This window comes from Serinus canaria, chromosome 1, assembly GCF_022539315.1.
Source record: "Serinus canaria isolate serCan28SL12 chromosome 1, serCan2020, whole genome shotgun sequence".
Classification (NCBI taxonomy): domain Eukaryota; kingdom Metazoa; phylum Chordata; class Aves; order Passeriformes; family Fringillidae; genus Serinus; species Serinus canaria.
In genome coordinates this window covers 5,430,534-5,502,622 of record NC_066313.1, presented here as the reverse complement: position 1 = coordinate 5,502,622, position 72,089 = coordinate 5,430,534, and the positions used below count along the sequence as shown (strand labels likewise).

The window sequence follows — 72,089 nt, the reverse complement described above, 5'->3', positions numbered from 1 at the left end:
TCTGCTCCTCATCTTCTATGGAAAAATAAAATAATGCCTTTAGAACATGTTTATGCTGCTAGTTATAGCTCAGCAACATAAAATCCACTTCTCCAAGACTCTAATGTGTTATCTATTCACACACTCCAAACAATAGAAGACAACTATCATGTACAAAGCCAGAAAAAACTGTTCTTAGTTCCATTGAGCAAACCTATGGGCTACATACAGACCTACACAATTTCTTCACAATTTCCTCCTTGTTGGCCATGCAATGGCCCTGCAAGGTCCTGTTATGCTGATAAAGTGTACGCAGTGCCACAGAAAGTTCCTAGAGTTCTCTCCTTCCTGTTTTACTGTCAATCCTTTTCTCTCACTGTTCATTTATTCCATGACTCATGCTATCTTCAGATTTAAACAGTCATAGAGAGCAGAAGGCCTTTATCTTACACTATGTCACAGAGCACACTAAACACACACAACAGCACCCAACACCAAAAAAAAGACAGATGCTCTCTAATCTTCCAACTTAATCACTCAAACAGCAAAACTACATCTTCTCATGAAATCTAACAGCACAATCTCCATTTAACTCACAAAATGTCACTGAATTCCAAGGCAGTACTCTGCACTTCAGATTGTGAAGCTCAAGACCCAGAATAACTTTGCCCCAAAATCTCTGTGAAAAAAGTCTCTGTTCTGCCAATGAAAACAGATTATCAGAAGATGCAGCAAACCTCATGATGTTAAACCTTTTAGAGAAGGAGATTTAAATGTTACCTTCTTGTCCCAGTAACTTCAGTTATGTGGTTGTTGTCTAGAGACTACACATGGTGCAGCTCTGCTTGCCACAAACTTGTGTTGTGCCTTTATCCTACAGACTGCTCACTCAGACATAAAATAGAATAGGCTGTGGAATATATAGAATAGAATCTACTCCATCTGTACTGATAAAATGTTATCCTAAGTTTAAAAACAGGAACTAAGTGTAGGCAAGTGAAAAGGGGAATTTAATGACAAGAAGAGAAGCAATCACCTGAACAAAACCTGCTCAGGACCTGCTTGTTTGATTGTTCACACCATTGCTGCAGTCCCCCAGAACCAGTCTCTGCTGTGGGTCAAGGACAACTTGGGAAGGTGTAGCTCTCTTCTGGCACTCACTCACACTAAAACAGGGAAGGGATCACTTCAAAGGACTGCAAAAAGTGAGAAGTTTGAGTAGCTGGGCATTAACCATTCCCCATGAATCATTAGGAAACAGAGTCCTGACAGATATTTCCCACAGCACTTTTGGAGGCTCTCTCATTTTGAACCCACCCCTGAATGAACAGGCTTCAGCCCAATTCCCAGCTCAAGTGATAAAATCTTTCCAATGCCTCAACTTAGAACTCCAAAACCCCTTTGCTGTACTTCAGGTCACATTTCAAATATTATAATGCCAGTTTCCAATGGTTTAGCAATTTGATCAATAAGGAGGTGATATCGTGTTCAAGACAACTGATTCTCTGTTGGAGCTTTTTTCACCCTTTTTGAGAGCATTGCAAAAATATGACAAAAATTTACTGCTGTGACTTGAAAGCAGGTGGCTGATTATTATGTGAAGCAGGTCTTCAAAGTAATTCAGTTGAAGTCCCACACTATCCAAAAATATCCAATATCCCATTTGTTCCACAAAAGGAAAGCATTTTTAATTTTAACAGTACCAATCAAATTACATCCTTCATGGATTTACTTTATGTTCACACTTCTAATTAGCCAGAAATACTTTTTTCTTTTTAATAAAGTCAGCATTATGCAAATAAAAGATGCCACTCTGTCATATCCTTGCATTGACTTCAACAGATCCTCAAAGGTACATCATTATTATTTCAAGCATGTTTTGAAGATTTCCCACTTTCTGAACTTGTTCCTTACCAATTAATCAGTAAAACACAGTCTCAAGAACATGATGAAATGAAGTTTATGGAAAAAATCTCATAATAACATTATTCATTCATAGCTCCAGGTTAAAAACATTCTAAGACCTAATGTTTATTATTTTTTCCACTTGAAACTGATGAGACAATTAAATCCTAAGTTAGTTCTTGTCTCTTCAGCAAACAAGGAGCCCTGATTTCTGCTGATCCCACCAGACACCTCATACATGTGGACAATTAGGAGTGTCATTAATTACACTGCTGCTGGCAGAGACTAGTTAGTTGTCTGGGAGTGGAGTTATTTTTCTGAGCTGCAAATATCCCTTCACATTTCGGAACAGCCCCTTGGGCCTTTAATGACATATTTAGCATTACAGGAAATTCAATTGTCATAATCAGGCTACTCTGTTCAAAATTGTTCACAGACAACAGCCACTATTGATCTTGTGAAGGAAATTCAAAAAGGACCAACCAAGAGGACAGTCCTTTGACATATTACCTGCTACAGGGAGTGCCACAAAAGGAAATTAAACCTCTCAAAAAGTGAAGAAAAAGATCATCTGATGAAAAGTGCAGCTCATGTGCCTAAAAAATGAGAAATCCAATAGATTAAATTTAGCCTATGCTGTCACTGATTTTTCTACAAAAATGTATATGGATGTATGGTGTCAAATTCCCCCAATATGGCTCAAGATGAAAGAGGAAAGACTCACTCTGACAGAAAAAAATTCCTGTGTGTAATTTAGGGGTCTGGTTCACAGGGCAAAGCTACTCAAGGCAAACTAACACCACTAATAACTGCTCTCAGGGTTCTTTACATGCTCAGATTGACTTATTTTGTTCCAAAAAGCTCTTATGAAAAGCTAAATTTCATCATAAAAACATGAGAAAATGACCAACTCATGGCTGGTGGCACAGAGGTGCCCAAGTCTCAAGTTCACTCACACTGATGTTCTGTATGAGCTGCAGGGAGAGCAGCTTCAGAAAGCAATTCCTCCTGAGCCCACGTAAATGCAAACAGCACAAGAAACTGCACTCTGAGAACACATTCAGAGCACAGCTAATCAAAACCTCAACACACATTACTCTCTGCTGCTGCCATTAAAATGAGACAGGCCAAACAGCAAACCATCTTGCACAACCAGTTGCTTAAAGAAGATATAAATTACAGAGCATATGCTGCTTTTCAAACAGCTACCCAGCATTTCAATGCAGCTGCTCTTCCATCCTACAGCAAAACAGAAAGGCAATTATTTCCAGTGACGCAGGCCCACCATCTGAAGTTATTGGATATACTTAGGCTTCGATTTCTCTGAAAAGAGATTAGATTGTATAAACATCATTTTCATTATTTTAGCACCCCAAACTAAGTGCTTCCCAAACCACAAAGAAAAGACAAATTCCTTCTTTCTCCTTTATCATCAAACCAAAAACTTACACTACCATAAGCCTGGCCTGAAGCCCTCCCACATTGGAATTAGAGCTGGAGGATGTACACCAGCTAGCAGGGAATAGTAACCACGATGGTCAGGGAAGCCCCATTTTTACACAGAGCCCTTGTCAGCAGCAGCTGGGAGAGAAGGAAATCTATTCCTCAGCCTTTTCATGGTCATGATAAAGCCAAGTGGATAAGCCATCCCACACAGCGGCACAGTCTGTTGGCAAGTTGAAGATTTATCTCAGGATGTTCAATGGCATCTGTGCAAGAGCCAAAAGCCTGTGGCATTCACATTCTCTGCAAAATCCCTTCTCCCAGGATTTTTCTCCTGGGAAGCTGAGAGGCCTCAAAGAGAAAGGAAAACAATCTTATCTCATTTGCTTCTCTTGTGTTGTGCTCATGTGTGGAATGTGTTTGGAGATTGTTCACCCACAGGTGATTGTTCCATTGGATTCTGTGTGAGTTGTTTTGACTCAATGGCCACTCAGTGCCAAGCTGTGTGGAGACTCTGGAGAGAGTAGTTTTTCGTTATTATCTTTTTAGCATTCTGTAAGTATCCTTTCTGTATTCTTTAGTATAGTTTAGTGTTCTTTTAATATAATATAGTATCATAAAATAATAAATTAGCCTTCTAAAAACATGGAGTCAGATTCATCATTCCTTCCTGCCACAGGGCACCCTGCAAACACAATAAAAGCCTTCATGACAAAGATAAAATGGGCATTGGCATTTGTGTATGGACTCATTTTTATGTATTGATTTCTATTTAAATCAATCTTCTTTGATGAAATTTATTGTTCATTTAAAGTGTGACACAGACTTAAAATGAGCCAGAATTTCATATATCCCAAATTATTTTTAAGCCTGCATACAAATCGATGAAAATTGAATACACAGTCTTAAAATAATTTCTATAATTACACTATCTCACACCTAAAGGTAAATAAGTTGGATCCCTCCCTGCCTTAATCCTCCACCCTTCTCTAAACAGGATAGGTGATAGCACCCAAATTTCATAGAAGCATAAACCATAGTTGTTTCACTCCTACCAGAGATCACTTAATTTAGACTTTAACTACATGTAAATCCAGATCAGTTTGCTAGATCTGAACTTTTGTATTACATTTCAGAAACAAATATTTCAGCATTTATCTCAAACTGCATGTCAATCATACTCAGAGCTAAGCTATGCCATCAAGTTATGCCAGTCATTTGAGCACCCAAGCTCACAATTCCTGATAGTCATCCCTGAGAATTTAATGTCTCTTTCTCTCCATAGCACTTCTCCACTTTCACTGAAAAAGCAGTCCTCTCTAAAATAATGGTACAAGTGGAAAATATATTTCTTATTCTTCCTTTTCATGACACTGTTCCCTTCCCAGACAGGGGGAATTAGAGGCTTGGTAGCTGTCTCTGTTCTTTTTGGAACTAGCCCCTTCTGCAGGACAAAAGTCAGAACAGGGGTTTCAATTGGCTGATATATGCCACTGTCCTGCATCACTGCGCTGATAAATAGACTTTTATGACTATTTGAGACCTGCACAGCAGCTGGGGAAAAAAACCAAGCCTCTCTTGTTTACTATATGATTTATATTCCAAACGAAGACCAAAAATATGGGAAGCTTCAGGGAAAGCAAGCTGCTGAATAAAAGAAGAGTCTGGTATAAAATAAACACTTATTTGCTCTGCTGAATGCATTTTAAAAGAAACACTATTCCTTCACATATAAAAGGTTTCAGAAATTCCTAAAAATTGGCCTGACTTGGTAAGATTAATTTAATTTTCTTTGATGTTTCACTAATGCTTAGTGTGTTTAGGAGGAGGATTAACCTGTAGCCTAACCCAGATCAGCATCAGATTTCAGAAAGCCTCCCCATAAGCATATTAAAGGTTTTTGGTTTGATCTAAATGAGAAATAAGTAAAAATCAATGTAATTTAAGGTAATATAAAAAGCAAATGGAGCAAATATGATCAATCAGCCAACAATCCCCAGGAAAAAAAATCACTGGCTATTTACAGGAAAACACAGTTACAGCAAAGTTGAACAGCAATTTTCTTCCTCTGAGTATACAACAGCCTCCAAGTCTGCCCAAGCCAGGCTTCCTTAAAACTTTCTGCACAAGGAGGGCTTAAGGCTGAACCCCTGAAATGTACTAACTTATAGATAGAAATGTACTAACTTTATTATTTTGATGTGGTATAATACATCAACATTTTCAAATCACAGCAAAGGCACAACAAAAATTGCACCGTACAGTTCAGTCAATATAAATCAATTGTCATTAGCAGCCTTTGTATGCTGATCATCATGATGCTGGACTTCTTTTCTTTGTCAGTCACTTAGTTTTCATTCCTTGTTATTGAGCTGAGCCAAGTATAGACTGCCTCCATGCTGAGCTGGGTGGCTCTGTCAATTAACTTGGGCAAACACGTTTGCACAATCAGTTGAGCCACTGAAAGGATACAGCTGGTTAATCCGAAACTAAGGCCACCTTCTGGTCTCCTGTCTTTTGAGGTAAGTTCAGTATGGGTTGGGGTTCTTACTGATTGGTTACTTGGTTTGAAGTCTTTGTCTGGGGGTTTTGGTTTGGGGTGGGTTTTTGACACTTTTATGAGGGTGGCTTGGGTTTTTTTCTGGAACAGCTGTGGTCAGTCACACTCCATTTTCCTCCCTGAGCATGTTGCACTAGCACATCTCTGAGCCTTCTTGCACTGCAGGGGATTATTGAGTGCTTCCTCTGCATCCCTCAACCTTGATTCTTCTCACTTCCTCCCTCCTCTGCCCCATCACCCCCTTCCCTTTTTTCCCATCCTCCTTTCTCACTGACCTTTCCCCCTGGAATTTCCACCTAAACACCTGGCAGGGCAGAAGAGAGCCCAGCCCCACATGGCCTGCACTGTCCTCAGCCAGGCACTGCTCAGCTGTTGGCAGATACACCAGAAACACTTTAAAACCTTCTCAAATATCCAGGAAACCAAAGCCAGCCTCACAAGCAGCCAGCCCAGGGTAGACACAGGACCAGACCAGACCTGGGTGAAAAGAGTGTGAACTGTTGCCCTCAAACTCCAGCATCACCACAGCCCACCTACATCTCAACCAGCCTTTAACACATTGTGATGCGCTCCCAAACTTCAATTTTCTCCCTGTCAGCATGTCATCACACATTTAGGCTTGGGCTGCTCTAATCTTGGCCTACAGACAATGCAATTCTTTAAAAATTATGCCAGCAGATAGGCTACCTGTCTGCCCAGAGCTTGATTTTAAAGCCTCTGCAAAATAGTAACATAGCAACATATGAGAGAAATTAAATCCTTTACTAAATAATTGCAATAGCATCATGCCTCCGATCAGTCACCTCACAATGAACTGTGTTTTCACAGCAAAGATTAAACAACATCCTTGCTAACTCATTTTAAAATGAAAAGAAGGAACAAGAGCACTCCAAGGCACTTCAAGAATCATACTTCAGATAATCCGTGGCTAGGCTGCTACATACAGCAAAATCTGTCAGGTGAATTTTCCCCAGATTCAGGCCAATGACATTTGTCTGGTATTTCCAGACTGTGGAAAATCTGTGTGTCAGCTTGCCTGTGAGACACTAGGAAATGTTTAATCTCACATTTTAAGAATTAAATACCAGGTTAAATTCATAGCAAGTCCTTTAAAATACAGAGCTATAGAATCATTTTGAGGCTAAGAAGATGGGAGCTTCCTTGCAAAGAAGTTGAATTTGTTACTCACTACCCATTAGGGGAGGAATGAAAACATTACTGATATTTCTACCCGAGTTCCACATTTTTCAAAATGTTTGTCCCCCTGAAAACACAGTGGATTATTTCAAGTGCTGGCTCCCTGTGATCCAAGTGCCAAAGCTGCACAGTGGCAGTCACAGAACACTCAGCATTGTTGCTTTACAGGAGTTATTTACCTTGTTGTTTAGCAAACAGAAACTATTCCTCAAAACTAACCTTTACTATCTCTTTCTGACAATGTTCGCCAGCACAGCCAGCAGCTCTCACAACATCTCTCACCTCTGCTGTATTTATCCCACGCAGCACCTCCCAGCCTCTGGTCTCAGAGCTGCACAAGCTCCTTGAGAATGTCTCACTTCTCTTACAGATTTTTTGTGCTTTCGTATTTTTGTACATGGCTTTGATGCCTTTTCCTCATTACTGCTACACTGCTGTTTCTCTAGATTTTTATTAAAAAATTAACTCCTTACTAAAGAGTGACCTGGACACCATGGGAGTATATTAAAAGTGCAGAGCTTCCAGCCCATTTAGTGGGACTAAAAATATCTAAACTTGCAAATCTAAATTCCTTGAGCTTGAACTAAAATCTCTCTTCCAAAATACCTGTCAACTGAATTTCATGGAAATCACAACAGTATCCTTAAAAGAAAATAACTTCTCTACAAGAAATTTTTTACAGAAGCAACTTTTTTAGTGAGCCCAAATAATCAGAATGCTTTAAGAAATTCCAACAATATGTTATAAATCATTAAGACCACCACAACAATGTAAAAAATTCTTTTTTACAAGATGTAAAACAGCAACTATTCAGAAAACTTCTGAATCCTACCAAATCAAAAAAGAATCAGTAATAAATTCAATGAATGCTAATGGATGTTAGGAGTAGCCAGTATGATTGAAGGATCAAAACACAAAATAAAAATTGGAAGTGGTCTTACCACAGAAATGCTTTTTCCAGTACACTGTTTCTTAATTTCAAAGTTCATTCCTTCAGCCTAAAGTATGCCATATTCTTTTTTCTATTTTACTGCATATATTATCACATCATACCATGATCTAGTTCTGCTCACTTTTGAGAATGCCACTTATTTAAAGACAGCTTTGCAAGAGTTACTGTGTTTATATTACTCAATGTATAATCAATATAAATATTGCCATAGTCTACAGCAGATGGAAAGTGCAGTTCTTAAATTATACATTGGTAAGAAGCTGCTCCTTTGGGTTTATCTGAAAGAGCCACTGAGAAAGATATGGATTAAAATTCAGCTGAAATTACAAAAAAAGAACTTCCTCAGTGACAAACAGGACATTTGTGACATCAGCATTCCATGATTTGATATAGATTATGCTGAATCTGTAACTTAGAAAGACTTGGGCTATAAGAAATAATTGGGGAGCTTTGAATCTTTTCCCATTTTCTGCTGTGTCTTCAAAGGGCAGATGGGAACTCCACAAAAATAGTAATTTTCCAAAAAATGGTAACTCTTAAAGAGTACCCCTTTAAATTGCTTACAGTTTAAAGGGGTACTCTTTGGGTAAATACACACCAAAGTGCACCACTGGAAATTAAACCTAGCTAATGATACAGAATAAGGCAGAATAAAACATCAGATAATGGGAACGCTCTATCTACATGAAATATTAGGAAGTTGCATACAAAAATCAAATGAAACCTAAAGCATTTTAATTTGAATTCAGCAAACTGGAGTTTGCTGGCTTTTCATCAAGAAGAAAATAATTCTTATTTCCACCTGGTAAAGGTCAGAATTTTAATTCAAATTTGAGAATAATTAGTTTTGAATTACCAAAGCTTCCAGTCAAAACAAAGTTCATGGCTTTTAACTCACCATTTTTTTAATAACTAGCCACAATGCACATAAAATTTGAATAAATAAGATGCCACAGAACTGATCCAGTGCTTATGAAGCATTGTGAATGCCAGGGTGGGAGTTTTTTTGCTTCCTGGATTGAGACACATAAAAGCTCCAAAATATCTGCCCTGTGGAAACAAAACAGCATGTAAGAGGGTCAGAAAGCAGAAGAAAGATCTGAAAAGGGCTTGTGGCTTTGATTATGGAAATCTCAATGTGCACATGGAGCAGTTCTCTAAAGACTGTTGCTACACCCTTCAGGCAAGATCTGTCACAACTCCGGGCCAGGAGTAGGTGGGAGCAAACTGGGAAGAGAGACACACACAGATTCAGCAACAGTCCAACACTGCCATAAGCCACAATATTTTCCTATTTGTTAATTTAACAGCTCCACTAATTCTCTGGTGCACCTGCAGGAGCTGTATTATTCATTAATTTACTGGAGGTATCACCACAGTTGGCATGGCAATGAGAAGCCCTTGGGCGTTGAGCTGAAAACCTGAGCACCTGGGAAAGCTTCAGCAAGGAAATAACCCTGTTATTTCTGCTTCAAACAGCAAATAAAGCTGTTTTTTATCTCATTTCAAGACCATAATTTCCAAGCCAAAATCCAAGAAACCACCACCAATTTTGTGAACTAGTTCTGTTATAAATAATGACATCACCAACAAATGTGAACATAATACACCTCCTAATGCAACATATCCCCTCATTTTGGAAGTGAGCAGCACAGCAAGAGGGGGACAGCATCATTCTGCAGACATTTTTTCTAATTTTGCTTTTCTTTTGGGAAATTTTCTGTTAGAGTACAGACTAGTGCTTTTTCCCACACACTGATGTCACTGAGATGCAAATGGACCACTGGAAATATAGTTACATACACAGATGATTTCTCAGGCTTTTGTATTCTTCATGGGAAACAAGTCCTTCACAATCATTTTCTTGGCACATATTGTCATGTAATAATAGACATGAGCAAATCTCTTTTCAGCTCAACAAATCTCCATGCAAACCATTTTTCCCATTTCAGAAAACTCCTCCATGTTTTAATATTATGTGCCAGAGCAACATGACAACTACCTACTCTTATCTAACACATAATTTGACTCTTTGGCTTTTCTTTGGAAAGGTTCAGAAAGTTTTCCCTTGTCAAGCTGGTTGGAAGGGGAGAGGAGTGGGAAGAAGGCAGTGGAAGTCTGAGAAAACAGCTCAGCTATAGGAATGTCTCAGAATATTGCCAGTGGATTAAAACCTATCTGTATGCGTTAGGGGGATGAGAAAAATGTTGCAGTCTGTTCACCTAATTTAAACTTAGACTGACAGCGATTAAAATAGAATTTTTCACATGGTTATCTAGACAGTTCTATTTCTTAAGATTTTTTAATGATAGAATAATTCAGTTGGATAAATTACAACTGAAAGGGGAAAAAAATTTGCACTATAGCTGCCAGAAGTTGTCTTTCAACTTATTTTGCTGGGGTTACAATATTTTCAGTAGGTGACAGCTGGAGACGAAAGGTAGAAACAAGTCACACAATAAGTCTTGGCTTCTTGAGAGATAAAAATAAACCCTAGATTACCTTTTCCTAAATAAAGGCACCAGCAAGAAAAACAATCCAAATGTCTCCGAAAGTCCTGTGATCTTTGAGTCAGTGTCATGTGGTATTACACTCAAGGCTTTACAACAAACTGCTGTGAATTAGTAGTTTAAAGAAATATGTGTAATTAAGCAGTAAATTATTCATACAGCCATGAACAGCTGCTCTGTAGGATTCAAGACATGATCCATGATATTTATAGAACTATTATGCCTAGTCCTGTTTAAACAACTGGTAAACATTTCATGTGAAATGATTATTAGAAAGCAAAAAAAAAAAAAAAAAAAAAAAAAAAAAAAAAAAAAGAAAAGAGCAATGTAGGAATCCCAGCTTAATCCTCTCTCAAAACAGTACAGGCTCATTCACCTACATTCTTGCAAATATCACCAAGAGTTTGATGGTTAAGTTTTGGATTGATGGTTAAGTTTTGGACAACAGCTATAAAGATATTGCTAAATAAGAATGGGGATTTTTTTTTAACTTCTAGTTCACAACAGAGACAGAAAATAAAGCAAGAGTAATTCACCTCAAAAGCAGCATGAAAATCAGGATGCAAAAAAGCTTTTGATGAATGAAGTTTGCAATACCTTTGGTAGCTGTATTTTGCCTTAACTCTAAAGTGATGACTTTCTCAGAGACAAATTAATAACATAACACACGATATCTCTATCTTCCATCTGAAGGCAGGAAAGCTTCCAAGTGAGCACTGTCTTACTTTTTTTCATTTTGAGTAAGTGTTCACAGCTGAAACAATTTAGTATGTTTAGAAATATTGGCCAAAATGATTTCTAGATTTTACCTCATACATATTAGCCTTTATGTTATAAAAATGTCATCTGGTTTTGAACAGCATTCAGTTTCTAATGTGGTAATAGATAATGAGTTGACTGCTTTTCATAGGGCAGAAGTAATTTTTTAAATTAAATAGTCCAAAGATATTTCTAGAAAAAGTTATTGTTTCCTTTATGCAATTTATGATTTTTTAAATGAGAACGTGAACTGTGAGACATTAATCAAAACAAGGCTTCAGTCAGAGGATATTCTGAGAATGTAACACTGCACAGAGAGGAAAAAGTCAAAGGAGTCATAGCAATTCTCTTATAAAACTGTTCTCAAAATGGTTATTGAGTATGTGATACTTTGAAATAGTATAAAATATGACAAATTGGTAAAATAATGAAATTTTCATAAAAATCTTAGTAACTTTACCATAATAGCTTTTCAATAACTGCCTGAGATGTGCCTGGATAAAGCTGATGTTTATTCTTGCAGAACTGTCCCAAATGTCACTGTGAAAATGTTAATGTTAAGTAACCCAGAATAATTTAAATGTATCAGAGCTCACTGCTGTACCACTTGGAGTTCACAGACCAAATGTCATAAATAGAAGCAGAGCCCTGGGTAATCCTTTACATAACACACCTATTTATTTGTCCTAAGCTTGTTTGTTGTTCTGCTACACCTTACACCAAAATAATTTTTTTCCCCTGCTAGGAGGATAGTAACATTGGCATTGATAAAGAGAATAAAATCCACATGAAATAATCGTGCCTACTCTTGTTTCCAAATTTCTTTCTACTACACTAAATTCCTGTTTTCAGTTTCTGGAATGCTGTCATTTATTTTCATTTGATAAACCAGTCCAAAGCTTATTCACATGCAAAGTCAGACACTGTTTAATAAATTCTGTTTTATGCCCAGATTGTACCATCTCTGATCCCAATGAGCACTATATCTAAAATTACTTCAATAATAGCAGCAACATAAGTCAAGAGGCAGAATAGGGTCTTCAGAGATTATCAGTATACTTAATTTGTCAGAGATAAAGTGTGCTGGGTTTTTTTGTTTTTGTTTTTTTAATAGCCATATTTGGAACACTTGGAGCCAGGTGTTTGCTAAATGTGTACGAGCACAAACTCAGGCTGGAGCAGATTTGATATAACATCATTTCCAGAACAAACATTTCCAGGCAAACAGCATAGTCTCCATTGTGATAGAGAATCAAAAGAAGGTGCAATATTTGCCAGCTGAAAGTCATCTCAAAACAGCAGAAAAGTGTTTGAAAACACAAACAGCCAGCACATCAGGCAAAGAGTACAACCCAAAAGGTATCTCCCAAATCCAAACAGAAAATGCACGAAGAACTCCTGAGAGGAAACCTGTATCCACAACCATCTTTAGAGAAGCAGAAAAAGGAACAATTGCTGATATTCCTCAATCACCTCTTGGACATGCTTCCTTTTTCTTCTTTCTTTATTAGAAGGAAGCTACAACTAGGTTAAGAAACAATGAGATGAGCCAGTGTGCTCTGTACACACCCAACTATCTCTGCCTGCTCTGGGTGTCATTTGCCACTGGACACAAAAGGGGAGATTTCCCTACTCAACAGGATTTCAGGCAGTATTGGGGTTATCCATCAATGCAAAATCCAGCTGGAGACAAAGGAGCAAGAGCAACGTTATCACGCTGATCTAAAATAAACCTGCCAGGTCACCAGTTTTCTTATTCCATTTGTACTCCCTTCTCCTCACTCCCCTAGGGTGTGTAATCAGAAAACATGGGGTTTGGCCCCAACTTTCTCTCATCAGACAGAGACCAGCCACTGAAAAGTTAGAAAAAGCAAAGCAACATATAATGCACTTCCCAATGAAGCTTTTCCTGAACCTATTAAACATTCTCAGCCTAAATCCCCCATGATCTGTGGCTCTGCCCTTCAAAGGCAGGTCCCCTTTTAGAAATATGGGCACATTAGCAGCCCAGCTGGAATCAAGATCTATACAGCAACCCAAAATTGAAACAGATAATTTGAATACAATAAAGGAGCACAAGGCTTGATTTTACCTTTAATTCCATCTTTCTTCTTGCTTGCTTCTACCTAAACAGTTTATCCTTAAAGATTTGGGATTATCTAAAATAAATCTCCTGACAGACTATCAGAAAAGTCTGAAAGCTGACCCAAACTGCAATATTTTTAAAAAATCAGAATGCAAGAAGTGCTAATAGAAAAGCAAATATTTTAATCTCATGATCTGGATTACTGATAGGACTCCCAAAAGCTTGGCAACCAAATGTTCAGCATGATCCATCTGTGAAGGTTTTTTGCTTCCTCAAATTTAGGAAGCTGAATTGAAATGGAGCAGTTCTAAGCTTGAATCTTCCCATACAATTTCTTTTACCAAGTTTAGGTAGGAGCCACTGCACAAGCACTCACACTCTGTCTCCTGATTTAGGCAGGGGAAAGTCAGTGCTTGGCTTTCTGCAGGAGACTCTCCAGAGAGCAGAGTTCAAGCTAGCATCTCACTCCACACATCTGCAAGGTGGTTTATGAGCCTGAAAACCAAAATAAAAAGCAGCTTACTAATGTGAGGTAAATCTGGAAGGACTTCCCTAACCTGAAATTATCTGGGTATTTATAAGGCATTTATAAATGTAACTTTGGTGTTTTGCCATTCAACTGTCTTGAACAGCAGAAAGCCCAAGTTTCTCTGGATTTAAGGTATCTGACACAATGGAGGAAAAGTGAGATTCTAATTCCTTCAATAACCTCCAAAAGTTTCTCTTCCTTTTCATTAGAGATCCATCTAACACATGGGCTGGCCTGAATGTTCCCTTATTATGATTCAAAAGGCAAAACAAAAGAAATTAATATTATGGAAGCCATAATATTGTTGTGTTGGGATAACTACTCAAATTAATCCACCACCTGTACAAAATCTTCTGTTCTTTCCCCCTTATTACATTAAGCTTTATTCTGCATCTGTAAGGCTTGGAGTTTTAAGAAACCACGGAGTCAGATATCAGCTGCTCTGCCTGGACCCTAGAATGCAAAAACTTCTAAAAATTATTTATACTCACATTATTTTTCTCTTCCAGATTTTTTTTCATATTTCTGAGACAATGTAAGAGTAAGGGCAACACTGAGGAGCAAAAGGAGGAGCAGAACTGTCTGAACACAGAGTTCTAGCAATTCATACCAGGAGAAGGCAGGTCCAAGTCCTCTTGTAAGGCTGCAGGGCCACATCCCCAGCTTCCACAAGCACAAAGCCACAGACTACTTCAACAATCTTTCATTTGTGTGCTTCTATTCCATTGTGACACTTTCAGCAGACCTGCTCTGATAGGTTCATGGTGAAAGTTTTCCATTCAAAACCACTAACATGTAAGGGCATGGATTTTTGAGAAGATTTTAGTGACATTTTCAAGAACCTCTAACATTAAACCCCAGAAGTTAGTCCTAACTTCAAGACAGGCATTGGCCTGGTAGTGAAAAGTTCTCCCCCGTTATTGAAGGCCCAGTAGCTGAGTTCTTACTTGGCCATGTTTAGAAAAAACAGGAACTTCTTGGGCTACAGGAAGGTCTTAGGTTTAAATTAAAAAAAAAAAAAAAACAAACAAAAACCCAATATATATTTTTCAAAAACAAAAGAAAAAGGTTTCTTCCCCTTTTTGCGAAGTCCTGAGCCCAGCAAGGACTTTGAACAGGACAGCAATAGGCCACCCAATCCCCAAAGCTGCCCTCCCCATTTGTGCCTGTGAGCAGGAGCCATGAATGAAACCGCTGTTACTGGAGATTAATTTAAATACCAAAATAATGCCTGAAATAAGGAAAGACATATGCTCCCAGCCCAGCTCCAAAGAGAGACAAAGACACTGCAAAGATGAAATAATCATTTCCCCAAGGTTTGGCCTTTTTCTCTAGAGGCTTTCAGCTAATTCAGGTGAAAGCAAACTCCTGCTAAGCCATCCCTAGCTGCACTGCTCCCTGAGGAGTTACCAAGCAGTGACATCACAAAGTGTTTCCCAAACGAGCCAGCAGCAGTTTTTGATCAACATCATTTATTTATCAGTGTTTCTTATTAAGCAACAATGTATCATTTAAAGATATTCCAATTAAGTATCTCAGTAAAAAAGTGAAACTTAATCCATCACAGCTTGTAACTGGAAATATGTTTAATTACAACTGGTGTAACAAACCAACTTATTTTGTACCACTGCACTTTTGGATTTCGCTGTACTCCAAGCACAAGGAATAAGTCAAGAATTTGTGTGAGAGGGCTCTCCAGAGCAGCAGTGACCCTGCTTCACCTTGCATATGAAAAACAAGTTGCTCCAGGATTAGTTCACAATTCTGGTCAGACCATCCTGGCAGCAGCTAATGCTCCATGGGCAACATCAGTGCTATTATTTAATGGTTTCAAAACTACCAGAAAAATCTTAAAACCATTAGGATGATGACTACTCCCATTCATGAAGATTAATATCTGACAGGACTTAAATACCTTTAAGTCACTGGCTACTGTAATACTGAGCTCATTGCTGTTGCAATTTTAAGGCCTGTAAAACTTCTTCTAAAGATGAAAGGATCATGGCACAGAACTCAAACAGCTTTGATTCAAAGGGTTTGTTTCAAGAAAAGCTTGAGCAGCACAGCAGGTAAATTATGGTACAAAATCAGCCCGGGATGTCAAGTGAATTTCACAGTAATGAACTGAATTAGGCATGCTGGCAGATGGAAGCAAGAAAGATATGCATCAGTATGTTAATTGTGTGAGTCTGTCAATGACTTCATCAAGTTTAATCTGTTTGGTTGCCACTCTCTGTAACCTCTGTGACAAGACCACCCCATCTGTCTGGAATTATCAGACACATCCTCTCCTTCCTCAGTGAGTACAGCTTGATCAGACAAGCAGCAACTGGCATGGAGAGCTCTGGGTTATTTCAGTGACAGATTCAAAGGAAAGAGGCAAGTAATTTTTGAGGAGGCAAACAAAAAACATTGACTGAGCTTTGAATGTGCACAGAAGTGCAGGAAAGCCAAATTACCAGGTAGAGCTGTGATGAACAGACAGTAAAACAACTGCACAATTAGAGTACATAATTGTACTGAGTCTGGCTGGGACTGAGCTAACATTACCCATAGCAGCCTGCAGGATGCTGTGCTTTGGATTTAGGTCTAAAACCCATGTCAATGCACACCAGTGCCCTAGCTATTGCTCAGCAGCACAGCAGGAAAGGGGGTTTGAGGTTAGCTTTCTCCATTCCACTCTGCCCCCAGTGATGCAAGAAGTCAGAAGAGAACACAACCAGGAGAGCTGGCCTGAACTGACCAAAGGGATATTCCATATCCCACTTCTCATTGTGCCCAGCAATTACAATTCAGGGAAAGGAAAGTGAGAGGAACATTTGTGATTATGGCACCTTCCTTCCCAAGCAGCCACCATATGTGATAAGGCACAACTGCCTGGACAGCTACCTGCTGATGGGAAATAATGAATGAACCCTTTGCTTCAAGTTGCTTGCACACAGCTTTTTTTTCCAGTTATTAAACTCTCTTTATCTTGACCCACAAGTTTCCCTCTCCTAGTTTTCTACTTCTCTTCCCTATCCTGCTGTGGGGAATGAGCAAGCTAGTGGGTGGGAGCTTGGCTGCTAGCTGGGGTTAAGCTATATATTTTTAGTATAAAAATATAAATAGCTTAGGTTCCACTATCAAGAGATTTGCACCTTCTGGCTGCAGTGCCCACTAAATCCCAACTTTTTTTTCCCCTGCTAAATTCCAATTAGATAAGCAGAAAGCACAACAGCAGCAATGCCAATGCAAGTATGTATAACCTGTAATTATAAATACTATGAGAGGATACATGGTCTTCACAAACAATACAAAGTACTGGTTTGAAAGCATTTGGATTCAGAAGTATGCAGGTTCACACTGTCACAACATTTGTAACATGTGCATTGGGAAAGAGCTTATATTTCTAATAGAAAAAAAACAGAACAGGAACCAACAGAAGGCTCTGGTTGCAGATTCTCAAGATCAAAACTGAGATCAGCTCCAAAGCCTAAACATTTCTAACCTAAAGAGGCACAGAAGTGCCACCACCAAGCCCCTGCCTGTGTGTTCCACATGCCAGGTTTTTCCATCATGATTTTTCCATCATTTACTGAGCTCCAGAACAAAGTTTAACTGTCTGCATGGCTAATCAGAAGAGATGGATCACAAAAATCAATCTTCTGTGTTGTGGATAGAGAAGGGCTCAGTCCCTCAGGATCATCTGTGTAATTCCATGCAACTGCAATGAGGTGATTTGCCAGGGGTTTTTTTTCTTCAAAATGCAGCCTTGGAAATAATTGAACAAGCAGCTTTATGAGGTAGGAAGATAATCAAATACACATTAGTAATAGGATAAAGGATTACAGAAAGTCTAGATATGAATAAAACTCAGTTGCAAGTAATCACACTAATTAATCAAACTGGTGACAACCCTGAATTAAAATATTGCATTTTCTCAACAAAACCAGCAGTATGATGGGATTCACACAGAACTGAGAACTTCTTCCTCTTTTCCTGGTGTGTGGAGGCAAGCAGCCCCTTTCCCATGGACACCATCACCTACATGAGCAGCCTGAACACCAGTCCAGCCTCCTAACCTCACAGGGGGCTTCCAGCCCCAGCCTTGCTGGGGCTCTACAGGGAGCACCCACGTCCCTCTCTGGCTGGAGTGTGGTCCATCCCACCATGGGAGAGGGCTGGCCCTGCTTCTGCTCCTTACAGAAAGCATTCTCCCCCACAGCTTGGGGCTGACCTGAGACAGCACCCCTAAAATACACTAGAACTGAAAACAAGGTCAAGGCCACCTCCTGCCTCTTGGGGAGCAGAGTCCAGCACCTGTGGTGCCAGGGCATTCCCCAGTGGCAGAGGCATGCATCCATCCACCCACCCAGCAGGAGGCTTCCATGTCTGGAGAGCTTCACAATCCAGCATAATAATAAAGAAATATTCTGAATTCCCAGTGCTAGAAATGTTTTGATCAATTTAAGATATCTGAGTAAGAAAGGTTTCCTCAAGGGCAAGGGCACAAGGATCACAAGCCCCAAAAGCAGTGGTATAAAACCAGAAGTGCTCTCTACCACTCCACATTACTGGAGTAATGAGTCATCCTGAACAGCCCTGATGAATTTAACTTACAGCTATTGTAACAAAAGATAGCCAAAATCTTCACCTACTCTCTCTTCATTCACAACACCTGCCCACCAAACAGGCAAAAGGATTTGTGATCCTTCCAGAAGTGACAAACTTTTCAACCAGATGCCCATTACATCTTGTAGGAAAGCAATCAAAGCAACCATTATTGGCATTAAAATCTTATTAATGATCAATAATCAAGGAGTCATTTTCAGTAGACATATGCTCAGTCTTCATAATTCTCTTTTCTAGTTGTACAGTACATTTAAGAACAAATCCATTTGCACAAACCCAATTATGTCATATTTTCTAATGCCTGCACTGAACAAGAAACAGGAGTCAGAGAAAAATGAGAGAAGGGCTTATTTCCTGTGAAATCAGCACCTTATTTTTCCTCTTGCTGCAAACAAGATTTCAGTGGAACACCTAGAAACCTCAGAGTTATTAAAAAATAACTTCAAAATCTTTGCTCAACTTGTTGCCTAAAGAGAAAAGTTAACACCTGTCTCACTGATAGGTGACTAAAAGCTACTTTAATTAGAGTGGCTGAGTAGCAGGTAAGAGACTTTTTTTGTATTAAACATTTCCTGCTTTGTTGGCAACATTTTCACACAAATTACTCCCTTCCACACAGAATTATTTCCTTTCATTTTCACCAAAAATTTTGTTAATGAAAACAATATCTCTTGTCTTAAGTCAATTAAGAATAAGCCCCTTTACCTTCATTCATCTTCCTGGCATATCCATTTTACTTCAGAATTGTTAAAGTTTCTCCCTCCTCAGATATTATCCTACCAGCCACAAATCCATCACATAAAACCTACAATAACAGATTTCTCACTATGTCCAAAGTATTTTCTTTGGTACCCAGTAAATGGACAAGAAAATAAAACAAGATAAAAGACACATTTCTGAAATAACCTGTAATATCCCTCCTTCTCTCCCATGAATACTCACTTTACTTGATTGCCTGAATTCCATGGCTAAAATATAGGCGTGAAAAAGCTCCACTGGATTTTTAAAATTACTTTTGGCTAAAGCAAACACATTCCTTGCATGCAGTAAAAAACACAGAGCAGTCCCACTCCTGGCATGAGCCAGCACGACTGCAAAGATGTTTCAAGTGAGGCAGGAAATGAAGAGTTGAAAATTGTCCCACATTTTCTAAGTTCACTGCAAATTTTTAGTCCCCCTTTTTACATTTTTACTATGAACACCACAAATATCAACAAGTTTCTGCCCATACTTTTATGAAAATGCAAAACTACATCTCATTTCATTCCTTGCTGTCTGCTGCTTCATTTTCTGAAGAAAGACACTGCTACATTCACATTAACTAACCTAAACTGGTTAGGAAGGATCACACCAAATACTGATGTCTAAATCTGCAAGAGTCACCTTTGGTTCTCTTTCCAGTCAGTGGAGATAATGGGCATTCACAGGGCGTGAGTCATCTTGTCCCAGCATCCACCAGATCTAAACCAGGGCAGACAAAACATGACCTGAGAGCATCCATGGCTTTTCCCTGACTGTGACGTGTCTCAGCTGGCTGGAGCCCAAATGAAGACATCAATGCTGTGCAGATATAATGGTGGATGATGCGAATCCTGCCCCTTGTGACCAGAGCACAGAACAAGGTGTGATTGTCACCCCCATGCTCTTCACACAAAGCTCTCCTTGCACTGCTCATGTTTAGGTCCAGATCTCCCAGCCCAGATGATTAACACCACATGAATAATAGGTATGTCTGTTTGGCAGCCAGACTTCAGAGAGGATGAAAAAGAAAGATTACATTTAGATTGTTCTAACAAATGTTAAACACCTATTGGGGAAAAAACCTCATGTGCTAGCAAAGTGGGAAAATCTCATCCTAGACTTCACTTCAGAAGCACTTCTGTATAAATGGGTAGAATATTATAAAGGGAAAAGAAAATGAAAAGAGAGCATATTTCCAACATCATAGGAGCTGGGCAGCCTCTTGGCTGGCCACAATTACTTCTGCCCAATAACTGTTTTTCTTCTTCTTAAACATGTTATCACAGAGGCCTTATCACCATTTCTGATTCCACCTTGGGGCCAGCTGGCATTGGCTCTGCTGGACATGGGGGAAGTTTCTGGAAGCCACCCCTGAGGTCCTCCCACTACCAACACCTGGCCATGCAAACACAACACTTTGTGCAATTCAGAAGCACCTACAGAGGGTCTAAATAATGTTATCTGCTACAATTGAGCATTTTAACCCCCTGCTTTCTTCCATGTAGCATATTATGAGCACATATCACATTCAGACCATCTGAAGCTATAGGAAGGCAGCTCTTTCTCTTTAAGCATTGGACTTCACTGTCCAACTGACTCAAAATCATTCACAGCAGTCAGGACTGAGCAGGACTGCTCAGAATTACAGCCTTCTTCTTTAAAAATAACATTCTCACACTTCCACAACAACCAAACATCTTTAAAAAAAACCCAGGAAACAGGAAAACCACAAAGCTCCTTCAAAGATGTGTCTGAAGAATGTCAGCACTGGGTGCTGCAGTCTCATTTTCCAACTCTCTAAGATCCAGAGAGTTGATGGTAACTATTTTTACCAAAAGTTGTTTAAAATGCTGAAAGGAAATGTCCTTTGTCTGCAAATCACACCTATACTACTCTGCAAGTAAAATTGTATAGATCCTGCTCTGTACAGTAAGTCATGATGAAATCAAAGCTGTGCAAGTTTCCTCTCCCCTCCATCAACTCCTCCTGACTAGATTCAACAACAATGAATGTTGCCTCAGCTCTAGCTTAAATTAAGACATCACAAAACCAGTAATTTCAGATAGCTGAAAGTTAATTAGTCCTGCTTGATGTTCAGCTGCAAGATTTTGTAGTGGGGGAGTATTGTGCCAGCTTATGTGATCAAATACCTGGCTTTAAAATATTTTGGAGTGGACTAAAGGGATTGTAGCATTAATTACTTTGTTAACATCTCACAGGCAGGATGATAAACTTCTGTCAGAGGGTGCAACACTGCAGCCTTGCTGGAAGTTCTGTAATGAGGAACAATTTGTCCTTACACCAGAAATTATCCATGAAGTTGCACAGCTCCTAAGCATCCAAAACTGCAGCTTGATTTCAGTGATGGGAAGAGTACCTGGAAACATAGCTTTGGATAAAACAAAACATCCAAACAAAACCAGAATAACCATCAACAACAACACAGTAGCACCAAAAAGTTATGTTTTACTTCCTAGCCATGAATATAGAAGCACCAGGTAATGGGTGGAAATTTGAAAGCACTAGCTGCTCAGCTGAGTAAATAGATCACAGATGTAACAAAAGTACTTGAGATGTCCTGTCACTGCAGTAAAGAAACAAAAGGTCATGTACCCATCTGTCTGCCTACTTCTAGATCAGCCACCAAAATTGAGATGATGGAAGATGGAGCATTGGACAGAACAAGGTGTCTTTGGGTCCATGCTCTCTGCCTCCCAGCTTTGGAGAGGACTTTTGAAGGAGCTTTCAAAGCCCTTTTTGAAACATGCCACCTTATTTCTGGTTATTGCAGAAGTTGTATAAGCCATTTGAGACAGAAAGCAACTACAAATATGCAGTAATTTTGTCTGCAGGATATTATTTTCTTTTCATGCCAGTGAGAGACTGTGTGGATGGGAATTCTGATGGTAAAGTTATATAGATATTATCCTATGAATGTCCCACTGTATAAAGCTACAGAAATTGACATGTTTCAGAGTCTTACCTCCATGTTGTAGCAACTACCTAAAGTTTAAAAGAAAAAAGGGGGTGCTTTGTAGCTAACAATTTCCACACAGCAGAATGAAAGTGACAGGAGAAATGCCTACAGGATACCTATTTAAAGGAGTTTTAAAAACCTTGTCTTCCATCACATTAAGACAGCACTTGCAGAGGTATTACCCCTCTCCATTTGCCTACAATATTACCCTGTTAGAAATTCCAATGAGCAGTCATGTTATAAAACTTCACTCAGTCAAAGGAAGGGGAGAAAAAAAGATTGAAGCAAAATAGCTGGAGCCATTAAAGCTTTCATACCTAGGAGACTAATTTTAATCCCTGACTTCCAAAATTACAGGGTAACACAGTTTCAGCAAGTAGATGTTTTGGTGGTGCTGTAAGTACTGCAGAACAGCTTCCTTCTACATCTTGTCTAAAATTTTCTCTTCTACATCCTTCCTTCCTTTAGACACATTCTGTCTAAAATTTGCTATAATACAAAGGGCACAATGATGGCAGGCATATGACCAAGTTTGCCCTGCAATAGTGCTGCCTCTTCAGGAAACAAAAACACCTCAATGGTGATTAAGAGTTCTACTGTACATCAGAAATACACTTAAAAAGAAAAAAATAACAAAACCCAAAAGGCTGGAACTGTGGTGTACAGCAAAATAAGCAGCTAAAGGCAGGGAAGTGCAGCACCTGGGCAAGGCTGAGTGCAGTGCCCTTCCCTGCAGGAAGGCAAAGGAGCAGAGAGCACAGGGACCCAGAGCACAGAGTGGAGGGACTGAGGTGGCAGGACAGAGGAGAGGATGGGGACAAGGCTACCAGAAGCTGTAATTACAACTGAGGAATTGCAGAACTCATAGCACTTGTCTCATCACACCTTCTTACACAGCTTCAATTCTACCTGAAATAACAGAAATGATCTGTTTTACCTGGGTGTTGTGTGGATAAATGTGTTTATCAAGAGGTTCAGATTCTGCCACCAAGGCAGCAGCTGTGCTGGAACAAGCCTTTGCTTCTCCCCTCAGCATTCACTGCAGCTCAGGGTTTCTTTATTGCACCATCCCTCCCTCACCAGCAAACACTGCTCAGCCTCACTGGCAAGGTGCATGTCCTCCCTAATTAGTGGAGGAACTGCCCAGTCCATGAAAGCCTTTGGTTGCTAAGGGACAGCTCCATTCACTCCCATTGAAGATGACCTGACACAGGGATCAGCAGAATTTCTGTTCAGCCTTTGCAGGTTTTGGTTGGATGAGCCACTGGATGGAATGAGGCTGCTGAGGGATGAAGCAGTGGTAGCAAAACTCTTCTGTGCAGAAACTCTGCAGCAGACATGGGCTCCCTTTAAACTTTGAACTTGATGTCTGCTTTAAAGGTGCATAATACTCTGTGCTTTAGGCACAGAAAGATGAAGTTTTGGGGCCTTTATTCAAGCTTTTCAATTTAGTGGAGGTTTTTATCCAGCTATTTCTGCCTCTCCATTCCACTTATGCAAAATGGGAGGGCATCACTTCACCTTGAAAAAAACTACATTGGTGGCAGCAAAGCTTGTAAGATACCACAAATAAAAGGATTACCAAACCCATTGTTACAACAAGCACTTTCTATTCAGATCAGGATTTGAATAACCTATGTGAACAACACAGAGGGCCAACTTAAAGTATAAAATCTAAAACTAATACCAACTTGCTTTTAATGCCATCCATCTTACCAATTTCATGAGTCATAAATGGAAGTCTTCCATGGAAGAAATATATGACCTCATAGTTAAGAGCAATGGTAAAGCACATACACACTTGAGGGAGCTGATATAGGGTAGTTTTTAAAGAGCAGTTGTTAAAAATAAATAAGAATTAAGATATTACTAGAATAGCAGAAGATATACAGAAGAAAGTATTCTCTACAAGTGTTTTTTTTTTTTTTTTTTTTGCTGTGGTGTTTAAAATTTAAAAAAAAGGACTTTCCCCTTTCTTATTATCTCTATTGAAGACAAGATGCCAGACTAAACATATTACTCCTGTAAACCATCATAGCATCTCCTACCCTGTGCAGTTAATCCCTTTTTTCAGCAATGTGTTTTCACACAGGTTTCACAGAACATGTCAGGCTGGGAGGGACCACAGTGGCTCATCTGCCACTCATCCCTGCTCCAGCAGGGTCACCCCAGAGCACATGGCACAGGACAGTGTCCAGATGGTTCTGGAATATCTCCTGTGAGGAAAACTCCACAGCCTCTTCAATCAATCTGTTCCAGTGCTCAGAAAATTCACATTTAAAAAGTTCTCCATGTTAAGGCACACAGGTATCTGCCCATTGCCACTTGTCCTATGAGCTTTAGCTTTGTTTCCATGCCATCTCATTAGTCACTCTGGAAACCTCAGATACAAACCAGATGTTCAACTCTTCCTAAATTTCTAGGGGAAGCAGAATTCCCACACAGCTGCCATCCATGTGCTGCCCATAATACAGCTAAAAAATTTTATTTCAACTTCTAGTTTCAGAACTTGCTAATGACATTATGAATTGAGAGAGAATGGAGAAAAATACTTCATTGCATGATATTTTATACATGAGGAAGGCTAAGAAAATATCACAATGCAGGGACTGCTACAAATATTTCAGTGAGTTGAATTACACAGGTGTTGCAGAGCAGGGATGCAGTCCATTTGAAATCCTTTGATGCAGTGATCCCTCATCCCAAAGCCAAATAGTCATAACCACATTGCCAACCGTAACTGAAAAACTTAATTTTAAATGTAAGGAAATGTTAAAAAATACCCATTTTATCAAAACCCAGTGCAGTGCTAAAACAGATAAGCAATTATGATGTGAACTTTTTACTTTCTCTTTAAAGTATGGATGACATTTACTCTTCCACAGCATTTGCTCTTCATTGGCCATGGCTTAGAATTACACTAATTAAAACTATAAGCCACCCTCTTTTATGAGCAGGAGGATGCAGAGTTGCTAGGAAACAGAAAGTTATGATCCCAGTGTAAACTTTCCTGACAGCTAGAGGAAATATTTCATTAGAAATCCAACTGGGGCATTTAGGGAACAGAATAAGAGACAATGGAAGTGGGAGTCTTTTCTATATTTAGTTCCTCTAAATTAATAGGACATTTTGTGTAGGCAAATTCCTGCATTTTATGCTAAAAAAGTTATCATTGAGGAAACAACCTATTGAGAAATATTAAACAGAGAAGAACTTCCTCCCTGCCTTACCCCTCCAATCAACTAAAAACCACTTAACACCCCACACAAACTTGTAATTGCAATATTTGCAAACTAATGGCAAGTCTCTAGCTGGAAATTTGGGAGTTTATCAGATGAAAGGAGCTAAAGAGGTTCAGAACAGGTGTGCAGCCATGGGATGGTGTAACCAGACTTGGAAATGGCAATTCTCACAAATGTATGAGGCAACCAGAAGGATGGATTAATATGGTATTAAGGATTTAAGGGAGCTCATATTGAACATTACACCCTTTAATCAGTGATGTTTGGCTTGAATTAATACAGAAAGGTGCAGACACACATGAAAGACCCCTTTATTAAGGAAATGGTGTTATGACAACATGAGAGTTCAGGAGCCATGCTATGCAAACAGAAACTATATCTATATACACACTCATAAACATGTTTACATGTATGTACTTGGATATGATTCTAAAGCAATGATACTGCGTGTAAGTTTTCTAAATAAGATTTCATACCTACAAAAATATCTCTCTGCAACTGGGCTGCCTCTAAAGAGTTCAGGTGGCTCTCTTTTTATTGAAATGACTTTTGCTCATTTAGCCAAGTGAAGCAAACAGAAAGACCACATTACTGGGAGCAAAGCATATGGGGCAGCTCTCAAATCCAACCTGGACACTGAAGGGTTAATTATATTAACCTAAGGGTTAATTATAATTCAGTCCTTATCAGACCTCTGTAACCATTGAACTCACTCATTTCAGGAGTAGGTGTTCACTTGAGGGTTTTTTGCACCCTCCCTACCTGTTATCTTACTGCATATTTGGGGTTTTTCCACAGCACAGAAGAAGGAAGTCCTCCTAGAAATAAGAAAAAGCAATCAATCAATCATTCATTCTCACCTCATTATCAGTCCATTTGAGAAAGATCTGATTTCTAATCTCAAATCAGCTGCTGCTGCAGAAGACCACCTCAGCATGCTGCAGGCATCCAAGAGATTTGATGTCTGTATTCTTGTCCTTGTAGGAGGCACAGCTCCCTTGATATGCTACTTTCCATTAAAGAAAGCCTTACAGGAAGACAAGGAAACAAACTTAGTGTAGGCTGAGTCTGGGTATCCTCCCAAGGGTGCTCCGGAGCAGCCTGGCACCCAAGCCCAGCCCAGTGCCCTCCTGCACCATGGAAATTGCAGAAAGATGCAGCTCAGCTGTGCCAAAGCTGGATGTTGGTGGCAGTGAAGGGGGAGGTGTTTCCCTCCTTCCAGATTCTCTCTAGCAACAGCCTTGCCAGCCCTGCAATCTGAGACCATCAAATATCAGAGGAAATCAACATGATTTTCAGGCTGTTCAAAGTGATAAACAACCAAAGGCAATACAGAAATTCCTCCTTCATAATCCATTTCACCCATAAGGATCAAAATTAATGCCCACTGAGGGTGGATCAGGAGAGTCTGGCAGAGCACACTCAACAAACACCAGCTTCCTTGGGTCCAGCAAGCACCAGCAGCACTGCTGGGTGAGAGGCCATCACCACCCTGAGCAGGATGGATATTGTGTTCACTACAGAATACTTGGAGAGAAAGAGTCTTAGGAATATCTAAGAAAAGCACACCATTGTGTTTTCCTCAGTGCCTTTCTCCACAACACACATTATTAACTCAGTGACACAGAGAACAAAGTGCCCAGCACTTCCCACATCCACTGGGACTTGGTTAAAGCCACTGTTAGCAAAGCAGAGTGGGTGAAAAATAACAACAAACACAAAGGCTGCTTCTGGATTCCTTCCAAGGTCTGTCCTAAAGCAACTTTACAGGTGTTTACAGAAAATCCCTAGTCTGGGCTCCAAATATTTTTAATAACAGAAATGCATTACTCTGGAAACTTTACAGGAAAGAGCTAATCATCAGTGAGTCTAAAAGTACTGCTTCTGCATGCAATCCTGGCCTTGCTTTTGTTCTCAGATCACCACTGCTACAACAACTGCATTAGCATTCTTTACAACACCTGCTAACCATTCAGTCAGTGTCTATGTACACTCTGCAGTCCTGATCTGACAAAAAGCTGAAACCTCAGACATGACTAAAATAAACATTCATCTTGGAGGACAGGATGCTTTCTCAATACCTTTGTTGCACATTATTGACTGCACAGAAATCCAACACAGCCAAGTAAAATCTGTCACTTGAGAGGCTACAGGATGCTTTGCAGAAGGGGCTTGGCAAAGCTCCTCTTTGCTCCACAACAAATTCCCAAGTCCCTGAAGTTTGTCAAGATTCACAGCTGATGCATTAGATGAGGTAGGGTGATCAAGTTAAAAGCCAATTTAAATAAAGTTTGATGATGGCAGATCAAGGATATTTTTTGGAGCAAAATATACAGAATATATTTAGGGCAGGTCTGCAGAGCCTGAACTAACAAAACATCATAGCACTGAAATAAATCAAAAGCTGAGAGGAGTATTCTAGCCCAGACACAATTTTTAAAAAAATCACTTTTGTTTTCTAAAATAAAATTCATTGTTTTATAACTGTGATGATTTTTACAGACAGACAGCATTTGCAAGCAGGTGAAGAGACACAAAGGAGAAAGTTGAATGTAAACTCCCTCTGCATTTGAACAGTGGCTCCCTACAAAGTCCTGATACTGGGATGTTCAGTTTTTCAACAACAGGAAAGCAGAAGTTTGTACCCACAGGGATTTACATCTGCAAGAAATCACAGGCCTGACATGGAGGTGGAAGATTCACCTTCCCCACTCCCATCCATCCCACTGGGAGGCCTGAAATTCCCCAGGACTGCTTTCCTGGAATAAAAAGTGTGGTGAGTCCAGCATCCTCTAAAGACATCTGCTGGTAAAATCAGGGTCAGGGCAGCAGCTCAAAGGCCATGGAAACAGCATCCAAGCACTGCTGCTGTTCCCTCATGATTCAGGGCACATAGCCACTGTTTCATTTAACACATTTAGCTCTCTGCTCTTCCAATAAATATAAAAATCCTCAGGAAAAAAATCCTCTTAATCACAACTTCCTGATCAAGATGTTGTGTGAAAACCATTTAAAATTTCAAAATTAAGAAAAAAAAAATTGCCAGAGAGAAGCCAGCTCTCATAAAATAGAAAAAGTGGAACAGGAGAATTCTTGCTGTATTAAGTCTTCTGTTAACCTGTGATTTCTGAACAAAAGCAGTGGAAGCAAGACTTCCATTGATTATCCCTTGCAGTGCAGGGAACTAAATTGATGGCCTCTTCAAACATCACTGTTTGGGCTCCAAATACTAAGTCATTCCTCTGAGCAACAGAAAAATCCCTACTGAGAGGCAAAGATTTTGGAAGAAATTGTCTTATATTTAGTACTGAATCACTGTCTGTGAAATCCAAGTAATATCAGGGCAGAGATATCTACAGGTATCCAGCAAGGCACTGTAACTTAATATTTACTTTGAATAAAATCCCAGGAGCTATTCTGGGATATTCACATGGGGGAAACTGAAAAACACTGTTTTAGGTGGTTTATTTCCATGTGAATCCAACTAACTTGCTGGTCCACATATGGCAGGGCTGTTTTGTTCATAATCCAACAGATCCTCCAGAGAAACTGCCTGCAGGATTTCAGTTAACAAAGCTTCATTCTAGAGCTATAAACAGTTTCTGGATGGCTGAAGAGAGCATGAATCAAGGGCACGCCACTGACAGAAACTTCTAGGTCACATCAATTTCTGTTGTCCATTTATATTTGCTTCTGGCTTAAGGTATAAAAAAGGCCAGCTTTTCCCTTCTCTATACACACACTCCAGCCCTCCAAGACTAAATAACTTATCAATTTTCAGGGCTACATTAACTGCTGATTAGTTGGGTGCTAAGTTAATTAAGCTTGTCTCCTTTTCATTATCAGATATGGCCCAGTACTCCATTTGCTCATTAAGCAGAATGCCACGGTCATTAGAGGTGTTCTGAGTGCAGTTTTCCAAAGAGGGAGATAAACAACTCTGTATCTTTGCTAAATGTCTATATCTATTTTGTATATATACCAAAAAAAAAAAAAAACCCAAACACAAAACCCCCAAACTGAGACATGATGTGAAAGCTATCTCAGGTGGCAGAGCAGGGGTGGATATTGTCCTGGTTGCAGGTGGGGTAGAATTAATTTCTTCTGAGTAGCAGGCACAGCTCTGAGTTTTGGATTCAGAGTGGTGTTAACAACACACTGATGCTTTGGGGTTTTGCTAAGTTATGTTTATCCTAAGTCAAGGACAATTTTTCCTCCCTTGTCTCATGCTTTGCCACTGAGGAGGTGCACAAAAGAAAACTGGGAGGGAGTATAGCCAGGACAGGTGACCCAAAGGTGAAAGGAATATTCCACACCACAGAACATTACACCCAGTATATAACCTGAGGGGAGTTAGCCAGAAGGGTGGCCAGCCTGGGTTCAGGAAGGGGGTTCTGGCATCAGTCAGCACAAGGTGAGCAGTTGCATTGTGCATCACTTTTTGTTTTATCCCCCCTCTTTTTTCCTTCTTTGTCCTCCAGATCGATTACAGCAGTGGAGAATTTTAAAGCCACTCAGTAAAAAAGCTTTACCAGAAAGAGTCAAGAAGGACAGGCAGGCTAAAGAGGAGGAAGAAGCAGGACCATCAAAAGGGTGACTTTTAGGGCCATCATCAGAACCAGAAGAGGAGACAGAAGAGATGACCATGACTTGATCCCTATCCCTGAATGAAAACTGCAGAAGACATGAAAAGATTTCAGCTTTTGTCCTTGTAAACCGAGACAACGGAGCCAAGAGTGAGGAATTAGAGGGTAAGAAAGCCAGCTGGGATTACTTGCTAAGGAACCAGGCATTGACAACACAACTGGGAGAAAACCACAGTCCTTTATCTCTGGATGTGACTCTTATCAAGTGTGAGGGTAAGGTGAACTAACAAAGATGATATTCCATGTCACTCAGGCAAATGGACTGCAACAGAGAAAGGTATTTAATACCTGAGGGAATCAGCCATGGGAGAAATTAGATCTTTTGGAACCAGGACTTTCTCCACAGGGAGCCTTTTTATATATGATGCAATTTGAAAGCATCTCTTTCTGTCCTTTCCCATGATCCATACTGAAAAGAAATCCATCTGGATGGATCAAATTAAGTCTAAGTGAAATTAAGTTTTCTGTAATGCAAACAACAAATGTGAATCGTGGGTAAAAGAAAAGGTATCGGAGAGGTTTAACAGAAGCTGGGGTCCAACATAAGCTTAAATGGCAGAGAGAGCAGGGAAGTATTTGGAAGAAAAATCAAGATTCGTGAGCAAGATACTAATTTTTAACTTCTGTCTGCATCTTCATTAAGTGTAAAGTGATAAGATAATGAAAGTTCACGGACTTGTGAAACTATGGTTAGCAGGGATTTCATACATTGGCATGGGTCTCTAGCTAAGAAATCTGGGACTTGCCAAGGCTGATGCTGAAGGAAATTGTAATTCTTTTACCTGTTGTAAAGAATATTACCTGTTGTAGTTCTTTTACCTATTTAAAGGCATATTAAATAAATAACAAAATAAAACAAGTAACTATGGCTGAGGGTTGAAAATAATTCAGGACTAAAGTATGAGAGAGAATCCAAGTTATTTGTGCAACTGCTGCATTCCCATAGTAGAACAAAAAATTTGTCTATAATTTTCTTGCTGCATTTCAATATTTTGCAACCAAAACTAACTGTTTACATGTGAAAAAAAAAAAGTAGCTCTTCCAAATATATGGAAGCTGGATGAGAAAAGCTAAGCTACCACCTGGTAGTTTTCAGAGATGACCTGTATTTCAGCAATACATTTATACACCTTTCAGTGTAATTTCAGTTAAAAGCATTACCAAGACAAAAGCAGATTGAAAATTGATTCAAGACCTTCTCTGCACTTGCATTCATTTTTCTTATTGTCAGATCCAGTCTATTCATATAATGGTGATATGCACAGTGTTTAACCTGAATTTTAGGCCACCAAAGATTATAGTTTTAGGTTAGAAGCTTACACAAGTGCTCTATCTGGTTGCAGTTATTACATTTTGTGATTTATAGGTACAGTCTCTCCTCAAGAATTACAGAGGCAAAATGACACTCAGTTTGAGATTTCTGGTTTTTGTTTTTTGTTATCTCACTGTAAAAAAAACTCTCCTATAAAAGAGCACCAGAAATAATTTTATAAAATAATTTAAAAGACACAAATTTGGGGTTGGCCATGAGATGCACTGCATATGAAGAGCAAGTTCACACTGGCACTGGGCTGAGCTGTAATTCCATGTTCCTACGTGATCTGTGAAGCACACAGAGGGCAATTCGGGACAGCCCAGGAGTACAGTTCTCCCCATGGACCACACAGAGAGCTACAGCTCTTCATTCCAGCCTTCTCATTCAGTTAAAGGTGGGCTCTGAGGCATTCACCACATCCAAGTGATAAAATGAGGTCACTTACATTTGTCTGCTCTTCACCTAATGCGCACCTAGGAGGCTTGAAGAGCAAAACCCATTCCTGGCACAAGCAGAAGGAATGTTAATTGAGGTCAATAAAACAGGCATTTGCTTGCTGCAAGGCTGCCTTCCACCCTGTGAGCACAGGGACATCATATTGTTCAGCTCAGAAAATCCTCATCTCCTGCCTTCTAGTTAAATGCTTTTCCACCCACCTCTTCCCATCATCAAGCAGTCTGTCTTCTTTTGCCTTTTCTAAGTTTGTGGAGTGGGGACTGCTGAAGGTCTAAGACGATTTTGATTTCTCTCATTATACTTAGGAAAGTTTTTGCACAAGCTGTACTCCCCAAATACCAGATTATCTGACTTTGTACATAACTAACAGGAACAGCAGCTTCTACTTGACACCTCCATCATAGCTCACCTGTCAGCTTAGATGACACTAACATTTATTTCTTTCAGGCCTCAAGGTACATCTCAATACCAGGGAACAGAAAGAAAAAAATAGTTAAGGGAATTTGGATTTTATTATTATTATTATTATTAAATTCTCACAGCACTTTCTGCACCAGAAAATGCAGAAAAGCATGGACAAAAATCCCCTATAATTAAGCAGAAAATGAAAATATAATGCTTACACTTTGTGATTCAAATAGAAAGAGGTGTCATTTCACTGAACTAGCAGGACAACAAAAGGTACAGGTTAAACCTGTATAGTTTAACCTAAAGATGGATCAAGGCAGATTGAATTGCACTGACTGATGGAAAGAATTCTGGTAATAAAGGGCTTTAAATCTACCTTCCAAATTTTAGAAACTACAGGCAACTATTCCATTTTACATGAAGGTACTTACTATAGAAAGCAAAGATAATTAATTAGCAAGATGTCTGGCTCAAGGACAGAGCTTTCACTCTGTAACAATTTTAAGCCAACACAAGACATCCTGTAGGAGGTGAGCCAGTACTGGAAGCCCCTGACAAGCCAGGAGCCACCTGACAAGTCTGTACAGTTATTCAAGGCAGGGTTATTTTGATATTTATATATATATATATATATATACATATAATTGTGTTATTTGATTTAAATATCTATACTTAAATAAGAAAGCTATCAAGATTTTAGCATGAAAGAAGGTACTTTTATCCTTAATGTTATCCTTTAGTTTAAAAGTAGCTATCAATCAAAAGTAGGCATCATTATCAATGAGGAAAACCTCAGAGCAGTCCTATATGAATCTTCAGCTACAATATTGCAGAGCAACCTTCACAGCAGCAATTACTCAGCAATTTTAACCTAGAAAAATCACTCCACTACATACAATCCCAGTATAAGCTGAGGAGTGGTATTTCCAGCCACACTTGTGGCTGCCCAAAGCACCTACATACAGCAATATTATTTCTGCTCTCCTGAGATGAGATCCACTTCACTCTGTTTCAAACACTCTTATCCCAAACACTACACCCTCAAGGCAGGGCAGCCAAAGAGGACATTGAAATGTCATTCAAAGCATTTCTGTCAAAGGTTAAGGCTTTGTATTTATTCATTTTAAACCAAAGTCACCATCACCATCAGTTTACCATGGAAGAAAGCTGGGATTTTAATTAAGAGAACAGCAACTTCTCAGGTAGTGCCTGGATTATCACCTCTAAAGTATCACAGACTTCTCTCACCAAGGACAGACCTATCCCAAATTACTTCATATCCCATTAAAGCAACATGGAGGAACCTGTAATTGTCTCTAACTCCAGGTGACTTAGCACCAAGTTGGGGTTTTTCTGTTTCAATGAAAATCACTATCAAATCAGAGCATATGTCCATGTCAACTGGGCATCCATAATCAGACAGTCAAAAAGCTGGCATTTTTGGTTCTGAAAGTTGCAATATCTGTATTATGCACCCTCCCCACCATGAGCTCTTTGCAAAAATACCAGATGAGTCCCTTAATATCTGCCTTTTTGCAACTTCACTAGATTTCTGGTAATATCCAACTTGCACTTTATTAAAAAAAAAAAAACTGAGAAGAAACCACCTGACTTCACCCAGCAATTGCTATATAAAGAACTGGCATTAACAATATCCAGAAGACATATGATGTCAAATCTTGAGGGAAAAAGCCAGGAAAGTGAAGCACTAGGAGGTGGCTGTTTTTAGCAGCATGATAGCTGCTGACAAAGCTGTGGGTCTGAACAGATCCTAGGATGTCAACAGAGCACTAATGTACTAGTATTAAGTACCACTGGCAGGATTCAGTACCAACCTGGATGTGGGAGAGGAAAGGAGAGAAAAGTAAAAGACAACAGCAGAACAAAGTGTTGGGTAAGGACAAAGCATTACTATATCAGATCCAGGTGGGAATGCAGCTCTGGGCTTCCACCAGCCCACAGCAGCATCCTGTCTCTGGAGGACACACAGAGTCCACAACAACACATGGTGCTGAACAAGTGGGGCCTGATTCAGCACCTGCCTCAAGCACAGGCATTCCCCAAGGCTCAAAGGGAAAGATGCAGCCAGGCAGAGTTTTAGAATAACCTCTGTTCTGCACAAGCTCTTTTGGAACTGAGCGTAGTAAATGAAGCAAACCCACTGCACTTTCCCTAGAAGCTACAGAAAGTCAGTTCAATTATGTGTATTAACACATCTAGGGGAAAACTAATTCATCCCAGAACCCTTACCCTCCTCATCCGAAGCAGCAGGAAAATATCTGAGTATCAGGAATTGTAAACAACCTTCAGATTTCAAGGACAAAAGTAGCTTAGGGATATAGAAAATCGACAATCTCTTCACTCCAAAGGTAAAACAAGCCAAAATATGATCAATAACTTCAGAATCCTTAAAAAGAATACAGTACATAGTTTTTTCAACTATCATTTCAGATTACACACTTGGAATGAAGTGCTGTCCAAGCTAAAGCAGGCAGCACAAGCTGAATAGCTACATCAGGAAGATTAACTGAGGTAGAGTAACTGGGTTTTGTAAATTAAGTAGCTGCTCTAAGTTTAGCATACATCCCATACTACCATAATTGTAAAAACCACAATTTTTTCAAGTCCTGAGACAAGGAATGGATAAGAACCTGCACATCACAATCTAAAGCTGCATTACCAGAAAAATGCACATCTGAACCCCTCCTCCCTACCTGTAGTGAAAATGTATCTCACCACCAAGTATCCTTAACAGGAATCAACATATCAATTAACATATCAATTAACTGGGAAGAAGAGTGCACATCATGTTGTGCTGCCTTGGAGAGTAAGGCAAAGATCACCCACCCCAAGTTAAAACAGGTTTGTTTTCTAATAGATCATAAAGCTGACTCAAAACACTTCATAAGCCTATAGTTGTATTAAAAAAAATGTTTTAAAGCTGAAGGTGAATAGCAAACATGCTGGACACTGAAATAGATAAGGATCCAGAATGGATTGGGGCTGGAACTGGGAATGGAGGAAAACCCGGACTGGAATTCAGCTGGGATATGGAATGGGGAAAAACCCGGACTGGATTTCAGCTGGGATATGGAATGGGGAAAAACCCGGACTGGATTTCAGCTGGGATATGGAATGGGGAAAAACCCGGACTGGATTTCAGCTGGGATATGGAATGGGGAAAAACCCGGACTGGATTTCAGCTGGGATATGGAATGGGGAAAAACCCGGACTGGATTTCAACTGGGATACGGAATGGGGGGGGCAATTCTCCCACTGAATCAAATTCCATTTTCTTACTTTAAGTGTTCACCTTTTCAATGGCAAAGACTGAAAGAAACATCAGAGGATCAGGGCTGGGGTAGAAAATGGCAAAAACCCAGACTGGATCTTCAGCTTGCAAGATGGATAGATATTGCAGGGACACAGGGATGAAGATTTGGTTTGTTTAAGTAAACAAAAAGAAAATATGGGAATCTGCAAATTTAGGCATTTCCAGCATGAATCCTGAAAATGCAGTCCCAGTCATTCATAGGAATGCCTGAGCATGGTGAGAAGGAGAAAGCGGCACCACATGGACATTAACTAACCTCCAGATTCACTGTCTCTGGAACAAGGACAGCAGCATGTGCCTCAGTCCAAGGGTGAGCAACAATAAAATGAACAGCCACTTGGGGACTGCAGATATATTTGAGGTACATTTTTGTCTCAGACATGAAACTGAATGTTGTCATTGTCCAGTTTTGTTGTGGGGAAGATTCCCTCCTTTGCTACACTGCACTACCAGAGAAATAAAATACAAACTAGTAAAATCTTCAGGTCAAGGGAAGGAAGATGGGCAATGCCCTTTTTCCACAATCCCACTCCACGGGGAAGGAAGATGGGCAATGCCCTTTTCCTACAATCACACTCACACTGCTTTGCCCAACAGCAAAGCTTGTAATTCCAAGGGTTTTCAACCCACCCACAGCTATCCATAAATAAAGGGACATGACCAGGTATCTTCTCGAGGTCAGCTTTTTTCTGTTGTTGAGCATGGCTCACAACACAAAAGAGGTTCTCTCTGAATTTATTGCCTGTTATGTAAAATCTTCCTCTGCTCCTGGGTTCACAGTCCCAGGATATCCTGGCAAGGAAACACACACACGAGGCTGCACTTTGAGATCATTTAAATAAAAGAGAATTATAATGAAGAGTGGAGGAAGGGGGAAGAGGAATTTTCAGAATGTTTAGTTTAAACATACTTCTGGTTAAAACCTCCCACTGAGTTAAATTCAGTTTTCTTGCTTTAGCGTTCACCTTTTCAATGACACAAAGACTTAAGGAAATATCAGAGGCAGCCAGTGAGCCCTTTAAATGATACTGAATCAGGAAACATGACCACAACGTGAACCACTTAAACACAGACATCCATCTTCTGCAATTTTTACTTAGCTGAAGCAAACGCTCCATAAACTTGTTCTCTGAACAGAGTACAGTCATCAAACATTTCCTTGTGAGGATAAAAAGGGGAAGATGCCTCTCTAACAGTTTTCCTTGCTTTTTTTTCTAACAACAGTTGAATCTTCTTTTTTAAAAGAAAAGTTCCACAAGTGTCTTTTCAGAGATGTTGCATCTATCTCAAGCATTTTATTTGCAATGAGATTCTCAAATCATTTTCAATGGGGAAAACCTCAGAGAAGTCCTATATGAGTCTTCAGCTACAACATTGCAGAGCAACCCTCACAGCAGCAATTACTCAGCAATTTTAACCTAGAAAAATTACTCCACTAAATACAATCCAAATATAAGCTGAGGAGTGGTATTTTCAGCAGGTGTATTCCTCTTCTTCATGCCATGCACAGAGCAGGCTAAAATAGCCCAGAAAGAATGGAAGGTGGAGAACTTGCCCTATGAAGACCTGTGCAAAATCAAAAATGCAGTGCAGTCTCCATAAGAAAGGGATCAGTGGCTTCACAGAACTAAACCATTTTCCTCCAGCCCTCCCATACCTTCCAGCAGGTTGCCACTGAAGCTCAGAAAGCCACTGTCTTGAATGTCTATTTTTGATAGAGCTGGAAGGATCTTGATAAAGAACACATCATCTTTAATTTGATTTTGGAAAAAAAAATAGAGACTTCTCTCTAAAAGAACAGAAGTGCTGCTGAAAAACATTGCTTTGTACCATTCACTGACATACTATGAAACTTGACTTCTGATATTTCTATTTTCCATGAATCAAAAGAGTATTTCCCTGGTATTAGAACTGTGAAATTGCATCTGAAGAGAAAATAGTGCTTTTACCAATCAGTGACATTTCCCTCTCTCCCCAATGTATCAACCTAACCTGAACTGATGTTTTCTAAAATATCAACTATATGCTTTCATAATAGTTAAATGTCTTGGGGTTTAACTAGAGCTAGTGAAATAAAATTTACTCAAGGATGGTAAATTAAACTGGGCATGCAATATTTGAACAGGAAATTAGAGTGTACAGCTATACTTTTAAAAAACCTAATGATTAGATAAATGTAGACCTTCCTGTCTTTCTTTAATGAACCCATACCCTATGTTTGAGAAAATTGACAGCCAGGACAGTTTCAGGTCAGAATATATATCTGTCCTCATCACTACACTCCCTCCTGTCTGTGACACCTTGGATAATGCAACAGCCCACACAGATGCATTTTCTGAGCAAAGTTACATTAAGGGTATTTTTTTAGAGTTGAATCCAAATCATTGGTTGCACCCAGTATCTATGCATTTCTAACCATTTGCTGATAAAAATATAGACAAAGACTCAATACAGAGGCAGGAAGATGTGATATAATGCAAAACCAAAATTCATAAGAATGAAAAAGTTTTCTGCTCAAGGACAAAGCTTGCCCTGATAAATTGTTTTGTGCATTTAAAGTCTCTCAACCTGAAACACGACCAAGTCCAGCTGACTTGATGCCACAAAATGCGAGTTCAGAGTGCAGGTCACTCCTTTGATCCCAGCACTCAAAGTTGTTTTAATAGCTATGAAGTTCAGGATGTCAGGTAAAGCAAAACTTTAGTTAGGGAGAAAAAAATATTCATAAAGTTATTTGCCCTGATTGTGATATTTCCACCACAAACCAAAGAGAACAGAACTTTTACCAGGAAATCATCCAGAATAAACAAAAGCCCTACAGGTTAGTTTAAAGCAACAATCCTTAACAAAAGAACCTAGTCTCTATGCACATACCAGACTAAAATTTATCTAAAATTTATCTATTTCTTTAAGCACATTTTTAAAATTAAAAATTTAATACAAAGGATCCAGTCCAGGAAGTTTCTTGAATCAGAAAATTTATCTGTTTTCAAGGAGATGATGAAACAAAACTGAAAGATTCATCTTCTGCAATTGAAAAGTAGGCTTGAGCATATTAGTGTTTTCATGTTGCTGAAAAAAAAGATTCTTTAAAGGTTCATTGATTTTTGACACCTTATAAAAGTGTTAATGATGCTTCATGAAAAAAAATTATTCCATGACTATGGCAAGTAAAGTTCACTATGGAGAAAAATAAGAAACTTTATTCCCTGATTTTTTACTTCAAACCCATAATTTGCATAAAAGATTTCTAAATTCACCATCTGGGAAGGACACACTTAATGTGACTAAAGGGAGATTGAAGATACATCAACTACCTGTGTGTGGTCAGGGTCACCTGTAGGAACAGGGCTGAGAACTTGCTGAGCTTCATGCTGCAAAAACTGACGCACCCTCTGATGCCCATAGGTCACAGGCAAGTTAGTGACTTATTTTTCCTTTGGAAATGGAAAATCTTTCCAGCTTCCTGTGGTCCAGGAGTTTTCACCATTGGCTTCCCTTCCCTCAGGGCAGGCTTTTCTTCTGCTGGTGGGAGTCATATCTATGAGTAGAATTGTTTGCAGCCATGCCAGGCACATTTCCAAGCAGCTGGAAGGTGACCTTTCAAGAGGACTTCTTAGGTCCCCTGCTTTTATTCTGTCATAAAGATATTGCAGGAAAGCTGCCAACACTTTCACCAGAACAATGCACTTCCAATATACAGAAACCCTCCTATTTGTATATTTTTTTGCACAGTACACAGTTTTATTGGAGATTCTGTGCCTCAGAATAACATTAAATCACAATTTTCAGAATATTCAATGCCTTGAAGGTACAGCTACCACAGAATGACAGCTTCAGTTTCACTTATGGAATCTATAATGATACAAAACCAGCACAGAACCCTGGCATGAGGCATTCTGTGCAAAAGGGAAATAACTTTTCCTGGAACTCATTAAAAAAGAAAAGCTTGGGGGTCCCCATATCTGCTCCTAAAGTGATGATCTGTAAAGACCTTCTAAAAAGGGCAGGGTCATAAGCACAACTGTTTTTTGGGGGTTCTGCAGAGGGACTGTGTGAGTGAGCATAGTGCAGTGGTTACAAACCCCAAAAGACAGTAGTGATAGGATCACACTGCAAATTTTGACAGTTTCTCCCCTCTCCTGCATTGCCCTGTGTCATGTATTACCTAGTAAAGAAGTCTCACTTCTAACAACCTACAGTATCACACCAGGGACAGAAGTAACTAGATGCCATGGCAAGTGCACAAAGACAAGAAAGAGCTGCACAATGTTTCAGATAAATTAAGGAGACAGGATGCTGAAGGGTTCAATGAACAGTCTGTTCAAACGCTACAGCGCAAAAAGAAAACCAAAACTTTTTAAGCATCAGAAAAAGAAAACAGCATATTTTTTTCCCCTTTGCCCAGCTTTCACCAAGCAGATAAAATTTAACTTGCTGTTCCATCTTGCTTTGGCAGACTGAGGTAGTTTCTAGGTCAGATACTGAAACTGATGTTTCCAAAATATCTACACGACCATTCTTTCAAACCTCCTCAGGCACATCTCAGTGCACAAACATGCAAACATTTGCTTAGGATCAGGTACAGACTCAGTCCTATAGCCAAGAGAAAAACAGTGATGGTGAGGATGAAGAATAGAAAAAGCCACTTGGAAAAGAGAAGGAAAATACAGATCTGGAGTAAGACTGAAGGAGAAGGATGGGGAGAAAACAATGGAGTAGTAAAATGACCACCTGGGGAAGGGATGAGCAAGAAAACAGGATCAAAACTCAGCTGGCAGGCAAAGGCTGAAGGATCCTACCCTGTCAGGAAACAGGGGACAATATGGATCAGAAATGGGATGTGCTAGAATTGGAAGTGAAACCAGGGAAAAAAGCACTGCTATAAGGTGAGTTAGGCAGGATGCACAGAATCTTGTGCAAGAGGGAAAGCAGCAGGCATTGCCTCTTCCTTGGTCTCTCCCATTTTTTACTTTGCTCCCTTCCCTACTGCTGCCTTTTTTTTAAGCTACCTAAACCCATCAGTTCTACACACATCCACCCTGGCCTCCCCTAATTGAGCCTTGCTCAATTCTGGTTGTCACAATTCAGATGAAAACCATGTCTTGTGTTTGAAGTGGAGAGATTCAAGCTCAGCCATGTAGAAATGCAGCAGTACAGCGCAGTCTGTCCTGGAATGTGAGACTTGAGAAAATGAGAAGAAAAATAGTCCTCTATATTGTTCCTATTGTACCAAGACTTTGCTAAAGTCTCACAGGCCCAGTGCTGAATAATTTCAAAACAGATTTTGTGTGCTGTCTCCACAATTGCTGGAGACAATGCTCTTCATATGCATAGCCATATTACACAGAATTCACCATCTCCAAACAGCTGTCCTAACACAAACTCATTTGTCCCTCAGGTCTGCAACTCCCCACATTCCTATAGAGAGCTCAGAGGAAAGTGTTCAGAGTGTCTCATCAGTATTTTGCCCACCAGTATTTTAGGTACAATGTTTTGTTACAGACCTTGGTTTCATTAAATTAGAGATGCTTTTATTGCTGTTATGAAAAAAAATAAGACCTCAGCCACTGGAGTCAGGAAAAGCTGAAGCAATGCCTTAAGAACCTGTAATTTTGCCAGTATGACAAGTAATTGAAGCAAGAGAAACTATTTGCAAACTTATTACAAATATTTAGTTTATAGTGAGAGTATTAAATTTGTGCTTGGTACCCTGAAAGGTACTTAGCACTTACATATGAAACTCAATTTTTGTAATGCAATGAGTTAGAAGAGGCAGCAACCTGGCAATTCCATAGAGGTTAAAAGGTTAACAGGGCTTCTCTCAACAGATCAATGCAATGATGGGATCTCAATATCAATTTTTTGTAATCATGAAGCAGTCGCTCAAAGATCTGGGGAACTGACTGCTACCAGCTCAGCTAAGCAAGATATTGTGAAATAGCACATTTTAAGCTTGTTTTAACTTAAACAGAGGAGAATTAAACACTAAATCAGGTCAAGTATAAGAGGTCCCTGCCCTCACTGCCTGTTGGCACTACTAACCATTATTAATGATTAAAGAGCACCAAGCCAGGACATGGCTGTGCACATTTTCCTATGAGCAAGTACTGCTGCTGTTTGGTACAAAAACTTTCTGAAAAAGCAGTGTTGGTATTTTGCATTGAATAATCCTTGACAGTCTCTCCCTCACCCCCATGAATTCCTTCACCTTTTAGTTTCCATAACTTCCCATGGCAGGAGTCACACAGCTCAGTGGGCACCATCACAGTGCCACTCAAGCACGTCCTCTGTCTGCATGATTCTGAGAAGGATTGAGGGTTTTCAATGCTTCTCAAGAGTCAGACCATGCTTTCAGATGAAAGGCTTTTTCCAAAGTTCTCTTTCATACTGATGCTACAGTGAATTCACACAGCAAGAGCAATATGTGTTCCACAGCTCTTAAAGGCACAGGCACTCTGCTGCTACAGCAATGGGTCTTACAAAAACCTTCAAGGCACAATTTTCCATGTGTCTCCTTTCTGGCTTTCAGTCTTGATCTTGTGAATATAATCTCAACAATCTCAGCCCAAATCTTTTCACCTCAGGCAAGTGCAGAGCCATGTGGCACAGCAAGTAATGACATTACTCATGCAGAAGCCACATCATACACAATAGCAACCCTTGCCACTCAGCAATACCAGGAAAAAGATTTCTGTAGCTGGAGCTCTTCTCCTCTAGATGCAGAGGAAACACCATATAAGTCAGGTATTTATTAATTTCCTCGGGTTTGTGGTGTTGCTATTTTCTTCCTGAGACATTAAGTACTTACCATAAAACAAAAAAAGGTTTTTTCTGTGTTTATTGAGAGAGAGAGATGGGGTGCTAAAATAAGAAAACAAATAATAGATGATATTTGCATTCCTGTGAGGAGTCTTAGCATCTTAGTCAAACACTGGAGCACTTTAAAGGCATAAAACATCCACGATTTAAAAAATTCTATGAACCATCTACTACAGGCAACATAACTGAACTGTTTCAATTCTCTAGGGCCAGAATGCCTAGTGTGTTCATCAGTTTTGAGTTATATTGCCCCTTATGCATTTTACAGAATAAATGATATAAGTAAATACTTTCCATGCTCCTCTGATACACCTTAACTATAACTTAGGAAAAGCTAAAAGTACTACTCTAGTAAAAACCTACTTTTGAACAGGTTAAAAAGGATTCTGTAAATTTGAAGATGCAGAAGCCACATGTTTTATAGTGATCCTGCTTCCACTGGAGGAGGGTGAGAGGTAGAATAGCACAAGCTCTGCAGAGAACAGGAGAGGAGTACTTGCCCAGAACAGCTGGCTCAGCCCCCAGAACTGCCTTAGGCTGTGCCACAGCAAACACTCCTCCTGAGGAGAGCAAATACCAGTGCCCCAGGCAGCTCACCCCATCCTTGCCTGCCCACCACTGCTCTCTAACCATGGCTGAACACCTTCTGAGGGAGGGCTCCCAGCAATCCCTGCCCTTTTTTCCAAGGGGTACCACAGCCCAGAGTCCCTGCCCATCCTCACAGGTGACTGCCAGTGGCCCCCCTACCACCCACGGGAGCAGAACCAGGAGGGTTCCTCCACCACTCTAAAACTCCCATTTGGCTGGTCAGCCAGCCTCTCTCAGAGCAAACAAATGAACTGATAAGCAAATTTAGCCCTGTGGCTAAAGCCAACCCCTCTTAGGCAAGTCTTGGTATCAGGGGGTCAGGCTGTTTTCAGCTTCCAAAAACAAACACCTCATAAGATGGTGCAAGGCAGACAGTGCTGAAATATGTTTCACAATGCTCTCCACACAGCTGTAATAAAGCACAAGCAATTGTAAACAGATGTTCAGTCTTAAAGCAGCTTTCAGCTGCAGTATATAAGTACAACTTATGCTAAAGAAATGTCTTCAGTGAATTTTGTTAACAGCAGCTAGTCATGAGAAGCCAGTATGTTTATGTAGCAGCATTACAGATTGTTATTGTGGCTTTATGGGTAGAAGTAGGTCAAATGGATTTATACAGCAGCCCTGACAATACAGGTGTTATTAATACAGGGGTAGTTAAGTTTATCACTAACAATGTATTCTTATCTCATTTTCTCAGTGCTCCAGAGCAAAGTCCACAATATGATGCACATATTACATACACATCAGAGCAGCAGGCAGCTGTGTTATTAAATGGACTGCACCACCAAGAACACTGCTTCCTAAGCAGTTATGAATCATGAAATAAAACATTAAAAGTGATATCTTTTGTGTGGACATGAAGAGAAGCTTTAGAAAAATTAGATACTGGATTTGGCTGTTCTGTCACAGAAGTGTTCATGTGCCATTAAGTAATTTGGCTGATTAACTCTTTTGTATACCAGGAACTACTCTGATAGAAACTCAAAGACAAATGCCATTACCATCTTGTTAAGCAGCATCAGAAACAGGGAAAATGTCTTTTGTTTTGCAACAGTGTGTAAACAAACATCATTCTTACCTACACGGAATGTAAAAGCAAAACAAAAAAAGTCCTGTAATTGCCATTGAAATATTCAGAGGTTTTTGGGAGGCCTTTTATTCTCTTCTATAAAATATTGATTTTTTGTTTGAAGCTAATAAACTACACCTGCCAAAAAATCACTCACATCTCTCAAAAAAAAATTACAAACACAGTCAAAAAAGGTTACATGTCTTCTCTGGCTTTCAACCAAGCTATAGTCAATGAACAAGTCAGCAATTCCTGAAGTACCTTGAGGCTAACATTTCCTATAACTTCTCACACGTCTGTAGGAACATCCTTCATCAACTTGTAGCAGCATTGGCCATGCTAAACAGCAACTCCACAGGCACAAGCTTTGAAACCACTTACCCTCACATTTCTAAACTAGAAATTACTTTATTAAAAGGTAATTTAGAGGAAAAAAAGCCTCATCTGATTATGGCATTAGCCAAATAAGGAACTTTCCCTCCATTTAACATGCAATTCAAATAAAGTTACAAAATGCAAGCAGCTTTCAGCCTGGTTTGAGCCCTCCAGGTTGGAAGAGCCAAGAAGCAGGAGGCAACATCCAGCCATGAGGCACTGGAAGTGCCACTTCCAGAGAAGCTGCAGATCACAGAGGTTGTGAGGTTTAGCCAACAAAACCACAGACACCAGGTACATCTCAGACAATCATCAGTGCTGTGCCAACCCACAGTGCTGCTGCAGCTCTTGTTTGCAGGAGCACTCTTATGTCACTGGTTCAAATTCCACTTCTGTGACCATGTTTCCCCTCCAACTATCCTCACCTGCTGCCCGGGATCCTGAGGACTTCCTGCCACATTTCTTGAATAAACAAAGTGACTGTCCACGTAACTGAAAGGGTTATTCTGCAGTCATGAGAGGGTGGGGGAGAGAAGAGTGTTAATACTTCCATTGCCCAGCAATTCAACAATACACAATCCAATTCGGAGCTTTCTTCAGTGATTCTTTTAGTCATTTTCTCTCCAGTAGAATGCTCCCAGACTCTGCACACCTCCTCTTAGCAGAATCTTTCCATACCACTAATTATTTTTGCTTCTTCCACCTCCATCTCCACACTCTCGTCAGCAGCAGGCTAAGAAAGCACACACTGCTTTCCAGGTGGCTGCACACCACACTGAGGGTGACTGTCATTATTTCCCTTGTTCTTTCCACAACCTGCTGGCAATTATGTTCCTTTATGGTGGCAAACCATTTGTTATTTGTGGACTGAAGCCAGTAAAAAAGAATGTAAACAGCACACATTTTTCCTTCTGTTGTACATTAACTTTCATACACCAAGGATCAGTTTGATCTTCCATGTGCTAAACAGTTGTTTTGTTTTGCCACATCCTTGCAAAGCTCCTTAGTGCAGCACATATCTATTAAGCAGCAAACAGGATGCCTCAGGGTTCAAGAAACCTGACTTGAACATGCACTATCTTAAACTGGACCTGCTATTTTCTGTGATGTGACTGAAATAATAATTTTTACTCCCATAGCTTACCACCTTCCTTTAGGACCTCATCCTCCATCAGTTTTCCTGCTCTATTTGGTATACTTTGGCACTTTTCAGAGGATTGTGAGGAGAGGGCAGGCACAAAGAAGAACTGAACAGCAGGACTGGAGTCTGCTGACACCACCACAATGGTGTGTGCAGCCCCTCCAGGCACATGCAGAGGCACCCTTTAGCCCAGAGCATTCAAAGCTTCTCAGCTCAGTTTGAAGGCAGAAGGCATCATATCTGCAGATCCAAGGATATTTATACCTCTCCCACAAAGCTCCAAGTCCCTTTCCTGATATTTACTACTACAGGATCAATTTCTGTATAGAAATGCTCCTCAGAGACATAACTTCCAATACATCCATTAGCTTATCTCCAAATGGCATCCAGCTGCACAGGCAGGCAGGCAGTAGATGGCTACACTGGAAGGTCTCTGGTTGCTATTCAACATGAGAAAGGTGGCCCATTATTGGGCATTTGTTGCTCTTTAGAACAATCTCAATGTTTCACCACTTGGCAGCATGGTCAGAAACAACACTGAGAAGTTCACCTGGTTAAATGTGAGATGGATCTCTCCAAGAAAATTCATTTCTCAGACTAGCATGTTTCACCTATCCAGCAATAGCACTGTGTGAGCACATAAGTGCATGAATTTATGTAAAAGAACAACACAGTGAGGGTGTTGCAAGAAGAAAAATGAGAACTGAGGCAAAGAAACACTTCCACAAGATGACTCAGGAATTTAAACATTTGCATGAAAATGCTTGAAAAGGAATATAAAAAAGGCAAAAGGTGGAGGAGTTGTAAAATATTTTAATTACTGAAAAAGAAACAACCAGAAGTAACAGCCAGTAGAAAAGAAGCAGACCTAGAAATTAGTTTTATTCTACAGGCATTTTGCATATGCCTAGGTTGCACAACTAAGAGATTGCAAAAGCCAAATATATTTCCAAGTCTGCTGAAGGTCATTTGAAAACACAAGGTGAGGGGTGAGGGGAACATGGGGAGAAAGCTTCTTCTAAAAGGTAAAAAAGCCTCCAAAGCTAATGAAAAAATCCAGGACAATTCCTTAAAATAGCTGAGGTTTAAAATGCTTCAGAAATAGAAAGATCCATAAAATGCTTGAAAAGCTTTCTCAACACCTTAATATTGAAAAAGACTACCAGGCACTCTTTGAACATGACAGTCATGAGCTGGGGAAGTCAAGGATTGGGAGAAGTTTAGAACTAGAACATTCAGGAAACCAACAAAAGCCTTCTTGTAATTGCAAGACCCCACTAAAGCAAAACCTTACTTGGACTCCACATGTGCTGCAGCTGCTCCAGCTGGGTTAGCAAGAGCAGGATCAAGGCTAGAGTTACCTTGCAAGAAGCTTGCCATCAATCTGCCCAGTGCAACTACAGCAAATAAATCCTCAGGCAGCTCTGACAGACTCTTTATAGACAGCACCACATTCAGAATTCACCCCACACAATTTCAAACTCCACCAGACTACCACTAATGTGGGGATTTCAAATGCAGCATTGATTTCCTTCTCCAGCAGTTCCCAAGCCTTCTTATAAAAGCATGCTATTTGTATTTCAGAGGAAGGATACAACCCATGGTTCATTTGTTTTATAGATAGTTGATTATGTCTTAGAAAAAAAAGGTTTCCCTTCTGTCCCCTGCTAATTTATGTTGAAATATACGAAAAAAAATAATAATACTCTACAAGCACAGCTTGTGGTTACTTCATCTCCTTGGACTACATCAAGAGAAATGTTTTTGCAAAGTAATATTACCCAAGGCAACAACTATCACTCAGATGAAAAGAGAATTTCCCATATTTTCAGTCATCACTTAATCCAGTTTAGCATCTGTACTGACATTTCCACCTAGTTTTTTGCATCCACAATATCTCAAACTGATGTTTGTGCTGAAGGACATTTTCTCTCAATTCAGGGAAGGATCTTTGCTCTTTGCTCCTATAACAGAAGCAACAAGCAGACACCTCAGGATAAGCAGCCAGCTCAAACATCTAAAGAAGAAATAAAACCCCAGATTCTGAGCAAAGAGAGCATCTGTTCTATAGCTGTGGAATCTCTCCCTGGGGCTTCATTGAAATGCAGTTGCTTGTTAAAAGCAAGGAGGCAGGATAGATTCAGTTGTTTTTCCTACAGCTAGTCTTTTCCAGAGGAGAAGCTGAAAAACAAGGAGAGAGTGTCTGTGTAAATCCCAAGTGATGATAAAACTGGCGCCTTGGGCACTGGGGCATATACATTTGCACTTTAAGAATTAGGGTTCAAATCAGCAGGGACAGATCCATGAACACTCCAGACAGATCTATAAGGGAATTGGCCTAAGGAATATTTATTTATATGAGGCAGCACAGAAAGAAGAGAGGCTTAGAGATGCCTGCTGCATGAGTCCTGGCAGCACAGTACACCATGATATCCTGGCCAATAATTTTCAGTGTCAGGCTGTGGTTTTTTCTTTTTTTCAAGGACAAGTAGCTTAGAAACATGAAGAGGGAAATCCGTGGTCTGCACTTTTACAAGGAAGCTGCTTCACTGAAAACCCATCCTTTCTTCTTTCTGCATGACAGAAGCCCTCCAAGAGCATTTCTGAAAATGCACCAGGGACACCTAAAACACTCACCACTCTCTCCAAACAGCTTCAGTTTGGAATTCATAGAGTACATAGAAAAACAAACCATAAAGCCACGTAATAGGCTGAAATATTGCCCAGCTGTGAGGAAACATCAGAACTGATGCCATGACAAACACTATATACTGAGAGATAAGCAACACAAGACTGCTGGAGTGAAAGAAACATCCTCAGCAGCACACATAGATCCAGGTTCTTGAGAGAGATGCAGTCTGAGCATTCTGGTCACACAAACTACAAGCACAAATTCCAGCAGAAAGTGAGAGAATGACAGCAAACCAAACTTCTGGGAAGCAATCAAACAAAATTAAACCTGCTTGGCTACATCAAAAAAAAAAAAAAAGATTTCCTTGTCTTGGGAGCACTCAGCATGCATCAGCTGGTAAAATACTGGACACTTGCTTCTCAGACAGATTCCTGCCTCCTGCTTTACCTGAGAGTGTATTAAGCTCTACAGCTACAGGAAAAGCACAAGAAACAGCACTCTGGGCACATCTCTTGAAGTAAATGAGTGAGCTGTTTACCTTGGAAAGTCCTGGATTATTGAACTGTTAGAGATTTCAATTTAATATCTACTTGCTGTAGCATGCAGAAACTAAGCCACAGTTCACCCACACAAGATAGTGATCAGTTCAATGCATTTCTCTTTTATGCTTGATCAAATAAAATCACTTGGAAATAATTTATTAGCTTGCTTACCATCTCAGTTGTTCTAGAGATGGTGTCAAACTAGAAGGAAAACAATAAATTGAGCCACTTATAATGTTCAACTCTGGCTTGAGTCACTCAAGAATTGCTAACAGCTAAGACTACTCTAAAATCTAAGACTAGAACTAACACTGCAGCACAGCAGCATTATTAATATACAGCCTAAACCTTCCCTTACACAACTTTTGGCCATTCCCTTGGGTCCTGTCACTGGGTACCACAGAGAACAGATCAGTGCCTGCCCCTCCTCTTCCCCTCATGAGGAAGTTGCAGACTGTGATGAGGTTTCTCTCTTTTCCAGGCTCAAGAAGAGAAGAATAGAACCAATAGAAAGACCAAAAGATTAATTCATTTGAACCATTACCAGTTAAACCAGCCATTATGAGAAAGTAATATCAACTTTCAGGTGCATTGTTTGTTGACCTGCTCTAAACATTTGCAAAAATTAAACACCACTAGAATACTCTCCCTGGTGGTACTTCATATTTCTAAAGTGAGTTGGGGTTTGTACCTAATGACTGTTTCAATTAATACATTTTTTATGCACAAACTCTCAAAGTCAAGATGCTGAATGATTTGGATTGATGCAGCAAAAGATAAATGCAGACAAGGCAACCACTACCTCTTGTTGCTTTGAGTATCTGAGCTGAGAGCTTGAACTTACTCCATCATTTCAGGTTGCCATTGGTGAATTTATTAAGATGCCTCAGCAAGAACTCATGTCGTGGCTACATTAAAGATAATTAGCTAACATTTACCTGAAAATAAATCATTTACAGCATGGGAATCTGGTCTATTCATAAAGTGGAAACCTTAGGCCTTCTGCTGCTTTGTATCTGTATTTGCAATAGCTCAACAGCATTGACTCCGAGCACAGCACAGGATGTTCCTAGAAATTACTTCTGTGTTTGCACACAAATCCAAGTCTACTGTGAACTCACCTTTCTCAGCCTTATCGAACTACTTGACCCTATCAAAGAAACCCCACTGTGGCAATGGTAAGAACAGTCATTTCCAAATTCAGATCTCTTTCACTAGGAAAAGGAAGGACCAAAGCTATGAGTGGGACACCTCATTTTTGACACAGCCTGGATTAGGCAAAGTGTTTTCTCCCCTTCCCTTTCAAAGTCAATGCTATACTAATTCCTACAAGCAGGGCCACTCCCCTACCAGGTCTGCTGCATGACCACTGACTGACTGCCAACTTCACCTATCCTGAGCTAGTCTTTGAAGGCTGGATTAAATTAAACCAGAATTTAAGACAGCTTCAACACATTTTAAAAAAAGTAAATCAGTGGTGAGTTGCATGGGCAAGTGACAGTTGTTGGGCTCATTTTGTAGTCATTCACTTTTGGGAAGTCCTTTCTTCACCTTTCTGTGAACCCATTTCAGGGACAGAGACAGGGCAGGGTTGCAAACAGTGACTCCATACCCATTTGTATGGTTTTCAGCAATCTGCATCTCAGATGTCAGGAAGACACAATAAGGTCACTAGAAGTACTGAACAAGTCCTGTTGGTACTTCAAGCCAGCAAAATTATTATCCACTTCAACCTGATCCCCTCAGGTCCCTTTGATAAAAGCAAAGCCTTATTTTGCAGCAGGAGTTTTGCAAGGACAGGCAGCAGTAACCTGTAAGTACTGTATCAATTACTGGGTGTTCTGGATGTTTATTCACTGAATTGGAAACACTACAACACTGAAGAAATACAGTCCCTGTTTCTGGAAACAAGTCCTATTATAGCCCAAATCATTAACTTCCCCAAAGACATGATGAGTCAAATATTTTCCTGCATGATAACAACATCCACTGTAGCAGAGTAAAAATAACAGCATGTGTGCTCTGGCAGCTGAAGAATCACCATGTCAGTGGTAACAGCTTTTCACAGTAAGGATCAACTAAAACTTTAATTGCTTCATGCTCACCTCTCCTTTTCCTACTCATCTTTTTTTATGTTATACCCATCTTATCATTATGCTGCTGTACCACTGTCTTGCTATTCTGTTCAAAAGCAGAGCAAGCTAAAAGGTTATCTTTGATCACTGAAAAGATGTAGATACTTACATATGACTCAGTCTTACTACTTCAAAAAGTACAACTTAATTTATTAACTTTTATCTTGAAAGACCATTTTTCTGACCAGTATAATTTCAACTCTATCATCTTTGTTGCACCATAAATAAAAGGTAGTTCTTCCATAGTACTCCTCACATGGCACAATGTAGCTCTTTCCCTTCTTGCTTTACTTCATATAATGAAACTGCAAATAGCATAAGAATGCCAGCAAAATCACACCTATTTATAAGGTATTGTTCCATTCTCCTTATGCCTTTTTAAATTAAAACAAAAGCTTTTCAAACTTGATGATAGATATCTCACACCATCCATTTCAAGCTCTTTTATTATTATTATTACTCTTTTAATATTATCATCATTATTATTATGGGGAGGGGTCAGCAGGGAGAAGGAAGCTCTCTCACCCTTTGTTTTAGGAGAGTACAAACTGACCAACCTCCTGAGCAGAAGAATTTGTTGCTACAGGGACACTAAAAATGAACTCGACTCAATTATATCACAGTGAAATGAAGGTGCAGAGACTGTTTCTAGAACTAAATGTTTTATAATAGCCCCTCTCATTATAATGGTCCATCATTTATCTAAATTTCACAAACATACATCTTTAGAAATTGCAAAAAATAGTAATGTTTCAAGACACCGCTAGCGCTGCAAAAGCAAAAATCAAAATGCCTGCAGTTCTCCAGTCTCTCATGCATCCATCAAAAAGGGATAAAAAGATGATTGGCTTTAAATTAACTGCCTGACAAAGCACTACAAAACACAGCTATCATGAAAAGATTGATATTTAGTCTCTTATGTTAATGAAAAAATAAATGAACACGTAAGCCTTACAGACAGATTCAGACTTTTAAAATAACTTATCCCAACAGCATTGATGTGTCATTATTCTCAAGTTCAGTTATATTAATCCTTGCAATCTTTGCAAATGCACAGTTTAAAAAGCAGTTTGCAGTCCCTCTGATGACTGGAGGTTCATTCCAGGAGAAATCTTTATGTAATGGCCTCATCACCAGTTTCACAGGTGAGAAAAAAAGAAGTCAGAAAGCCTTATTTGTAGCTGTGTCTTTCTCTAATGACTGTTATAGCACAAGATTATACACAGGCCTAGCAATACATTGCTACACCTCAGAAAAGATCACATAAGTGACAATACAGCATTTGGCCACGGCAACCTGTACGAGGGCAACAGTTACTAAAAGTGACAAGTGCTAAAAACAGCAGATGAACTCAGAGATAAAGTTGTCCTTGTGAGGATAGGCTAAAATCTGGAAGCCCCGTTCCATCTTCAAAGAGCAAAACCTTCCATTTTCTTAAAAAGCACAATAGTTGTGGTTCATAAAGCCATCATAAATCAAGATGGTTCTTTTTCCAGCAGTTACTTTACATTATCAAAGCTTTCTTATTTTATACTTCCTCAAGTACTATATAACATCAAGAATTTGTGGATTTGAGGGGGAGCAAAGTAAAATAAAAATAAAAAGTCTATGGGGAGGGGAAAAAAGCATAGGCCACCAACAGGAAATATAATTCAGTGAAGAGCCAGTCAAAAGAGAGGACACAGTTTCAAGCTGCAACAGGGGAAATATAGGTTGGATATTAGAAAGATTTTTCATAGAAAGTGTGATAAAATATTGGAATGGCCTGCCCGGGGAGATGGTGGAGTCACCATCCCTGGATGTTTTCAAAAAAAGACTGGATATGGCACTTGGTGCCATGGTTTAGTTAAGGTGTTTTGGGCATGGGTTGGACTTGGTGATCCTGAAGGTCTTTTCCAATCTAGCCATTCTGTGATTCTGTGAAAACCAGCCCCTCCCATACAGATATGGCTGACAAAGGTGCCCTCTGAATTAGGACTGGGGTTGGTTATTCCACTCATTCTCCTCCCTGCATAGGCTCCTTGGATAAGCCATCTTCCAGCTTTAAGCTGAGCCCAACACAAGCACCCAAGCTGTGCTTTGGAGTAGATTTAATTACAGCACAATCCAGTCTTTAAAGAACAGGAACACAGAGCACATACAGCCCCCCTGAGCTATCACAGCATTGGGGTTTGGTCCAACTCCTACATGCTCTCCTTGAACAGAAGTGTTTGGAACATGTCTTTCCAGTTAAGAGCTGATTGCATCAAAATTCTCAGTAAGAAAACATATCCCCCACTTCACAGAAGTGCCTCACGAGTTCACTTCTGGTTGCAGGCAGGATTTAGACAGGCAGCCTGGGGACACAGACCCAGTGTGTGTGGGGAGAGCAAAACACCTCCAAGAGCCTCACAGATCAGCTGTAAACTCCACTCCTGCACACGCTGCTCCTCATGGTGCACACACTCCTGCAGGCAATCTGAGCCTTTCTGCCTAAGGCAGCATGCTTCTCAGCCTGTGCTCTCCTGGCTCAAAAAAAGCTCTGTTTCTCTGCTTGCTCTCTGAACAGAAATTCTCCACAAGCTGCATTGAGGCTTTGCCTCCCCTCAGTGAGTTGTTTTCCAGAACGCATTGGCTTTCCACGAAGTATTTCCTCCAGCAAAGGGCTGGTTTTGACTTTTGGAAGGGATACAAAGCTTAAACATATTAATCATAGATTTATTTACAGGATTAGCAAATCCCCAAGTTGTGGTTTTGGTGGGAAGGGAAGGATGGTGTTTAGATGTGAAAACTATGATAAGACAGCATTAAGATTAAGGTGTTAAGATATGAAATCAAGCATCTCTTCCTTGATCAACTCAAATGCCTTTAACTCACTTTTCTCCTAGAAATCTAACCATCACTAGGAACAAGATGTACTTTGAAATGTTTTCAAGCCTGCTACTTTGATAAATCTCCTCCCACACACTGGATCATCCACACAAGTGGCCACTATGCTTAGTGTCAAAGAGGAGGAGAAGAGCCTGAGATGTACTGCATAAACCTCAGGCTTTAGAGTTGCAAACACAAACCAAACACCATTAAATCAATACAAAAGTCCCTGGCAAACCAACCACCAGGCAAGTAAGGCAGGGTCTCAAGACAATCCCTAAGCCTGTTCTGTAGGGTTGGACCTGGCCAGAGGATCCCCCATGCTTCACTGAGGGAAGACAGGTCTCACTCCCTCAGGCATTTCCCATCTCACCTCTCTCAGTGACAGGACAGTGTGAATGATTTTTTTATAGAAGATGACCAGCCATCTGCACATTAATAGCACCAAGAAATGTTCAGACTAATGCTAGTCCAGCAGCTGGGGCTGACCAGAACTTAAAACACCATCAGGCCATATTCTCCACACTGGCAGAACTGCCACTACAGCAATATACTTTCCATGCTGGTAGACACAGCTGGCAGGAGCAGCAGGCCAGGATTTAAGATATATTGTGGCCAGAAATAGGCTACCACACACCAGTGGATCACACTGGGGTCGAGCCTGCCCTAGGAAATCATGGTCTACTCTACAGGCATGGCTGAGTTGGCCACCAAAGACATAGCTTCAGTTACCAAAATCATCCTACAGGAAAGGGGTCCATGACACTGCATACAGAGTCTTAGTGCAGGATTTGAAAGTGACTAAAATATTACAAAAATTCACCCTTTTCTTCTGCAAAACAGTTCCTGTGGCTGCTTAAGCAAAAGGGAAGATGATACCATCTCCTCTATCAACATTTGCGTCAGAGCAACAGCTTGCAGCAGCTAACACCACATTTCTGTGATCACACAGAATTTCTGGCCAGTACCATCTTCATATTTTGTTTTTCCCCTTTCCTGAAGTGATGACAAAGTGCATGCAGAGAGCACATCATTAGAAATAGGAGCAAGGGGCATGTAAGTGTCTGTTCAGTTCCATATCCCTCCTGATAAATTGCTAGTTCACAAATGTGTGCCAGCTGTTCACAAATGGATACTCCTTCACTTGAATTACAATAGACACTTGTATTGTTGCTGTGGTAAGCCACATCTACCTCTTCTCATCCTTTAAGCCTCACAGCAGCTTCAAATATTTGAAATACAGTGCAAGTTTTTCAGCTGTTTAGCAACAGCTTCTTTTGCAATGTTCCCTGTGTTCAAAGAAACTGAACAAGTAACAGCTACATTTACTAGCAAACAGCTCTGTTGGGAGACAGAGCACCTCTCCCATGCCTAGACACCAGCAGTGGGACAAAGCAAACTGACACACTTCCCTGTTTACTTCCAAAAGACCATTGGGATTCTCCATGAGGATCTTGCTCAGTGACTGTAGTAGAATCCTTAAGATTCACTAAAGTTATACAGATTCTTTTGATAAAAAGGGCAGCTGCACAAACCCAGACCTCAGAATCAACATAACCAGTTAGACATGGTTACAATGCTGCTGTGGCATAAAAAGCCTCTCAAAGCCTTTTTCAGTATCTTTCCTTTTGCTCATAGCCCTCTGATTTTCATTTTCTTATGAGCTTTTTCATTCTCTCTTTCCAGTCTGACTGCAAGGCTTGCCAGGACATCTCAGAAGATCCACACAGAAGCAATGAGCACTTTGCTGAAGGCTCTCACGTACCCAGGGAAGAGAGGTAAGAGCATCTTGAGATGCAAGAGCAAACCTCTTTCTTATCAGGGAGAAATCAGTCACTAACAGGAGGGATTAAAGCAGAATCTACTCTATTTCGATACCATTTTCTCTGCTCAAATATAGTTGGCAGTAAGACAGTGGACAACACATCCTCTACCCAGGGGTTCTATCCCATACCACTTAGCAAGATTATCCACTCACAGCCAGGGTCTGGAGCTCTCAGCTTTGCCAGGAGTGTTTGAAAACCAGGTGGGCTCAGAAACATCACAGCCTCAGCCTTCCTCAGCACATAAAACTGGTACTGGAGACATTCCATCAGACTCTGACCTCTTGTTTTACAATTGAATCTAGAAAACAGTGCCAAATTTGTTAAAGTGGAAAGGTTTATTATTGCTCCTCAGTTGAGAAGCCTACAAATTCAGCAAATGGTATTTTCAGACAGTTTTCCAGATTGCAGATGTTGGCATGAGCATATCAACTCTTAGATTCTTTGCCCACCAATTCAACCTTCCAATTTTTCCAAATCATTAGCATAAGTTCTCCAAGTAAAATATTTTCCCTGATGTAAAATATGAAACTATTTCCACAGATATTGATTGCTGAACTACCACTCTTTTCAGATCCAGATATAGACAAGGATGGGAATTACTAGTCTGATGACATACAGTGTAATCAAGCTAATTAATTTGACAACTTGAGATTGAAAGGTACAAATTGAGGCATGTGCTGTAACAAAAGTAGGAAAACATGACAGATTCAAGCAAAATATTGCATGCAGAATGCAATGTTAAAAAGGGAAGTTTAATTAGAAGCACCATATTTTTTATTATTTTGAAAAGCAGCAACTAGAAAAATTCCCAAATTTTTAATTGGAGAGAAAGCAAAATTTTTTTTTCTTCACAGACATGGAACTGAATTAATTTACATACAACTAGCCAATGAACACTGCACTAGAAGACAGCCACAAGTTAAAAAAAAGCTCAAAATGTAACAATTAACTGACAGTAACAAAAGCACTTTTAGTTTCAGGCATGCAGTAACTTGGAAGAAACAACAAACCAGGCAATCCTGTTGAAGTAAAATTCACTGGAGGAAATATTTTGCCAATTATTTTATTGCCAACTACCTCAAATTGGCAGTCACTTCCAGTCCAAAGCTACATCTCTACTATCCAAGCCTTCTGACAGTACTGAGCAGCACTCATAACACTTACTCAGCAGTTTTCATTTGCTTAAGAGCTTAAGATGAAGAAATGCCAACTGCAATGTCTCCCGAAAAAAGTTTTAAAACATCATTCCTTCTCAAAAAGAAAACTGTAACCCTAAAACATATTTGTGAAGAAAAGGCCACCACGTTCAAGTTATTTTTGCAACCAATGTCCAAGCACACTAATTTTCATTTAAATGATACAGCTTCTCAGTTAAGAGAAAAGGCTTTACGTCTTCTACTTCAAATAGAAATTTCTGGTTCTCCAACTCAATTCAATTCACTCACCAACTCCATCCTCCCTCCCTCCACGCTACACATAATTCTTTCAGATCTTCCAGTGATCAGAATATAACATAGAGGTAAAAATTGACCTTTCATCTTATAATTCATGTTGTTAAGTGTTCATAAATATATCTTGGGAAGTAAAAATGGCTAGTCTTTCTATTCCTGGAATGTGATTAATCACTATCAACAAAAAACTGTGAAATTATTATACTAAATCAACACAATCTTTTTAACCCTCTTAGAAATGGTTTTTTATTAACTACTATGATATTAAACTGAAAACATTGAACAAACATCTGTACATCTTCCAAGAAAAAGTGGATGCAGTTATATGGAAAAGATCAGTGGATTCCTGTTATAGAAGATTTAGGTCCCCCTTAGAGCCACACTCAAATACGACAAAATTGTGTTTACCACTAATCAGCATGAGGGTCAGCACACAGTGATACTGAAGAGAACTAGCAAAAAAAAAAAAAAATTGAAGAGATAAATGGTTTTCATCCAAATCTCCTTAGGTTCATATCCATACAAGCCATAGCAGACAGGAAAGGGACCACTAGGTTCAAATATCTCTGACACATTTTACTACCTATCCATTCACCTTAGCATCACCAAAATCAGAATTTCACACACTTCAAAAGCCCAAAAAGAGGTGAGGGCAGAAACAGTAGGGCTCTCACCTATTCTAGAGACACAAAAAGCCCACAAAAGAGTTTTGGAGACACACTGATGATCTCTGATGTCTGAGCCATACATTCATCTCATGACAATGCTCCAAAGGTTTCTTCACTGCATCCAGAATTAATGGGGTGCTTTGCTCATAATTTATCAATGCCTCACAGGCAGCAGAGGTATCAGACAGGGGCTTTCAGGTGTGAAGTTTAATGACTGAATACACCAAAACAAAATACCATTTTATCTTGTTTTCTGTCTCATGAAAGCTTCTTCAAAACCATTTCATTGTTCAGGCATATTTTCTCCCTGATTCATCTTTTTGGTTTTTTTTTCCTTTTTAATCCTAAACACATTTCTAGGGGTAACTGTGGCTGAGGTTAATGCCACATACAGCAGACAAGCACCATGAGTTCATTCCTGTGCAGTGAACAAGATTATTTCTTGTCACACATAATTCATAAAGCAAATTAAACATGTCAGAGTTGGTGAATATTGTGAAAGTGACTCTTGGAGAGCAGTCAACAGATGGAAAACAGCAAGGTAATCATGGCCTCACTAATTACTTACAGGCTGAGGTTTTTGGAGTATCTCAGAACTGTAGCCAATATATCAAGGTGAGACTGAAAACATTTGGCAAATACTGAAAGAGCAAAAGTTCTTGGCAAACTCTCTCATAAGAAAAAAATAAAATTGTTCCTCTCCATACAAAAGGAGCAAAATTCTCACAAAGTGCAGAATCTGGATAATTTATAACTGAAGTGTTGCACTAATAAACTGAAGTAGAAGAATATCTTATGTTTTTTAGTGAGACAGAAGTGTTTTGTACAAATATCACTGCAGCCCTGCCTAGTGCATGCCAAACATGAAAATTACAAAGCTGTGAGTACAGCAACTTTAAAACCCTTTATGAAGGTGTATATATATATATATATATATATATATATATATATATATATATATATATATATAAATGAAAATTTTGGCGTAATTTCCTCTTGCTCCAGAGCATTACTAAAATTTCTCAAAGGACTTGGCTTTTGCTAGTTCCAGAGCTGGATTAGATAGAAAACAAACCATTTTGTTGCAAATGCCAAGTCAAAACAGGGAAGAACTGCTGACTTACTGCAAGTTTGTATTTTGGTCCTTCTTGTGAAGAGGAGGAGACTTCATGCCAACAGCCTTGGTATCTAGTTAGCTTTCTGTAATAAATCACATCTCCTAGTAATTATACTATCACTCATAATAAATTGTGTCATCATCTCATTACTGTGATTGCAAATCTGTCTCTGTCTCACCAGCTTATAAGAAAGGATTTAATTTTCTTTGAGGCAACAGAGTAAAAGAGAAGAATCAAAGGGAAAACTAACAAATAAGGGGATTTGGGGAATGAGAAGGAGAAAAGAACTGGTATAAGAAAGCAAGCAAAACAAGAAAATTCAACATCTCTGCCCTATGTGAAAGTTACTTTGTACTCCAAGTCAGAAGCTATTGCCATTATTCCATGCACCCAAAGCAATATATACACATACAAGTTGCTGCTTATTGTAAAGCTAAACCAAAATCACTTTTAGCTGTTGTGCTTGGCTCATTTCTGCTCACGAGAAACCTTTTCTAAGTAGAGAAACCTGTACTAGCTCCTTCAAACTGAGCTAGTACAGCCAATTCAGGGTATGAACCAGACTTGAATTCTCCCTTTACTCACACAGCACAGGAAGCCCCCCAAAGCTCTCCCACTACTCTATCCTTCTGGGTACATAGATGGAGAACTCAGCAGTAGGTTTGCTGACAAATAATTCATTGCCTTAAGAATGACAGGAAAATGTTCTTAACACAGCCAATAACATCAGCACTAAATATGACTTTAAAATAAATACCTCTGATAAGACCTGAATGGATGTGTCACTTGCAGTGGAAGAACACCAGTGGCAATGAGCCCTTTCCCATTATCCAAGTACATCTTAAATTAATATAAAATTATATTAGTATAAATAAAGAGAGAATTACTTATTTTATTTGTTCTTAGATTTAAGTGGTAGAAGCTGTTACCGTTAGTGGAAGAGGACTAAAATATTTCAGTTACATAAAATGAACTTTATCAGTGAACCTACATTAGTGAGTGCCAGAAACAGGAGACAAACTTCACTAGAAAGAAAAGATACAACATAAAGAAAGATGTGTGACTATGTGCACAGCCATACAAGTCCTCAAAAATCTGAATTCCTTTATAGCAAAGACAAAACTGGCCTCCACATCTCCAAAGTGGTGATTTTTGCTGAGGGGCAAGGCTGCAGCTCACTGCACTCGTACACAGAGCTGGAAACAACATTTTTATTCATGCAAATTATGCAGTGATCACCAAGCACCAGAAAAATCAGCTCTACCAACAGCAAAGAGGTTCTGACCAGAGAGGACTTGTGTCACCATGTCACACACACACACGAGGCCAGTGGAGAGAAAGGCTTTAACATTCAAAAAAGATCCTATCAAATCACAAGGAAGAAGACAAATGAAAACTTCGATATTTATATTATAATTGAAATTCTAAATACTTTCAGTAAGTGATCTACACGAAGTGGAGCCACTGAATTTCCTATATTTAGGACCTTGCAGCATCAATAATGTTGTAAAGGTCCAGCCTCATTTGTTCATGACTGATATTTCAGCATGTGCTATATCCATGCAGCATTAGTGTTCTGTAGGCATCTTTTTCAATTTGCACCAAGAATACCTCTGCCATTGTAATTCAACCTAAAATCCATTAGAGCTATTATATGGTGCATAAAAATTGATGAACAGCAAAATTTTGAGCAAACCTAATCACCCATATATTTGGAAACATCTGTTTGATTTTAACAGGAAGGCTCAGCAGGGCATAACATGTGGCATAAAGCAATGTAAGTCTCAGCTAACTACAAATCCTGTAACTAAATTAGAATTGCAACCAACATAACAAATCTGGGTTACCCTATGGTTTCACAGCAGCCTCCTGCTGTAAATGACAGTTTCAAAATATTGATCTAATGTAACATTTACCACACTGCTGTTCAATCCTTCTCATAACGAGTAACAGAGAGCCTGATTTCATATCAGCACAAGAAATAAATAAGAACCATACTGTTCAACAGCTTAAGTCACAATCTGAACTTGAAAGAAGCTGAGAGCTCAAGATTTCAGGTCAAAAAGAAGCAATTCTTCAGTGAAGAAAAAAAAGGAAGCAAAGAGTTGTTGGTTGACCTTGAACTGCTTTGACTTGTTTTATTTTTCAATCAACACCTTCAAGCACAATTAATTCCCATCTTCCTCCATGTTACACAGCTGTTATTCTCCTACCTGTATTTTCATGAGTTTACAAATTCATATTTCACTGAAAGTGTGGAGCTCAGGCAAACTTAGAAAAGCATCTGTCAACATTTGTCCTCCTAAAAACCTGCTTGGGTCCACAGGAAAAATCAACACCCCATAGTTGAAAGGGGTGTTATACAATGGCAGGACATGCCAGCACTCCTTCAATCACCCAGCACAAGCATCAGAATTTCATACCACAACAAGAATGAACTTTTTCATGTCAGGATTTTACCCATCTTCAGTATGGGCATTTCATGCAAAGAATGAAATTTTGCCCTTAAACCAATGAAAAACATTGCCTGAAGTCAACCCTCAAGAAGTTGTGTGACCTCTGGATATTCTAAGGATAAAAACAAAAGCTCTTGCAAATATCTGCATTTATTTGGTTACAGAATTAATGGTGCCAGCCCATCTCACAGATGCCACATGAAGCAGCAGCAGCTGCACTTTCAGACACTGGCTGTAGCCAAGTGACTGTGCCTTGCCTTGAAAAATGGATTGCACTTCATCAAACTTCTCTGTGATGTGATTTTATGAAGGCAGTATGATTTAATTCCTGGCATAGAAGCAGATACTTTCCTGCATGATAGATTTCAAATCTAGACATCCAAGATGCTGGACAGATCAGGTTTTTCATAACTGAAGCATCAGCTTCTTATTAAATTGACAGCTGAGTGTGTGTTCATGCACATTCACATTTTGCAAGGAGTTTAGGAAGCTCACAGGAAACACATTTCAGTGTGTGGAGCCCATTCTATGGGAAACAAAGTGAAAGCCTCCTCTGGTCCATTCAGGTTTCTATGGACATTTCAGAACTAAGCTGGCACCCTGGAGGTGCTCAGGAACATGCAAATGAAGAGCACACCAAAGAATTGGGTGGTGCCTACATCATCTCACAATGGGGTTCAGCAGCAAAATCAACATGGTGAATTCAGCCACATCATGATGAGAAAGGTTTGTATGATTTATGTGTTTCATGGTGGAGTGCTCCGTCTGCCAGCACATGGACTTGTTTAAAACTCCATTTAAAAGTCCCTGTATAGAGTACTCTCTCCTTAAGCATTGATTGCCTTGGTCCTCACATTGTTCCCTCTCTCCTCATTCCCAGTTTCCTCACAGGGCACTAGGGAAGGTGGCTGTCACTCCTCCATCACCTCAGTCCCTTGCTAACAGACACAAACACTCTCACAGCCCACCAGAGTGGGCAGTGCTCCCTCCACTGCAGAGCAGAGGAAAAACCTGGTGTCTACAGAAACAGCAGGCTTCAGGTGCTCTGTGACTGACCAGTAATTAATTATCTCAAAGGAGGAACTGAAGGTTGGAAGCACAAAGCTGATCAATATTACCATTAGAAAGAAGGATGCTCACCAATCTTCTGTGCCATTCTGGAAGTGCAGCTTTCAAAACCATAATGTAAAGTGTTCAGGAATTCTATATGCATTACTGTATTTACATTGTATCTCTAAGATTTTCAATCAATTTGTTTAAAAGCATTTTTCATTTGGAACATGAATTTGAAAATATTCCAACTTTTAAGTCTTTCTCAGTTGTCTGACTACAGAAGACCCTCTGCCTTCTACTACTAGTAAAGGACTCAGCTGATTTTGGTCTTTTAAAGAGATGTACAAATGTCACTTCAGCAAACCCCACATGATGAAACCTTCTGGAAAGCATTAAAACAAATACCTGTCCATCCTGAGCAGAACTCAAAGCTTTTCCAGTGGTTACACAGAAGCAAATCCTTGTTATATGATGCAGTCAGAATATTTGTGCTCAGTCCTAATTTACCCCAACAAAGTCTTATCACTACAAGGACCAACTATTTCCTATGGAAGGTGGTTCTCCACTCCCAATTATGACCAGAAATTTTATCCAGGACCCAAGGGAGTTTCCTAATTAAGTCCTGTCTGAACTGGCACCCAAGAGAAACTTCTATTGCAAATTCACAATCACCACTATTTTGAAATATCCTCACACAGCCAGCAGACCTCAGTGAGAGAAAGAGGTCACTGTGAAGTTACTGCTGCTTACAAAGTTTTTTAAGTCATATTTTCCATACATTTAGAATTATGCAAGAAGTTACCCTTCTATCAAAAAAGTATTCTCCATGAAGCATCCCAGAGAATTATAAAATATCCATTAAAAAGATATTTCCCACTTTTTGTCATTCTCCCCAGTGGTCAGTTAAGCCAGGTGCCACAGCATTGTTTCTTTTAAGTCTGTTTTGTAAGTGATTGAATACTAGAGAGATGAGCAAAATGCTGCCTGCAGTATTTATGCTTATTTGTCACAGCTTGAAATTGAACTGGGATACAGAGCCTGTGCAAATCCTCTCTTTGGATTATTTACAACCTGTTGATGCATATTCAGGAGCACACCATAAAATATCATTAAAATGAAAAATCTGTCCTCAACTACTATGAGCCTTCCCATCTCCTCTGGCTCTTTGATACATTTTCAATTGTTTTCTTTTACTGCTAACCCAAATATGGCCTCTTTTCAATAATAAAACAGACAAAGTGCACAATGCTGAGCTATATCTGTGATATCCTCACCTATGGTGCTGTGAAACAGAGGGCAGAGACTATTTTACTGAAAAAAAATTATACTGAGTGGAGAACAGGAGTGACAACTGTTTGCTGTAAATGGATGCTGCAGCTATCAGCTGAGCTAAGATGCAATTCATTGTCACTAATTAAATTTGGATATACAAGTAGCAAAAAAAACCCAACCAAACAAAAAAACCAAAACAACAACAACAACAAAAAAACTACAAAACTATAAATAGTTCTTATCCATAGCAGAAAATCTGCTTTCTTAAAATCAACCTCTGTGGTATTCACACAGCAACGTTGCTGTTAACAGTTTATAGTGCAAACTCCTCCCTCTTATATCTCCAAGTCACCATCCTGCAAGCCTCTATTTTACTTTTTTCCCCCTACAGTTTGGATTCTCTTTATTCAATAGACTTCTTTGATTAAAGTCAAGAGAGTTAAATCCTTAATTCTTGCCATCATTTCTGTTCCCATATTGTAGGCTTTTTTGTGCTAGAGTTTTTTTGTGCTAGAAATATCCATATTCTGAAATAGAAAAGAAAGTCAAAGTCCCCATGAGTGCAGTATTTCTTTACTTTATCACAAATATCCTGTATAGTAAATGGCACCTGTCTCTCTAAAGAAGCAAGTTTTCCCTCCTTCCAAAGCAGTCAAACATGGAGTGCACTGCAAGCTCTATTTTGTGGTTATTACACTAAAGAAGAAATATCCCACCCTTTTTTCCCTTTCCCCAGGTGACTGTCAGATTACAGCCAACTGTAATTCAGAGAGAGGCGGGGGAGAAAGCACAAGTGCTCAGTCAGCAAGCAGAATTGCTCACAGGCTAAAGGGGGTGTGTGCATTTACAAGGGAGGATTTTGGTTGCAGGAGAGGTTGACTGTATCTTAATCATGTGCTGCTTCTGCCAACACCATCCCTGATGTTCCAGGGCTGCATGGTTCCAGGAGAACCACACACACACTTCAGGAGCAAAGACTAAACCAACATTTTATTGCCCAAACACTATGAGCTCTCACATGCAAGCACATGGGGGATGTGAAAAAGAAGAAAATCTCTTCAATGACAGTTACAAGGCAGCCAAGACTCCTTGTTTTTGCCAGGACAACACTAAAGCCAGGGAATCTTTCACACTCACTCTTCCTCAAGGCATTGCCCTTGCCCTGCCACATTCAAAGCATCCTCTAATCCCTCCTCAGGGCTGTGCTATAGCAGCTGGCAACATGCTAAACCACAGCTTGAGATTCACAGAGGCTTTTGTCCCAGGAAACAGCTCAATTTCCATCCCAGGAGAAATGGCACACTACTTCCTAACTGCCTTTTGCTTGACTCTTAAAGCACTCAGCCACTGAAATAAAAGAAATCTCTGGTTTAACTGCTCCTGCACAAGAGTGCCAGCCAAACCCTGGCTTTACACCTCATGCTCTACAACCAAATCCTGCACACACACACACCCACACCACAAAAGGAACATTATTATTCAAGCCAAACTTCCCAATCTAATGTGAAGACAGGAAGAAAAACAAAAAAAGAACAAAACATAAAAGACAAAAACAAACCAAACAAAAAACCAAAACCAAACCACACCAGATATGAAGAATTGCTCATAGTTTAGATATTTAGTTGAACAGAGAAATGCAGCATCAGGTTGATAACCCATCGTCACTGGTCCTAGCCACACTCCTGGGCAGGCCCAAGTATTGCAACTTACAGAACAGCTTGTCCCTTCACTGTGCAAAGCTTCTGATAACAATTCTACCCCTCAAATATCTCAAACTGCTTTTCATTCAGGAATTAGCCTGGAATTTCACCAAGGTGTTTTTTTTCTGAAGAGAAATTCTCTTGAACTTGTCATCTAAAGATCTGTTTGGTTTGTCTCCTTTATACTGCTGTAGGAAGGATACTTGTGATCTGAGGTGATGGTTCCTCCTATTTCTGTGGTTAATAACTGCATTAAACAGGTTATCTGCAAAATTAGGAGAACATTCCTCACTTATTAATGTTTTAATCTAACTGGAAGAAGAAAAGCAACCAATAATTTCCATTCAGACTACTGATTATAAAATGGAAATATCACATGTAGCAGCTGTCAACATGGTTTAAAGGATTTTTTTTTTCTGTTTCTTGAAAACTCTTCCAAGTGCAGAAATCAGAAGTCAAGAACTAATTCCCTAAATTCCCTAATTATTTCAAATATTAAAAATGGAACCTAACCTGCATCTTGCAGTTGTCACTATTTACTATCAAGTTGGCCACATAATTGTTACATGTTTCTTAAAGACCATCTAGATCATTTTAAGGCATGTCCATTATGGCACAGGTCAGTGAGATCAAAGGTTACAACAGTAGGCAACACAAGGGATAAGCCTGAAAGGAAATATGAAAGTATGAAGTATGAAAGGAAGAAATGTCTCCAGTTTGTGGGCATAAGTTTTGTATAAAGTTGCTTCATTTTTGTTAAAGATATATTTTTCAAGCCAGACATCAACTTTTATTCACAGTGTTAGCTATTAAGCATTTCAAATACTTAAGATAGAAACCATCCAGAAAAATTATGTTTCCGCTGTAATTAAAAAAAAAAAAAAAAAAAAGCAGTTTGCAGCATCTAGAGACTTCCACAGTGCTTCAAAACTAACATTGCTATTATCCAAAAGTTGCATTATGCCTAGTGCTTTATTTACCTTGCATTAAAGCTGTCTGTAAATAACTTCAGACCTGCAGGTAATTAACAAAGCCACTGAACTCAAAGTAACATTATACATACCATGGAGGAAAAAAAAAAAAAAAAAAAAAAGCTGTATTTAGTTACTGGTTATTACCCTGCACAAAGACACCAGGAGAACTTTAGGGTAAAATCAGCTCTGTAAACCATAATTCCCTACCCAAACCATCAGCACCTCTACATCTTTAGGCCTTTGTGAAGAAAAATTTCTTTTCTCTGCATATCAGGCAAGTTCAGCTGATCATTTCACATTTATTCCAGGTCATACCACACAATGAATTCCTCCACCTGAACAGATACTTGGGGATTGTGTGGCTCCTCCTCAGGAAACAAGTTATTTCCAATTTTCCATAGGAAAGGAGAAATTAGGACAGAATCTTCATGTAGGTATTAATAATCAGTGAGTGATCTCTGGCTATTGTAGCAGTCCTAGCTGAGAACAGCTCCTCTGAAGAGCTGGGCTGCTTCTCCAGGGCCCAGGCAGACACTCATCTCACTGGCACCAAAGCCCTGTAAGATCCCCTCCAACTGTGGAGGATTCAGAGGCCTGACTGGAGCACATCTTTCAGAGAAGGGAAAAAAACAAAAGCAAATTGTCTGCTGACAGAAATGATAAATATTTTAGAGACTAATGTAAGAAGCACTTCAAGAACTCACGAGGCTGAGGCAAGATTCCTGAACACTGGTGATGGAGGGAGAAGCTGTGCAGAGTCAGGCACTGCAGCCTCACAGAGAGACTCCCCAAAGAAGCCCAGGACAGCTACAAAACAGCCTCTACACTTTCCCTGCAGTTACTGACAGCACATCAATTCCAAAACACTCCCAGTGTAGTTCCTAACTCTCACCTTGGTCTGAGCTTGGAGGAGTGACAGTGCTGGATTTGGAGCTAAACACAAAAATCATTGACCAATTTATCACAGACAGATCTTGGTATGAAGGCACAGTGTAACAGTGTATTGAATATTGCACACAGAGACGTGGATGTAGACATGCTCCATCAAGACTTACAGATAGCACGGGAAAAAAAACTTGGCAAAACTCTGAATCTCCCAAGTTTCTTTAGTAGTGGTACAGCCTTGAGCAAAACTCTAATAGCACCGTTTGGGTTTTACATTCACAAAATTGAGTGTGCAAATTCTGCTGCATACAAATAAGACATTTGCATATATTTGACCAAGTTCTGTAAGTTTTGATAAAATTTAGTAACTGCTATATCAGTACAGTAGAAAAATCCACCCTGATGTTGATATGAACCACTTTGAGGAAGAAAAACAGTAATAAATCAGGCTTGGCAGAAATTGAAATTCAGAAGGTAGGCTGATCATCAAACTTGAAAATGTTATTTAGTGATACACAATAAAACAAATAACCTGCATTCTCCAATTCCCCAGTTAATGTTTATTGATTAAGTTTTGTTAGGAAAAAGCTATTAGCAGTGCATATCCTTGGACAGGTGCTTAAAGCAAGTGGTGTAACTTATATCTAACTGTTTGTTTAGTGAAAAGCATTTACAAGGAATTGTTTTTTCACTCTTGAGGGGGTAAAAAGTGGGAGTACTTTGCAACAATGCAAGCAGAACAAATTGAAAAAAATACATTCTATTTTATTGGGTTATAAAAATAAGTCATTGCCAAAGTTTCATAGAGGTACAGTTAGTGTGTTCAGCCTTCTGTTGTATTGAAAAAGTTGCTTTTCTATTTCCAGACTTCAGAGCAAGCCTTGGAAAAGAAACCCCAACATTCCCTAACACATCAGAAATAGATATTGAATTTTAAGCACATTAATTGCACGCAGCATTCCATTTACCTACATCTATTCTGAAATTAAGTCAGTCATGAAGATTAGAATTTCCACTAACATTCTTGCATGTTTTAATCCTGCAGAGCAGTTTTCATTCTAAGTGAGTCAAAAAGAAGGGGAAAAAAAACCTACAAACCATTATCAGGCAGTTATATTATTGCTGTAAAGGCATCAACCAGGTGACTCACTTAAATCTAGACAGAAGAGAACACTGTGTTCTTCTTCAATTCTCCCCTTTCAAGAAAAGGAGTTTGCCACAACAGCAGCATGATAGTAATAAACTTGTTTACAAGTATGAACACTCCCTGGACATTCTCTTATGACCTCTGCTTAAAGCAATCACAGGTTTCTGTCCCAACCAATATTTGTGTCTAATTGTACTTCTCAGGGGAATAGTGGTTTTACAAGATCAGCCCAGCCCCACACAGCCACTCACTCACTCCCCCACAGTGGGATGGGGGAGAGAATCAGAAAGCTAAAAGTGAGAAAACTCATGAGTTCAGATAGAGGCACTTAAATAGGGAAAGATGAAAACAAAGGAATTGATTCACCACTTTTTAGTTAGGAATTGGTCATCCAACAGTTTCCTACTGGGTGAATTTTACATCAAATAATTAATGCACAACATGTTTTGTGGTCTTCTCTGCAAAACTTGCAGCATTTCAGCTTAGCATTCAGCAAAATGTTCTTAAATACATGTTGGATCATCATCAACAAGCAGCACATTCTAAAGGTCAGTATGTACAAGTTCTCCAAGAAAGCATCAAGGAAAGTCAGCTTTAAACAGTGGAAGAGCAGAAAGAGTCTGAAGGATACTAAATCTATTTCATGAGAGTACAGCATCCTTTCAGGAACAATTTCTCAGTAATACCACAGGTGCTACTCTGCTGAATCTTTTGTTTCTTCCCAAGCTTATATTAGAAAGAGTTATCACAAAGGGACAGTTTTGCTTAGGAAAATACATGTGAGAAAAGGCTAGTGCTGCAGGGTTTGCATTTCCAGCAGTATTCAAAACCTTTCTGTAAACTTATTTACTTTCTGTCATTAATTACAAACAACTACACAGAAAAGGAACCAAGTACTCTTGCCCAACCTCCATCATGCCACACCAAAGCCCACTACAGTTTATTTCACTATTTCATTAAAAAAAAAAAAATTATAAAGTCCAATTAATTCCTATTTCCATCATCTCCATGGGCTCTGATTTAGGCTAATAGTAGCACATTATAACAAGAGAACAAAAATGCATACACCAAGAGTTAAAATAGGGATATATCTTTTCAGAGCATCAAAGCATTTGACTGCCTTAATTCCAAATGTTTCTCTCAAGGTTAATTTTATGTTCTCAAAAGCATGCTCAGCTAAAGCTTAAGAATAACAGGACTGCTCACCCCTCAGTTATTGGCACAAACATTTCCATTCAAGGCCCCAGCACCCACCAACAGCAAGGTCTTCCACACCAGATACTTCCTCCCCTTTAAATACAAGAGTCACAACATGCATCAAAGCTTTGTTTCTTAAAACAACCTCAAAAGTCAGGCAATAGTGACATGGAGATGAGCAGCAAAGACAAGACTGCTCGCCTGAGAGGCCCCTGGGGCAGCACAGGGTGAGGCTGGAGCCCACCCCTGCAGGTGATGCCCACCAGATACAGGAACCACGTGCTGCTGGAGATACCAGGTGCTATCTGCACTTAACTGAACAAAAAGAAAATGTATCAGCCATCAACCTCCTTACCTGGACTTCACTGAGATCGATCAGAGACACTCTGTGGAGTCAGCAGCATTCACCTTCTCCCGGCATCCACCAGGGCTCATCCTTTGTCCACAGACTGAATGCTGCCACTTCAGGTGCCAGCTCCAAACTCCCATCTTCTTCTCTTCCAATAACTAAACTTTTAGCTGCAGAGAACCAAAACAAGCTGACAACTTCCCCAGAGGAATTAGAGTTGCCACTAAGGTACTACTTTTCAGGACACCCTCCACTGCTGGAGCAGAGAGACCACCCCGCCCAGGGAGGCTGAAAGCAGTTCGGACTTCCCCGCCAGCACCTCCTCCAACCAAGCAAACCCAGCTCCTCATTTCTGTTGCTTTATGGAAATCACCTGTTTCCCACCTGGATCTGATAACAAAGTCAGCTGGATCCACTGGCAAACAAAGTCAGCTCACCTCAAGCTCCACCTAGCCTGCAAAGCAAATCAACACTTACATTTGTGAACTCAAAGTAATGTGTTTATAGTTTTGAATGTATTTTGTTACTAACTTCAAGTGCTTTTCCTCATAAACACCTTCCAAAAAACTGGTGAATGATGTCCCCATGTTCATTATATACATATACATACATACACACACACACACACACATATATATATATATATATATATATATATATAAGTGCATAAAAGTTCAGGAAAAACACACAGGAAGAATCCCAGTTTTCCTGTTAGACTTCTTTTTTCCTTGCAAAGGCAGTTTCCTAAAAGTAATGCAAACCAAGAAGGATTAAAGTTCAAGCAAAGCAGTAGCTGAGCTCCATACAGATGATGTCAGGAGCAAACTAATGAGACACTGGTCACTCCTATATCAAATAAATTTCAAGATTATGGATCTGACAGATGTTCTAATGATACTTTACTATTCCTCATAAAGATTCTAGGCTATTCTAATACAAAACAAGAATAAAAACAATACCTACCCTAAGGGTGTGAGAATTATTTTGAAAGATTGTCCCTACTAAATGTTAAGACCGAAGGTTTTGTTAGAGGTGGAGGATCAGAATAAAGACTGAAAAAGCAAAAAGCATGCACAACACAGCAATCAGAGGAAAGAACATGCTCAGAAGGCATCTTTCTCAGTGAGGGACCAGGTGAAGCTCTAATAGCTTTGGAGGCATGCAATGGTTTGCACAGTAGAAGAGACGAAAAACACAAATGGAAGGATAGAAAGTGGATTCTCCCAGGAAATGTATGAAAGAAAAATGTTCAAAGCTCCATGGTGACAGAGAGAGCCCAGCATCTCTCAGAAAAAAAAAAGAGGGGAGGCACAGGGATGAGTAATGCCATGCAGAAAACTTAAGAGAGGTGATTTTCTATGGGGAAACAATGGGACATTTAGCTGAGGTTTTTCATGGCAAAAGCACAACTGCCAGTAACTTCCTCAGTCTTCTTGGTTTTGGGGAAGGGCAACTATCCCTAGCAGTTTTCCCTCCATTTTAAATAACCAGAAGGCTGGATGTAGTGAATGACCATGAACTTTATCAGCCTCAGATCTTGGGGTCTCATCCAACATGCAGCCAATCAACATAAATCTATGTTGGCTTTTTTTTTTTTTTTTTACATGACAATCTCATTGTCACTTACAAAGTTACATTTAAATATCTCTTGAAAAATAAAGGCATAATTTAGTGATTTATGTAAAAAATAGCACCACAAAGCTTTACCTATATTCTTCCAGCAGGACTTTTTACAGATTGAAACTCATCTGAACTTCAAAATAATATGTTTTTCAGAGATGGAGGAAAACATATAGATAGATGAGTGGGGGAGGGTCCTAAAATATGATTTACATTTTTACAAGTCAAGAAACTAAGGAGAAAAAACCCTGATCTTACAGATTTCAAGAGATGTAGCTGGGTGGCAAAGCTGCTTTTTAGAAAACAGAGACTTTCAAAATCTCAAACACATTCATTCCATAGTCTTTACTCAAAGAAAAAGCACCAAGCTTTTGCACAAAAGAAGATGAACAATCAGCCAGCTATACACTATTCACTAATGATGCAAGAAGCTATTTCAGAGAGTGAGATCTTTAAAAGAAAACACTGTCACGGAAAGATGCATTTATTTAGAAGTCATTAGAATATTTGTCTCATCTATTCTTCCATTTTCTCACCTGAGCTCAGTCTGTTTAAGAGCAACA

General features: G+C 39.5%; 1 long non-coding RNA gene across 1 annotated transcript; it reads right to left on the bottom strand.

Moving 5' to 3' along the window:
• Window positions 1-26,194: 26,194 nt before the first annotated feature.
• On the bottom strand, window positions 26,195-70,407 carry LOC127060249 (uncharacterized). The gene is made up of 3 exons (XR_007779057.1): window positions 70,291-70,407; window positions 69,913-70,076; window positions 26,195-26,312 (listed from the first exon to the last, which is right to left on the bottom strand). It is a non-coding gene; the product is annotated as an uncharacterized LOC127060249 (long non-coding RNA).
• Window positions 70,408-72,089: the final 1,682 nt, after the last annotated feature.